Source organism: Zonotrichia leucophrys, unplaced genomic scaffold (genome assembly GCF_028769735.1).
Source record: "Zonotrichia leucophrys gambelii isolate GWCS_2022_RI unplaced genomic scaffold, RI_Zleu_2.0 Scaffold_117_141768, whole genome shotgun sequence".
Classification (NCBI taxonomy): domain Eukaryota; kingdom Metazoa; phylum Chordata; class Aves; order Passeriformes; family Passerellidae; genus Zonotrichia; species Zonotrichia leucophrys.
The window spans coordinates 5,353-75,970 of NW_026992322.1; the positions used below are offsets into that span (position 1 = coordinate 5,353).

General features: G+C 57.0%; 5 protein-coding genes across 5 annotated transcripts in view; 3 read left to right on the top strand and 2 right to left on the bottom strand.

The window, feature by feature from the left end:
- Positions 1-6,123: 6,123 nt before the first annotated feature.
- Positions 6,124-12,506, bottom strand: LOC135460884 (uncharacterized; the record flags this gene model as incomplete). The annotated part of the gene is made up of 4 exons (XM_064737850.1): positions 6,124-6,170; positions 7,190-7,262; positions 10,964-11,134; positions 12,453-12,506. Coding segments are annotated over 4 exons (345 nt in total), but the record flags the coding sequence as incomplete, so codon positions are not given.
- On the bottom strand, positions 10,643-33,864 carry LOC135460885 (antigen peptide transporter 2-like). The gene is made up of 12 exons (XM_064737851.1): positions 33,268-33,864; positions 31,358-31,466; positions 31,150-31,280; positions 29,046-29,251; positions 27,329-27,526; positions 24,115-24,243; positions 23,846-24,034; positions 20,225-20,398; positions 17,767-17,926; positions 15,221-15,348; positions 12,876-13,278; positions 10,643-10,982 (listed from the first exon to the last, which is right to left on the bottom strand). Exons 1-11 carry the CDS (start codon positions 33,809-33,811, stop codon positions 13,030-13,032), a joined length of 2,217 nt encoding a protein of 738 aa, XP_064593921.1. The 5' UTR covers positions 33,812-33,864; the 3' UTR covers positions 10,643-10,982; positions 12,876-13,029.
- A 2,339-nt stretch (positions 33,865-36,203) lies between these two features.
- On the top strand, positions 36,204-39,239 carry LOC135460886 (merozoite surface protein CMZ-8-like). The gene is given in 3 exon segments (XM_064737853.1): positions 36,204-36,299; positions 36,773-36,853; positions 39,084-39,239. Coding segments are annotated over 3 exon segments (333 nt in total).
- Positions 39,240-39,491: 252 nt separating this feature from the next.
- On the top strand, positions 39,492-65,761 carry LOC135460887 (antigen peptide transporter 1-like). Its single transcript, XM_064737854.1, has 12 exons — positions 39,492-39,836; positions 41,377-41,482; positions 45,887-46,226; positions 49,126-49,323; positions 50,941-51,344; positions 52,344-52,467; positions 53,493-53,666; positions 57,236-57,395; positions 60,576-60,641; positions 61,136-61,191; positions 63,993-64,094; positions 65,726-65,761. Exons 1-12 carry the CDS (start codon positions 39,797-39,799, stop codon positions 65,759-65,761), a joined length of 1,806 nt encoding a protein of 601 aa, XP_064593924.1. The 5' UTR covers positions 39,492-39,796.
- Positions 65,762-70,353: 4,592 nt separating this feature from the next.
- LOC135460888 (tenascin-X-like) overlaps positions 70,354-70,618 on the top strand; it is a gene marked incomplete at its 3' end in the record, with an annotated part of 65,255 nt that continues 64,990 nt past the window's right edge. Inside the window, exon 1 of the mRNA XM_064737855.1 lies at positions 70,354-70,603. Coding sequence (XP_064593925.1) covers positions 70,354-70,603 — 250 coding nt within the window. The remainder of the gene's footprint in view (positions 70,604-70,618) is intronic.

Here is a 70,618-nt window from a genome sequence, read left to right on the forward strand (position 1 = left end):
AAAAATCCCCAATTTTGACCCCCACACCCCCTCAGAGTGGGCGGGGCCTCGGCTGAGGGGGCGGGGCCGGCCAGGAGAGCCCTGTGATTGACAGGGATTGAGCCACGCCCCCAGAGCGCCCCAAAAATCCACTCAGGGACCCCGAAAGCCCCGCCCACCCCTTTGAGCCACGCCCACCCACTTAAGCCCCACCCACCCATTGAAGCCACACCCACCCCATTAAAACCCCACCCATCCCCTTTAAGCCCCACCCACTCCTTTAAGCCACACCCACCCCTTTAAGCCACACCCACTCTTTAAGTCCCACCTACCCCCTTAGGCCCCACCCACCCATTTAAGCCACACCCATAATTTAAGCTCCACCCACTCCTTTAAGCCCCATCCATCAATATAAGCCCCACCACACCAATTAGGCCACACCCACCCCCTTAAGCCACACCCACTCTTAAAGTCCCACCTATCCCTCTAAGCCCCACCCACCATTTAAGCCCCACCCATAATTTAAGCCCCACCCCGTTCTTTAAGCCCTGCCCATCCCTCTAAGCCCCACCCACTTCTTTAAGCCCCACCCATCATTATAAACCCCACCCATCCCCTTAAGCCCCACCCACCCCTTTAAGCCACACCCACCCCATCATTTAAGCCACACCCACTCTTTAAGTCCCACCTACCCCCTTTAGGCCCCGCCCACCCATTTAAGCCCCACCCATAATTTAAGCTCCACCCACACCTTTAAGCCCCACCCATCATTATAAGCCCCACCCACCCAATTAGGCCACACCCATCCCCTTAAGCCACACCCACCCCATCACTTAAGCCACACCCACTCTTTAAGTCCCACCTACCCCCTTTAGGCTCCACCCACCCATTTAAGCCCCACCCATCCTTTAAGCCCCGCCCACTCCTTTAAGCCCCACCCACCCAATTAGGCCACACCCACCCCCTTAAGCCCTGCCCACCCACCCCTTTAAGCCACACCCACTCTTTAAGTCCCACCTACCCCCTTTAGGCTCCACCCACCCATTTAAGCCCCGCCCATAATTTAAACCCCACCCACCCATTTAAGCCCTGCCCATAATTTAAGCCCCACCCAGTTCATTAAGCCCCGCCCATCCCTTTAAGCCCCACCCACCCACTTACACCACACCCACCCCCTTAAGCCCCACCCAGCCATTAAAGCTCCACCCACCTCTTGAAGCCACACCCACCCATTTAAGCTCCACCCACTCATTTTACTCATTTGGGCCCCACCCATCCCTTTAAGCCACACCCACCCCTTTAGGCTCCACCCATTCCATGACCTCCACCCACCTCTCTAAGCCCCACCCACCATTTAACCCCACCCAATCCCTTTAAGTCCCACCTGCCATTTTAAGCCCCACCTACTTCTCTAAGCCCCGCCCACACCTCTAAGTCCTCATTGGCCCTTTAAGCCCCACCCACCTGTAAAAGCCCCTCCCACCTCTCCTTAATCTCTGACCAAACCTTAAAGACCCACCTGCCCGCCAAGCCACGCCCACCTCACTAAGCCCCGCCCACCCCTTTAGGCCACACCCACCCCCTTAAGCTCTCCCTACCCTCTGAGCTCCACCCACTTCTAAGCCCTGCCCATCCCCTTAAGCTCCACCCACCCATTTAGGCCACACCCCCCTGTTGAAGCCCCACCCACTCCTTTAAGCCCCACCCATCCCTTAAGCCACTCCCATCCTTTAAAGCCACTCCCATCCTTTAGGCTCCACCCACTCCTGCAAGCCCCACCCACCCCTTTAGGCCACACCCATCTCTTTAAGCCCCCTGCATTTATGCCACACCCACCGCTGTAAGCCCCACCCACAGCCTTAAGCCCCACCCATTCCCTTAAGCCCCACCCACCCATTTTAGCCTCGCCCACTCCTTTAGGCCACACCCACCCCTTTAAGCCCCACCCACACCTTAAGCCCCACCCATCACTTAAGCCCCACCCACCCCCTTAACCCCAGCCCACCACCTTAAGCCCCACCCATTTCCTTAAGCCCCACCCACTTACTCATTTAGGCCACACCTCTCTGCTTAAGCCCCACCCCTTTACACCCCACCCACTCCTTTAAGCTCCACCCATCCCTTCAGGCCACACCCACCCAGTGCTCTGATTGGCCAGGACCTCCAGCGCCCACAGCTCCGCCCCCAGGCTGTGGCCAATCAGCGTCAAGGGAGGGGGCGTGGCCTGAATGGAGCCACGCCCCCTTCCCCACCAAGCCACGCCCACCTCAGCCTGTTCCAGCCAATCCGGAGCCTCCTGAGCCTTCCCGGGGTGATTGGCACCTCTGCAGTTCATTAATTAAGTGATTAATTAATTAATGAAAGGGTTAATTAGGGGTTAATAAGGAAGGGGTGTGGCTTACCTGTGTGGGCGTGGCCTCTGGAGCTCCGCCTCCCTGGATTTGATTGACAGCTGCGGAGGGGGAGGGGTTGGGGGAATTTGGGGATTTTTGGGGGGTCCCCAAGCCCCGCCCCCTGAGCCAGCCAGGCCCCGCCCACCGTGTCAGGCCCCGCCCACTCCCCAGCACTTCCGGCTCCGCCCCCGAAGCCAAAACTCCCCAAAATCTCCTCAAAATGCCCCAAAATCCCCAAAATTCCCTTAAAATGCCCCAAAATCCCCTCAGGGATCCCAGAATCTCCTCAAAATCCCCAAAATTCCCCCCCAAAAATCCACAAAATTTCCCAAAAAAAATCCCCGAAAAAATCCCAAAAAAATCCCCTAAAATTCCCCAAGATTCCCTGAAAAATCCCCAAATTTCCCCTAAAAAATCCCACAAAAAAACCCAAAATTCCACAAAAATGAGTTAAAATTCTCCCCCAAAAATTCCCTGAAAAAATCCCCAAAAATCCCAAAAAATTCCCTGAAAAATCCCCCAAAAATTCCCCCCCAAAAATTCCCCCAAATTACAAAAAAATGAGGGTCAAAATTGACCCCAAATCCTCCAAAAAATCCCCAAAATTCCCCCCCAAAAATCCACAAAATTCCTCTAAAAAATCCAAAATTCCCCCAACAAAAATCCCAAAACTTCCCCAAAAATGTCACCAAAAATCCCAAAAAAAAATCCCAAAAAATTCCCCCAAAAATCCACAAAATTCCTCTAAAAAAATAAAAAAAATCCCCCAAAAATATCCCCAAAAATTCCCCCCAATATTCCCCAAATTCCAAAAAAACGAGGCACAAAATGGACCCAATCCTAAAAAAAATCCCCAAAATTCCCCCCCAAAAATCCCCAAAATTTCCCCCAAAATTCCACCAAAAGTCCTCTAAAAATCAAAAAAAAAAAACCCAAAATTTTCCCTAAAAAACCCTAAAATTTCCCCCCCAAAATCCACAAAATTCCTCTAAAAAATCCCCAAAAAAACCCCAATATTTTCCCCAAAAAACCCCAAAATTTCCCCCTCAAAATCCACAAAATTCCTCTAAAACATTCAAAATTCCCCCAACAAAAATCCCAAAACTTCCCCAAGAATTTCACCAAAAATCCCCCAAAAAATCCCCATAAAATTCCCCAAAAAAATTCCCCCAAAATTTCCCCAAAAATTCCCCCCCAAAAAATTCCCCCCAATATTCCCCCAATTCCAAAAAAATGAGGCTCAAAATTGACCCCAAATCTTCAAAAAAATCCCCAAAATTCCCCCCAAAAATCCCCCAAATTTCCCCAAAAACTCCCCAAAATTCCTCTAAAAAATCCCCCCAAAAAAACCCCAAAATTTCCCCCAAAAATCCATAAAATTCCTCTAAAAAATCCCAAAAAACCCCTGAAATTTCCCCCCAAAAAAACCAAAATTTCCCCAAAAAAACCCCAAAATTCCCCCCCAAAAATCCACAAAATTCCTCTAAAAAATCCAAAATTCCCCCAACAAAAATCCCAAAACTTCCCCAAAAATGTCACCAAAAAAACCCCAAAATTGCCTCAAAATCCGCCAAAATCCCCTCAGGAACCCAAAATTCTTCAAAAATCCTCTCGTGGACCCCAAAATCTCCTCAAAATCCCTCAAAATTTTCTTAAAATCTCCCAAAATCTCAAGATTCTCACCGGGGACCCCAAAATTCCCTTAAAATCCCAAAAATTTCCTTAAAATCCCCCAAAATCCCCTCAAATTCCCAAAAAATCCCCTCAGGTACCAAAAATCTCCTGAAATTCCCCAAAAATCACCTCAAAATCCCCTCAGGGACCCCAAAATCTCCTCAAGATCTCAAAATTAACTCCAAATCCTTCAAAATCCTCCAAATTACTTCAAAACCCACCCAAAAATCTTCTCAAAATTTCATCAAAATCCCAAAAATCCCCTCAGAAATCCCCAAAATCCCCTGAAGGGCCCCAAAATTCAAACAGGGAGCAAAAAAAAAATCGAAAAATTCCCCCAAAATCTCCTTTTTGCCCATATAAGGAAATTCCCCCTTTGCCCATATAAGGAAAGGCTGCAAGGCCCCGCTGCTTTAGCCCCGCCCCCTTCAGGCCCCGCCCCTTTTGCCTTTTATGGGTTGCCCTCAGCGCCCCCTCGTGGTCGGGCCCGGCTCCGCCCCCAGCAGCCGAAGCTCCGCCCCTCACCGAAGCTCCGCCCCTCGCCGAAGCCCCGCCCACCGCCAGCTCTGAGGGAAGCCTCTGGGGGGAAAGTGGAGACCCCAAAATTTTGGGGTGAGAACCCCCAAATTTGGGGTTTGGCGGGTCTGGGACCCTGAAATTGAGGGAGAGGACCCCAAAATTGGGGTGAGGGTCCCCAAATTTGGGGTTTAGGGGGATCCTGGGACCCAAAAAATCGGGGAAGGGGACCCCAAAACTGGGGTTTGGGGGGGTGGCAGGGACCCCAGATTTCGGGGTCAGGGGTCCTGGGATCCAAAAATTCAGAGGGACCCCAAAATTTGGGGGTGGGGACCCCAAAACTGGGATGTGAGGAGGGTCAAGGACCCCAAATTTGGGGTGGGGACCCCAAAATGTGGAGTTTTGGGGGGTCGGGGATCCCAAAAATGGGGAAGGGGACCCCAAAATTCGGGATTTGGGGAGTCCTGGGACCCCAAAATTGGGTTGGGGACTCCAAATTTGGGGTTTAGGGAGGATCAGAACCCGTAAAAATGGGGAAGGGACCCCAAATATGGGGTTTGGGGGGAGTCAGGCACCCTAAAAATGAGGGAGGGTCCCGAAAATTTGGGGGTGGGGACCCCAAAACTGGCGTTCGGGGGAGGGGGGATCAGGGGATCCCAAATTTGGGGTTTGAGTGGGTCAGGAACCCCCAATTTGGGGTTTTGAGAGGGCCAAGGATCCCAAATTTGTGGTGAGAACCCCAAAACTGGGACTTAGGGGGGTCACGAGACCCCAAAAATGGCGCGGACCCCAAAATTTGGGGGTGGGGAGCCCCCGAAATGGAGGTTTTGGAGGGTAGGAACCTTTGTGCGGGGGCCGCGTTTCCGGCCGGACGCACCGTGCGCGGGGAATGATGGGAGCTGTAGGCTTGGCTATAATGGAACTCAATGGGGCGCCCGGCATGATGGGAGCTGTAGGCTTGGCTATAATGGCACTCAATGAGGCGCAGGGGATGATGGGCGCTGTAGGCTCGGCTATAATGATATTCAATGGGGCGCGGGGGATGATGGGAGCTGTAGGCTCGTTATAATAAAAGCCAATGGGGCGCAGGGGATCATGGGAGTTGTATGCGCGCATCCAATGGGTCCCAATGGGGCGCGGGGGATGATGGGAGCTGTAGGCTCGTTATAATAAAAGCCAATGGGGCGCAGGGGATCATGGGAGTTGTATGCGCGGATCCAATGGGGCCCAATGACACGCGGGGGATGATGGGAGCTGTAGGCTTGGCTATAACGGCACTCAATGGGGCGCAGGGGATCACGGGAGTTGTATGCGCACGTCCAATGGGTCCCAATGAGGCGCGGGGAATGATGGGAGCTGTAGGCTCGTTATAATGAAAGCCAATGGGGCGCAGGGGACCATGGGAGTTGTATGCGCGCATCCAATGGAGCCGAATGGGTGTCGCGGCACATGATGGGAGCTGTAGTCCCGGAAAGCATCTCCCGCTCTTCCCCCCTAAATTTTGGGGTCCCTTTTTGAATTTTTGGGGTTTTTTCACCCTCCCAAGTTCTGGGGTCCCCCCTCACCGCTGGTTCCGGACGTGGCGGGTGACGTAATCCCAAGTGGGGGCTGTGGGGCCGGAGCAGAGCCTGCAGGGGAGGGAATTGGGGCCCCCCAACATTTGGGGGTGACCATAAAATTCATTGGGGGAGCCCAAAATTCAGCCAGGAACCCCCAAATCCACTCAGGATGCCCTAAAAGGGACCCCAAAACCCCTTGAGGAGCCCTCAGTGGGACCCCAAAATCCCTTCAGGACCCCACAAAGGGACCCCAAAATCCCCCCAGGACCCTCCAAGGGGACCCCAAACCCTTCCAGGACCTTCTAAAGGAACCCCAAACCCCCTCAGGACTCTCCAAAGGGACCCCAAAATCCCCCCAGGACCCCCCAGATGTCCTCAGGACCCCCCAAAGGGACCCCAAAACACCCCAGGACCTTTCAAAGGGACCTCAAAATCCCCTCAGGACGCCCTAAAACCACCCCAGGACCCTAGGAGGAGACCCCAAATTCTCCAGGACGCCCCAAAACCTCTCAGGACCCTCCAAGGGGACCCCAAATTACCCAGAACCCTCCAAAGGACACCCAAAATCCCTCCAGGACATCCCAAATCTCCCCAGGACCCTACTAAGGGACCCCCAAATACCTCCAAGGGGACTCCAAAACCTCCCTAGGACTCTCCTAAAGGACCCCAAAAATCTCCCCAGGACTCTCCAAGGGGACCCCAAGTTATCCAGGACCCTCAAAGCAGGCCCAAAACCTCCCCAAGAGCCTCTAAAAGGACCCCAAAACTCTCTCAGGACCCCCCCAAAACCCCCCAGGACCTTCCAAAGGGACCCCAAACCGCCTCAGGACCCCACAAAGGGACCCCAAAACCGCCCCAAGACCTTTCAAAGGGACCCCAAAACCCCCCAGTAGCCCCCAAACCCACACAGAACCCTCCAAGGGGACCCCAAACCCCCTCAGCTCCCCCCCAGATTCCCGCTCTCCGCTCACGGAGCCCTCGGGGGGTTCCCACCCCCGGCTCCCCGACACCCCTCAGCCCCTCCCCGCCTCAGGGGGAGCCCCACGAGGGTCCCCGGGTGGTCCCGACCTGCGGAGGGCGGCAGCTCCATCTCCTCCCGGAGCCAGCGCTCCAGAGCCTCGGCCATCATGGCCGGGAGGCGCTGAGGGGAGCGAAAAAGCGCGGGAAAAGCGCCGCGGGGCAGCACGGGAGTTGTAGTGCGGGAGGGGCGGGGCCTGCAATGATGGGCTATGGGAGGCGCGGGGCATGATGGGAGTTGTAGGCGCGGCTGTAATGAGTCTCTATGGGGCGCGGGTGGTGATGGGAGTTGTATGCGCATTTGTAATGGTGCTCCATGGGTTATAATGCTTCTCTATGGGGCGCAGGGGCTGACGGGAGTTGTATGCGCGTTTGTAATGGGGTTCTATGGGTTATAATGATTCTCTATGGGGCGCGGGGAATGATGGGAGTTGTATGCGCGTTTGTAATGGGGCTCTATGGGTTATAATGATTCTCTATGGGGCGCGGGGGCTGATGGGAGTTGTATGCGCGTTTGTAATGGGGTTCTATGGGTTATAATGATTCTCTATGGGGCGCGGGGGCTGATGGGAGTTGTATGCGCGTTTGTAATGGGGCTCCATGGGTTATAATGATTCTCTATGGGGCGCGGGGGCTGATGGGAGTTGTATGCGCGTTTGTAATGGGGCTCTATGGGTTATAATGATTCTCTATGGGGCGCGGGGCTGACGGGAGTTGTATGCACGTTTGTAATGGGGCTCTCTGGGTTATCATGATTCTTTATGGGGCGCAGGGGCTGATGGGAGTTGTATGCGCGTTTGTAATGGGGCTCTATGGGTTATAATGATGCTCTATGGAACGCGGGGGCTGACGGGAGTTGTATGCGCGTTTGTAATGGGGCTCTATGGGTTATAATGATTCTCTATGGGGCGCGGGGGCTGATGGGAGTTGTATGCGCGTTTGTAATGGGGCTCTATGGGTTATAATGATGCTCTATGGGGCGCGGGGGCTGATGGGAGTTGTATGCGCGTTTCTAATGGGGCCAAAAATGGCCGCCACCATCTCCTTGACTACCAGGCCCTAATGGTCGCCATCATCTCCCCATGGCCACCACCAACCTCTTGACCACTTCCATGTCCCCATGGCCACCACCAGCCCAGCCCCACCTTGGTGGGCAGCAGGATGCACTCGCTGGGCCATCTGTGCCGGGGACAACGGGGGGACACTGTGGCCACCAGCGTGGATGATAGCAGGACCATTGGAGCCGCCATTTGTTTTTCAAATTGTAAAAGTTTAATAGTAATAAAACGGTTATAAAAACAGTAATATAATTAGAGTCATAAAAAAATTTGGGCAATTAGGATTTAGGACAATATAAGACAATAAAAACAAAGAGTTAGGGACGGTTTGGGTACCTTTTTCTGACGAAGTGAAGGGAGACGACCCATCTTAATTGATCAGCGTCGAACTCCGATTTATTGATTCAATCAGTCACCTTTTATAACAGTGTTAATTAAGCTCATACATATTGCAAAACCCGAGCTCATCGTAGGTCACAGATTTAAACATTAATCCCTCCTTTTGTTTTCAATACCTGTGGTTTGTTATTGAAACCAAGATTTGTGTTCTCACCCTGATATGAACAGTTCTCAAAACTTACTTTTACTTTCCCATACTTTATCCAAGGACAAGGTATTTACTTGTTATTGAAGACAGGCTTGAGAACTTCTGCTGTTTGCATAAACGTGCCTGAGAATCTTGTTGTTTACAGAAACAGGCTTTGAGAATTTGCTCCTCACGGCTGCCTTTTGCTTTTCCATCCGCTGTATATTTTCATGGCCTTTTTTCAATGCCCATTGGCACATTGGGTACCTGCCAGACACATACAGACTGTTTTATTTTCTTCAAGGCTTAAACAGTTTGTTGTTTTTACAAATAAGTTGCAATGTGTAACCTATAAACGTGTGGCATATTTACCTGAGCTCTCCCCTAGCAGTTCCTGGATATAAATGCTGCAGCTATAATGCAAATTAAAATTTATAGAAAAGAAAGGGTGAGATTGTTGGTGTCACCTTGCCAGCCCTGGGCTCAGTGACGAGGGCTTTGGCCAATTTGATCTCTCACAAGCCTGCAGGCATCTCAGCGGCCCAGGACCCAAAGGGGTGTGGAGTTCAAAGCAATGAGAGCATCCAGACCAGGCCTTTCAATTGCTCTGTGGAAAGGAGGGAGTGGAAAATAAATAATAAAAATAAAAATAAAATAATAAAAATAAAAATATAAAAATAAAAAATAAAAATAAAAATAAAAATAAATTAAAAATAAAAATAAAAATAAAAATAAAAATAAAAATAAAAAAATAAATTTAAAAATCTCTCTTCCCGCACGAACACCGGGGTGAGTGGTCTCCATCTCCTGTGCCCCTCACCCCCCACATGTGACCTAGCACAGAGGCAGATCCAGCTCTGGATCTCCTCCATGCCGGTGAATCCTGGTGTGCGATCCACGCTGGAATCTCACGGATCCTCTCATTCTGCAGAAACAGGCGGAGAAACCAAATTGCTTGAGCACAGGTACAGAGGGGAATCCGTGCGGGATTCCAGAAGGGATCCAGGGCAGGATTCCAGAGCAGGGCATGATTCCAGATCAGGATCAGGTAGAATTCCAAAGTGTATCTGGGCTGGACTCCAGAGCAGGATCAGCTGGGATGGATGGATGGATGATGGATGGATGGATGGATGGATGATGGATGGATGGATGGATGGATGGATGGATGGATGATGGATGGATGGATGGATGGATGGATGATGGATGATGGATGGATGGATGGATGGATGGATGGATGGATGGGGCAGCACTGGAGTGGGATTCCAGAACAGGATTGAGGGGATTCCAGAGCAGGATCAGGTGGGATGGATGGATGGATGGATGATGGATGGATGGATGATGGATGGATGGATGGATGGATGGATGGATGGATGGATGGGTGGATGGATGGATGGATGGATGGATGGATGGATGATGGATGGATGGATGGATGGATGGATGATGGATGGATGGATGGATGGATGGATGGATGGATGGATGGATGGATGATGGATGATGGATGGATGGATGGATGATGGATGGATGGATGGATGGATGATGGATGGATGGATGGATGGGGCAGCATTGGAGTGGGATTCCAGAACAGGACTGAGGGGATTCCAAAACAGATCAGGTGGTGTTGGTGGAGCAGGATTGGGGTACAAGGGATGCAGTAGGATCTGGTGGGATCCTTGCTCTCTGTGGGCTCTTCAGCCAGATCCAACCCATGGGATGGGGACAGAGACAGGGTGACACCAACTCTTACTCTCATCACCAGCTGAATGATCCATGGTGCAGGTCCAACCCCTTCCCTCTCCCTGCAGAACGCCACAAATTGCTGGCAGAGCTCATCCTGCCGCTCCCACTCATCACACAGCAGCCCTTCCCAACAGACTGACTTCCTGTTTTCCCATGTTTTAAACACAAGAATTACAGTTGCTCAAAATGTTTTATTTCTCATGTAAAAATACCCTGGTTTGGGTGATAAATCCCAGTTCCCTCCTCCAGTGCCCAGCACTTCCTCTCAGGGAATGAGGAATAGAAAAGGGGACATCGGGAACTGGGATGAAGACATGGGGGACGGGGACACTGGGAAAGGACTGGGGACACCAGGAGCTGGGAGTGGGCACAGCAGGAGTGAGATGAGGACGTGACCCCCATGCCCAGATCCATTCCTTGGGACTGATTTCCCACCCTGTGCCCCATGTCCAGGAGCAGACACGGGGACCAGGGATCATGGATGGATACAGGGGATACACACACATCCAGGGAATGGGCGGGCCTGGGGGACACAGTGGGGAGGACATGGGGGACACGGTGGGGACATGGGGGACACAGCGGGGACATGGGGGACACGGTGGGGACATGGGGGACACAGTGGGGAGGACATGGGGGACACAGCGGGGACATGGGGGACACAGTGGGGACATGGGGGACACAGTGGGGAGGACATGGGGGACACAGGGGGGGCATGGGGGACACGGTGGGGGCATGGGGGACACGGTGGGGACATGGGGGACACAGTGGGGACATGGGGGACACGGTGGGGGCATGGGGGACACAGTGGGGACATGGGGGACACAGTGGGGACATGGGGGGACACAGTGGGGACATGGGGGACACAGTGGGGACATGGGGGACACGGTGGGGACATGGGGGACACAGTGGGGAGGACATGGGGGACACGGTGGGGACATGGGGGACACAGTGGGGACATGGGGGACACGGTGGGGACATGGGGGACACAGGGAGTTGGGATCCTGAGGATGTGGGGATGAGGGATTCACAGGACACAGACACAGCCAGGGAATGGGCGGGCCTGGGGGACACAGTGGGGGCCTGGGGGACACGGTGGGGGCCTGGGGGACACAGTGGGGGCCTGGGGACACAGTGGGGACATGGGGGACACGGTGGGGGCCTGGGGGACACGGTGGGGGCCTGGGGGACACAGTGGGGACATGGGGGACACAGTGGGGACATGGGGGACACGGTGGGGACATGGGGGACACGGTGGGGACATGGGGGACACAGCGGGGACATGGGGGACACGGTGGGGGCATGGGGGACACGGTGGGGACATGGGGGACACGGTGGGGGCATGGGGGACACAGTGGGGAGGACATGGGGGACACGGGGAGTTGGGATCCTAAGGATGCGGGGATGAGGGATTCACAGGACACAGACACAGCCAGGGAATGGGCGGGCCTGGGGGACACGGTGGGGACATGGGGGACACAGTGGGGACATGGGGGACACAGGGGGGACATGGGGGACACGGTGGGGACATGGGGGACACGGTGGGGACATGGGGGACACGGTGGGGACATGGGGGACACGGTGGGGACATGGGGGACACGGGGAGTTGGGATCCTGAGGATGTGGGGATGAGGGATTCACAGGACACCGTGACTGGGGACACCGGGAGCTGGGAGTGGGCACAGCGGGAGTGAGATGAGGACGTGACCCCCATGCCCAGATCCATTCCTGGGGATTGATTTCCCACCCTGTGTCCCACGTCCAGGAGAAGACACGGGGACCAGGGATCATGGATGGATACAGGGGACACAGACACAGCCAGGGAATGGGCGGGCCTGGGGGACACAGTGGGGACATGGGGGACACGGTGGGGACATGGGGGACACGGTGGGGACATGGGGGACACAGTGGGGACATGGGGGACACAGGGGGGACATGGGGGACACGGTGGGGACATGGGGGACACGGTGGGGACATGGGGGACACAGTGGGGGCATGGGGGACACGGGGGGGACATGGGGGACACAGGGGGGACATGGGGGACACAGCGGGGACATGGGGGACACGGTGGGGGCATGGGGGACACAGTGGGGACATGGGGGACACAGTGGGGGCCTGGGGGACACAGTGGGGGCATGGGGGACACGGTGGGGACATGGGGGACACGGTGGGGACATGGGGGACACAGTGGGGACATGGGGGACACGGTGGGGACATGGGGGACACGGTGGGGAGGGACATGGGGGACACAGTGGGGGCCTGGGGGACACAGTGGGGGCATGGGGGACACAGTGGGGACATGGGGGACACGGTGGGGACATGGGGGACACAGTGGGGACATGGGGGACACGGTGGGGGTCTCGGGGACACAGCGGGGACATGGGGGACACGGTGGGGACATGGGGGACACAGTGGGGACATGGGGGACACAGTGGGGAGGACATGGGGGACACAGGGAGTTGGGATCCTGAGGATGTGGGGAGAAGGGATTCACAGGACACTGTGACTGGGGACACCGGGAGCTGGCTGGGGACACAAACACCGGGAATGGGGACAGTGGGGCTGATTCCCCTTCATTCCCTGCCAGATGCAGCCCCCTGCTCGCTGCCCGTCCCGGGGCCCTCGGGCTGCCCGGTGCTGCCTCCTCCAAGGAGCAGGCGGCTGTAGGCGCCGCCGCGTTCCCGCAGCTCTGCTGGTGTTCCCGTCTCCATCACAGCCCCGCGCTCCAGCAGCACCACGCGATCGGCCCCGTCCAGCACCCGCGGCCGGTGGGACACGACCAGCACGGTCTGGGCCAGCCCAGTGCGCACCCAGCGCTGTGCCTGCGGCCAGAGAACGCTCATCCCAACCCATCCAGCTCAGAGAACGCTCATCCCAACCCATCCAGCTCAGAGAACGCTCATCCCAAACCATCCAGCTCAGAGAACGCTCATCCCAACCCATCCAGCTCAGAGAACTCTCATCCCAACCCATCCAGCTCAGAGAACGCTCATCCCAACCCATCCAGCTCAGAGAACGCTCATCCCAACCCATCCAGCTCATCCCAACCCATCCAGCTCAGAGAACGCTCATCCCAACCCATCCAGCTCAGAGAACGCTCATCCCAAACCATCCAGCTCATCCCAACCCATCCAGCTCAGAGAACTCTCATCCCAACCCATCCACCATCCCATCCATCCCATCCCATCCCATCCCATCCCATCCCATCCCATCCCATCCATCCAAATCATCCAGCTCAGAGAACGCTCATCCCAACCCATCCAGCTCATCCAACTCAGAGAACGCTCATCCCAACCCATCCAGCTCATCCCAACCCATCCAGCTCATCCCAACCCATCCAGCTCAGAGAACGCTCATCCCAACCCATCCAGCTCATCCCATCCCATCCAGCTCAGAGAACTCCCATCCCATCCCATCCCATCCCATCCCATCCCATCCCATCCCATCCCATCCCATCCCATCCCATCCAGCTCAGAGAACGCTCATCCCAACCCATCCAGCTCATCCCAACCCATCCAGCTCATCCCAACCCATCCAGCTCAGTCCTACCCTGTCCCACCTGATCCCACCCAGTCCCGACCAACCAACCCCACCCCACTCTCAGTCCCACCCTAACCCCATCATCCTGTTCTCACCATGCCACCTCCCCGTTCTCCACCCCATCCCCTCGCCCACTCTGCCATCCTGCCCACACCATCCCCATGCCCTCTGTCCCATCCCATCCTCCTCCCACCACCCCAACCCTTCCCATTGCATTCCATCCCTCTGTGCTCATCCCAGCATTCCCATCCCCTCCATTCCCATCCCACCCTATCCCATCTCCTTGTCTCCATCCTTTCATTCCACTTTCCTGCCATCCTACACCCCTGGTCTTCACCATTCCCACCCTACTATCCTGTCCTATTTCTCCAACCCTTACCCACACCACCCCATCCAATCCCTGTCATCATCACATCATTCCCACTCCATGCCAATCATTATCCCTTATTCCCACCACCCCATCTCTCCATCCCATCCCAGCCATCCCATCACACCCCATTTTCACCAGCTGCACCCCTACCCAGACCAACCCCATTGCATTCCATCCCTCTGTGCTCATCCCAGCATTCCCATCCCCTCCATTCCCATCCCATCCCACCCTATCCCATCTCCTTGTCTCCATCCTTTCATTCCACTTTCCTGCCATCCTACACCCCTGGTCTCTATCCCACCCTACTATCCTGTCCTATTTCTCCAACCCCTTACCCACACCACCCCATCCAATCCCTGTCATCATCACATCATTCCCACTCCATGCCAATCATTATCCCTTATTCCCACCACCCCATCCCATTCCAGCCATCCCAGCCGTCCCATCGCACCCCATTTTCACCAACTGCACCCCTACCCAGACCAACCCCATTGCATTCCATCCCTCTGTGCTCATCCCAGCATTCCCATCCCCTCCATTCCCACCCCATCCCACCCTATCCCATCTCCTTGTCTCCATCCTTTCATTCCACTTTCCTGCCATCCTACACCCCTGCTGTCCATCCCATCCTCACCATTCCCACCCTACTATCCTGTCCTATTTCTCCACCTCGTTGACCCACACCACCCCATCCAATCCCGGTCTTCCATCACATCATTCCCACTCCATGCCAATCATTATCCCTTATTCCCACCACCCCATCCCATTCCAGCCATCCCAGCCATCCCATCACACCCCATTTTCACCAACTGCACCCCTACCCAGACCAACCCCCTCCACCCCACCCCACTCACCGCTCCATCATCTCCATCATCCAGCGCCTCGTCCAGGATGAGCACGGCCGGACGCCGGAGCAGAGCCCGGGCCAGGGCCACGCGGCGCCGCTCCCCGGCCGCCAGCCGCCCGCCGCGCTCCCCCACCTCTGCGGGAGCGACCACGGGGGATCAGTGGGGTGCAGCCCTGCAGTGCTCCCCTCTTCTCCCACTCCCCGGGCAACCCCAACCCTGTGTGAGCAATCCCATGGGATCAGTGGGGCGCAGCCCTGCAGTGCTCCCCTCTGCTCCCACCCCCCGGGCAACCCCATTTCTAGGGGGAGAAACCCCATGGGATCAGTGGGGCCTGACCTGGGTGAGCAATCCCATGGGATCAGTGGGGTCTGACCCGGGTGAGCAATCCCATGGGATCAGTGGGGTCTGACCTGTGTGAGCAATCCCATGGGATCAGTGGGGTCTGACCTGTGTGAGCAATCCCATGGGATCAGTGGGGTCTGACCTGTGTGAGCAATCCCATGGGATCAGTGGGGTCTGAGCAATCCCATGGGATCAGTGGGATCTGACCTGTGTGAGCAATCCCATGGGATCAGTGGGGTCTGACCTGTGTGAGCAATCCCATGGGATCAGTGGGGTCTGAGCAATCCCATGGGATCAGTGGGGTCTGACCCAGGTGAGCAATCCCATGGGATCAGTGGGATCTGAGCAATCCCATGGGATCAGTGGGGTCTGAGCTGTGTGAGCAATCCCATGGGATCAGTGGGGTCTGAGCAATCCCATGGGATCAGTGGGGTCTGACCCAGGTGAGCAATCCCATGGGATCAGTGGGATCTGAGCAATCCCATGGGATCAGTGGGGTCTGACCCAGGTGAGCAATCCCATGGGATCAGTGGGGTCTGAGCAATCCCATGGGATCAGTGGGATCTGACCTGTGTGAGCAATCCCATGGGATCAGTGGGATCTGACCCAGGTGAGCAATCCCATGGGATCAGTGGGGTCTGAGCAATCCCATGGGATCAGTGGGATCTGAGCAATCCCATGGGATCAGTGGGATGTGAACAGCATGGTGAGCAATCCCATGGGATCAGTGGGATCTGAGCAATCCCATGGGATCATGGGATCAGACCCAGGTGAGCAATCCCATGGGATCAGTGGGATCTGAGCAATCCCATGGGATCAGTGGGATCTGAGCAATCCCATGGGATCAGTGGGATCTGACCCAGGTGAGCAATCCCATGGGATCAGTGGGATCTGAGCAATCCCATGGGATCAGTGGGATGTGAACAGCATGGTGAGCAATCCCATGGGATCAGTGGGATCTGAGCAATCCCATGGGATCAGTGGGGTCTGACCCAGGTGAGCAATCCCATGGGATCAGTGGGGTCTGACCCAGGTGAGCAATCCCATGGGATCAGACCCAGGTGAGCAATCCCATGGGATCAGTGGGATCTGAGCTGTGTGAGCAATCCCATGGGATCAGTGGGGTCTGACCCAGGTGAGCAATCCCATGGGATCAGTGGGGTCTGAGCAATCCCATGGGATCAGTGGGGTCTGACCTGTGTGAGCAATCCCATGGGATCAGTGGGGTCTGACCTGTGTGAGCAATCCCATGGGATCAGTGGGATCTGACCTGCATGGTGAGCAATCCCATGGGATCAGTGGGATGTTACCTGTGTGAGCAATCCCATGGGATCAGTGGGATCTGACCTGTGTGAGCAATCCCATGGGATCAGTGGGGTCTGAGCAATCCCATGGGATCAGTGGGATGTTACCTGTGTGAGCAATCCCATGGGATCAGTGGGATCTGACCTGTGTGGTGAGCAATCCCATGGGATCAGTGGGATCTGAGCATGGTGAGCAATCCCATGGGATCAGTGGGGTCTGAGCAATCCCATGGGATCAGTGGGATCAGACCTGTGTGAGCAATCCCATGGGATCAGTGGGATCTGAGCCGGGTGAGCAATCCCATGGGATCAGTGGGATCTGAGCTGTGTGAGCAATCCCATGGGATCAGTGGGATCTGAGCAATCCCATGGGATCAGTGGGATCTGAGCAATCCCATGGGATCAGTGGGATCTGAGCAATCCCATGGGATCAGTGGGGTCTGACCTGCATGGTGAGCAATCCCATGGGATCAGTGGGGTCTGACCCAGGTGAGCAATCCCATGGGATCAGTGGGATCTGAGCTGTGTGAGCAATCCCATGGGATCAGTGGGATCAGAACCAAGTGAGCAATCCCATGGGATCAGTGGGATCTGAGCAATCCCATGGGATCAGTGGGGTCTGACCTGCATGGTGAGCAATCCCATGGGATCAGTGGGGTCTGAGCAATCCCATGGGATCAGTGGGGTCTGAGCAATCCCATGGGATCAGTGGGATCAGAGCTGTCTGAGCAATCCCATGGGATCAGTGGGGTCTGAGCAATCCCATGGGATCAGTGGGATGTGACCTCAGGGATCCCCCCACACCCCACCATGTGCCACCCACCCCGCTCTCCCATGGCTGCCCGAGGATCCTGGGATCAGGGGGATGTTCCCCAGGGGTGCCCCATCCATCCCCCTGGCTCTCACCCGTGTCCCAGCCCTGCTCCAGCCCCTGGATGAGCTCCATGGCTCCAGCAGCAGTGGCGGCCTCCCGCAGCTCCGACTCTCCGCAGTGCTCCAGCCCCAGCAGGACGTTCTCACGGATCGTTCCAGAAAACAGGACGGGATCCTGCTCCACCAGCACCACCTGCCCCAGCACCAAGCCCTGTGATGCTCTCTTGGCTCCTGGTGTCCCCACCCCTGTTCCATGACCCCATCCCACCTTGGTGTCCCCATAGTGTCCATCCCTGATCCCATTCTCCCCATCTGTGTCCCCAGTGTCCCCATCCCTGACTTCCCACTTTTCCCATCCCCATTCCTGTCATCCCCATCCCATTTCCCAATGTTCCTATCCCATTTCTTGTTGTCCCCATCCTATTCCTGATGTCCCCATCCTCTTCCCAGTATCCCCATTTCTGCTCCCATGCTCCTGTGGTCCCAGTTCCATTTCATTGTTTGTTGCAGACATCTTTTATGGAAAATCCTTTCCTTAGGATTTTTCCTCCTGAGAAGCTGAGAGGCCTCAGGAACAAAATGTAAACATTGATTATCTGCTGCTGTGGAATGCAACAGGGGCATCTGTGATTGGCCCGTGTTGGTTGTTTGTAATTAATGGCCAATCACAGCCCAGCTGGCTCAGACAGAGAACCCCGAGCCACAAATCTTTGTTATCATTCTTTCCCATTCTACTCTTAGCCAGCCTTCGGATGAAATCCCTTCTTCTATTCTTTTAGTATTGTTTTAATATAACATATATCATATATATAATTTATTATTTTATGATATTATTTATATCATAAAATAATAAATCAAGCCTTCTGAAGCATGGAGTCAAATCCTTGTCTCTTCCCTCATCCAAAAACCCCTGTGAACACCATCACAATTGTCCCCAGACCCCTGTCCCCATTTTCCCCATTCCATGCCCAGCGTTCCCAGTGTCCCAGTTCCATTTCAGTGTCCCCAGACCCCTGTCCCCATTTTCCCCATTCCACGCCCAGCGTTCCCAGTGTCTCTGCTGTCCCATGGTCCCAGTTCCATTTCAGTGTCCCCATTTTCCCCATTCCACGCCCAGCGTTCCCAGTGTCCCAGTTCCATTTCAGTGTCCCCATCCCTGTCCCCATTTTCCCCATTCCACGCCCAGCGTTCCCAGTGCTGTCCCACGGTCCCAGTTCCATTTCAGTGTCCCCATTTTCCCCATTCCTGCCCAGCATTCCCAGTGTCCCAGTTCCATTTCAGTGTCCCCATTTTCCCCATTCCACACCCAGTGTTCCCAGTGCTGTCCCACGGTCCCAGTTCCATTTCAGTGTCCCCATCCCTGTCCCCATTTTCCCCATTCCTGCCCAGCATTCCCAGTGTCCCAGTTCCATTTCAGTGTCCCCATTTTCCCCATTCCACGCCCAGCATTCCCAGTGCTGTCCCATGGTCCCAGTTCCATTTCAGTGTCCCCATTTTCCCCATTCCATGCCCAGTGTTCCCAGTGCTATCCCAGTGTCCCAGTTCCATTTCAGTGTCCCCATTTTCCCCATTCCACGCCCAGCATTCCCAGTGTCCCAGTTCCATTTCAGTGTCCCCATTTTCCCCATTCCACGCCCAGCATTCCCAGTGTCCCAGTTCCATTTCAGTGTCCCCATTTTCCCCATTGCATCCCAGCATTCCCAGCATTCCCAGTGCTGTCCCACGGTCCCAGTTCCATTTCAGTGTCCCCATTTTCCCCATTCCATGCCCAGCATTCCCAGTGCTGTCCCACGGTCCCAGTTCCATTTCAGTGTCCCCATTTTCCCCATTCCACGCCCAGCATTCCCAGTGTCCCAGTTCCATTTCAGTGTCCCCATTTTCCCCATTCCATGCCCAGCGTTCCCAGTGTTCCCAGTGCTGTCCCACGGTCCCAGTTCCATTTCAGTGTCCCCATTTTCCCCATTCTGCTCAGCGTTCCCGGTGTTCCCAGTGCTGTCCCACGGTCCCAGTTCCATTTCAGTGTCCCCATTTTCCCCATTCCATGCCCAGCGTTCCCAGTGTCCCAGTTCCATTTCAGTGTCCCCATCACTGTCCCCATTTTCCCCATTCCATGCCCAGCGTTCCCAGTGTTCCCAGTGCTGTCCCACAGTCCCAGTTCCATTTCAGTGTCCCCATTTTCCCCATTCCATTCCCAGCGTTCCCAGTGCTGTCCCACGGTCCCAGTTCCATTTCAGTGTCCCCATTTTCCCCATTCCATGCCCAGCGTTCCCAGTGTCTCTGCTGTCCCATGGTCCCAGTTCCATTTCAGTGTCCCCAGGCCCCTGTCCCCATTTTCCCCATTCCATGCCCAGCATTCCCAGTGTCCCAGTTCCATTTCAGTGTCCCCATTTTCCCCATTCCACACCCAGCATTCCCAGTGTCCCAGTTCCATTTCAGTGTCCCCATTTTCCCCATTCCACGCCCAGCGTTCCCAGTGTCTCTGCTGTCCCACCTTGCGGTGCAGGTACTGGTGTTCATACTCTGGCAGCGGGATCCCGTCCAGCAGCACCGTCCCGCTGCCCGGATCCCGCAGCCGCTCCAGCAGCGCCACGGCCGTGCTCTTCCCGCTGCCATTGGGCCCCGCCAGCGCCGTCACCTCCCCGGAGCGCACCTCGAAGCTCACGTCCTGTGGGATGGGGACAGGTGTGAGAGTCTGTCTGAAATATTCCTCATCTGCCTCACCATCGTCATTGGGGGACCACTGAAGAACAGAGCCCACTTGGTAGTGGAGCCCTGGGAAATGTTAAAGACGGTCTTTGGAAATGTCAGGCTTTGTGTTCTCTGCGTAAGCAGTATGATAAAAGGTGTACTTGTTAGATGTGATGATTGTTTGGTAATTAAATATAATAATATTTACATTTATAATAATATATTTATAATAATATAAATATTTATAATATAAATATTCATAATATAAATATTTATAATATAAATATTTATAATATAAATATTTATAATAATATTTATAATAATATAAAAATAATATAATTATTACATAATCATAAGAAGAATAATGAGAAACTATGTTGGAAATTTATTTGGTAATTAAATATAATTATTGCATAGTCATAAGAAGAATCATGAGAAACTATGTTGGAAATTTATTTGGTAATTAAATATAATTATTGCATAATCATAAGAAGAATCATGAGAAACTATGTTGGAAATTTATTTGGTAATTAAATATAATTATTGCATAATCATAAGAAGAATCATGCGAAACTATGTTGGAAATTTATTTGGTAATTAAATATAATTATTGCATAATCATAAGAAGAATCATGAGAAACTATGTTGGAAATTTATTTGGTAATATAACTATTACATAATCATAAGAAGAATAATGAGAAACTATGTTGGAAATTTATTTGGTAATTAAATATAATTATTGCATAGTCATAAGAAGAATCATGAGAAACTATGCTGGAAATTTATTTGGTAATTAAATATAATTATTACATTATGTTGGAAATTTATTTGGTAATTAAATATAATTATTACATAGTCATAAAAAGAATAATGAGAAACTATGTTGGAAATTTATTTGGTAATTAAATATAATTATTGCATAATCATAAGAAGAATCATGAGAAACTATGTTGGAAATTCATTTGGTAATTAAATATAATTATTGCATAGTCATAAGAAGAATCATGAGAAACTATGCGGAAATTTATTTGGTAACTAAATATAATTATTACATAGTCATAAGAAGAATCATGAGAAACTATGTCGGAAATTTATTTGGTAATTAAATATAATTATTGCATAGTCATAAGAAGAATCATGAGAAACTATGTTGGAAATTTATTTGGTAATTAAATATAATTATTGCATAGTCATAAGAAGAATCATGAGAAACTATGTTGGAAATTTATTTGGTAATTAAATATAATTATTACACAGTCATAAAAAGAATCATGAGAAACTCTGTTGGAAATTTATTTGGTAATTAAATATAACTATTGCATAGTCATAAGAAAAATAATGAGAAACTATGTTGGAAATTTATTTGGTAATTAAATATAATTATTGCATAGTCATAAGAAGAATCATGAGAAACGATGTTGGAAATTTATTTGGTAATTAAATATAACTATTGCATAGTCATAAGAAGAATCATGAGAAACTATGTCGGAAATTTAAGGGGGCTATATTTTGCTGAAATCTGTGCACGCAATAGAACAATATAAGTTTAATAATTAACATGGAAGTTATATAACGACAGGGCAAAAAACACGTTCATCTCAAATGCGTGGCCGGAATCAGATTTGGGAAAGTGCAAATGGCAGGACCCCTTTGAGGGGCTTTGGGATCTGATTTGAAGGATTTGGACATAACAGGACCCCTTTGAGGGGCTTTGGGATCTGATTTGGAGGCTTTTTGGACATAACAGGACCCCTTTGAGGGGCTTTGGGATCCGATTTGTGGGTTTGGACCCCTTTGAGGGGCTTTGGGATCTGATTTGTGGGGTTTGGACATAACAGGACCCCTTTGAGGGGCTTTGGGATCCGATTTGTGGGTTTGGACCCCTTTGAGGGGCTTTGGGATCTGATTTGGAGGGTTTGGATATAACAGGACCCCTTTGAGGGGATTTGGGATCCAATGTGGAGGGTTTGGATATAACAGGACCCCTTTGAGGGGATTTGGGATCCGATTTGTGGGTTTGGACCCCTTTGAGGGGCTTTGGGATCCGATTTGTGGGTTTGGACATAACAGGACCCCTTTGAGGGGCTTTGGGATCCGATTTGTGGGTTTGGACATGGCAGGACCCCTTTGAGGGGCTTTGGGATCCGATTTGTGGGTTTGGACCCCTTTGAGGGGCTTTGGGATCTGATTTGGAGGGTTTGGACATAACAGGACCCCCTCGTGGGGCTTTGGGATCTGATTTGGAGGGTTTGGACATGGCAGGACCCCCTTGTGGGGCTTTGGGATCCAATTTGTGGGTTTGGACATGGCAGGACCCCTTTGAGGGGCTTTGGGATCTGATTTGTGGGTTTGGACCCCTTTGAGGGGCTTTGGGATCTGATTTGGGGGGTTTGGACATGGCAGGACCCCTTTGAGGGGCTTTGGGATCTGATTTGGAGGGTTTGGACATAACAGGACCCCTTTGAGGGGCTTTGGGATCCGATTTGGGGGGTTTGGACATGGCAGGACCCCCTTGAGGGGCTTTGGGATCCAATTTTGGGCTCAATCCACAATTTTGAGAATGGCCAGGATCCGATTTGAGGGGCTTTGGGATCCTTTGGACATAACAGGACCCCTTTGAGGGGCTTTGGGATCTGATTTGTGGGTTTGGACATAACAGGACCCCTTTGAGGGGCTTTGGGATCTGATTTGGAGGGTTTGGACATGGCAGGACCCCTTTGAGGAGCTTTGGGTGGTGGTGCCCTGCAGAAAACTCCTCTCACCCATTTGCAACCGCCGTGCCAGACGGACTGAGAGGCGAGAAGCCTCTCCATCAAAGACCGAGACCTGAAACCCCTCTGTGAAAAGGCCCCCAAGGACTGGGACTGAGACCCCCAATCCGGGGTAGGCAAGCTGACCACAGCGAGATGGACGTTGCAGGTGCGAGCAGTGGAAGGAGAAGACAATGGCTCCCGCCCACTGCTGAGAACGTGGACTGTGCGTGTCCTTCTCTAAATACCATTTTTTCCCCCCAAAATTACAACAGACTGCCTTGGATTCGGTTTCAAGCTTTACCCATTCCCCCATCATAAAAAAGAGTGTAAGAGTTTGGATGAACTGCGACCCTGAGATCTCCCTGGATGTGACCTGGTGAACTCCATTGGGTGGACATTGAAGGACTTTGTCGTTTCTACGTTTGGTAGCTCTGTACCTTCCTTTCTCTTCCTCCCCCGTTTTCCCTTTTCCCCAATTCCTCTCTAAGGCATTTTGTTGTGGTTATTCAATAAAGGTACATTTATTCTGATTATCACTGCAACCCCCCTGTGCCGTGTTGGTGTTTTTTGCACCCTGAGATCAACCCATGAACCACCACGAAACCCGACTGTGACAGCGGGTGATGCCAAAATTCCCACCCCTGGGAAACCCCACCTGCCCCCAGACCCACCTTCAGCACAGGGCGCTCTGGATTCCCGGGATATGCGAAGGAGACCTTCTGAAAAGTGACGTGGCCCTGAAGCCCGGGGGGCGCCCGCGTCCCCCCGACATTCCCTGCGGGTTTCCGATCCAGGTATTCCCAGATCCTCTGTCCAGCAGCTGCGTTGGTCAGGAGCTCGTTGAAGCCGTAGAGCAGCACCTGGGGAGAAGGGAGGGGGTGGCACCGGGATGGACAGAAGCACGGTCGGATGGACAAACACGTGCATTCCATGGGATCACCTGGATATGGCTGCCAACTCTGTCCTGGTACAGCAGGAAGGTGACGAGGACCCCAGGAGTGATGGATCCGTCACGGAGCTGCTGGTGGCTCCTGAAGAGCACCATGACCCGGATGGCCAGTTTGATCACCTGTAGGTGGGACAGGGACGCTGCTGCCCCCAACCCACTCCTGGTGCCCCCAACCCACTCCTGGTGCCCCCAGCCCATTCCTGGTGTCCCCATTCCATCTGGCCCCAATCCACTCCTGGTGTCCCCAATCCATCTGTCCCCATCCCACTCCTGGTGTTCCCAGCCCATTCCTGATGTCCCCAGTCCATCTACCCCCATTCCAGCCCACTCCTGGTGTCCCCATTCCATCTGTCCCCAACCCACTCCTGCTGCCCCCAGCCCACTCCTGGTGGCCCCATTCCATCTGCCCCCATTCCTACTCACTCCTGGTGGCCCCAGCCCACTCTTGGTGTCCCCATTCCATCTGCTCCCATTCCAACCCACGTCTGGTGTCCCCAATCCATCTGTCCCCATCCCACTCCTGCTGCCCCCAGCCCACTCCTGGTGGCCCCATTCCATCTGACCCCATTCCAACCCATTTCTGGTACCCTCATTCCATCTGCTCCCATTCCAACCAATTCCTGGTGTCCCCATTCCATCTGTCCCCAACCCACTCCTGATGTCCCCATCCCACTCCTGGTGGCCCCATTCCATCTGTCCCCATTCCAACCCATTTCTGGTGTCCCTATTCCATCTGTCTCCAACCCTCTCCTGATGTCCCCAACCCTCTCCTGGTGTCCCCAACCCACTCCTGGTGTCCCCATTCCATCTGCCCCCAATCCAACCCACTCCTGGTGTCCCCATTCCATCTGCCCCCAACCCACTCCTGGTGTCCCCATTCCATCTGCCCCCATTCCAACCCACTCCTGGTGTCCCCATTCCATCTGTCCCCAACCCTCTCCTGATGTCCCCAACCCACTCCTGGTGGCCCCATTCCATCTGACCCCATTCCAACCCATTTCTGGTGACCCCATTCCATCTGTCCCCAACCCTCTCCTGGTGTCCCCAACCCACTCCTGGTGGCCCCATTCCATCTGTCCCCATTCCAACCCATTTCTGGTGTCCCCATTCCATCTGCCCCCATTCCAATCCATTCCTGGTGTCCCCATTCCATCTGTCCCCAGCCCACTCCTGGTGTCCCCATTCCATCTGTCCCCAGCCCTTTCCTGGTGGCCCCATTCCATCTGTCCCCATTCCAACCCATTTCTGGTGTCCCCATACCATCTGTCCCCAACCCTCTCCTGATGTCCCCAACCCACTCCTGGTGGCCCCATTCCATCTGACCCCAGCCCACTCCTGATGTCCCCAGTCCATCTGTCCTCATCCCACTCCTGATGTCCCCAACCCACTCCTGGTGTCCCCATTCTGCCTGTCCCCAATCCAACCCACTCCTGGTGTCCCCAATCCACTCCTGGTGTCCCCATTCCATCTGCTCCCATTCCAACCCACTCCTGGTGTCCCCATTCCATCTGTCCCCAACCCTCTCCTGATGTCCCCATCCCACTCCTGGTGTCCCCAATCCATCTGACCCCATTCCTACTCACTCCTGATGTCCCCAACCCATTTCTGGTGCCCCCATTCCATCTGCTCCCATTCCAACCCATTTCTGGTGTCCCCATTCCATCTGTCCCCAACCCTCTCCTGATGTCCCCAGCCCACTCCTGGTGTCCCCATTCCATCTGTCCCCATTCCAACCCATTTCTGGTGCCCCCATTCCATCTGTCCCCAACCCTCTCCTGATGTCCCCAACCCACTCCTGGTGGCCCCATTCCATCTGACCCCAACCCTCTCCTCAGGCCCCCATTCCACCTGCCCCCAACCCACTCCTTTATCTCTGTGTCTTTATCTCTGTGTCTTTATCTCTGTGTCTTTATCTCCGTTCCTGCTGTCCTCATTCCAGTTCTGGTGTCCCCCTCTCACTCCTGATGTCCCTATTCCCGATCCTGATGTGTCACAGACATATTTTCTGAAAGATCTTTTCACCAGGATTTTTCTCCTGAGAAGCTGAGAGGCCTCAGAAATGAAATGTAAACAATAATGATCTGCTTGCTGTGGAATGAAGCAGCTGCATCTTTGATTGGTCTCGTGTGGTTGTTTTTAATTGAAGACCAATCACAGCCCAGCTGTGTCGGACTCTCTGGTCAGTCACAAGATTTTATTATTCAGTCCTTTCTAGCTTTCTAATGTCTCTTTTTCTTTAGTACGGCTTTAGTATATAATTTTCTTTTAATAGAATATATATCACAAAATAATAAATCAGCCTTTCATTCCTTTCTAGCTTTCTAATGTCTCCTTTCTCTTTCTTTAGTATAGTTTATCATTTTCTTTTAATATAATATATATAATAAAATAATAAATCAGCCTTCTGAAACATGGAGTCAAGATTTTCGTCTCTTCCCTCATCCTGGGGACCCGCAAACACCACAACACCGATGTTCCCAACCTTCATCCCAGCGTCCCCATCCTGTTTCCAATGTCACCATTCCCATTCCTGCCGTGCCTGTTCCTGACCCCAGTGTCCCTGTTCTGTTGTCCCCATTCCTGGTGTCCCCATTCCCAGTGTCCCTGTTCTGTTGTCCCCATTCCTGGTGTCCCCATGCTGCTCTGAGTGTCCCCATCTCAGCCGGTTTCCCATTCCTGGTCCCAGTGTCCCCATTCCCAGTGTCCCCATTCCCAGTGTCCCCATTCCCAGTGTCCCCATTCCCAGTGTCCCCATTCCCAGTGTCCCCATTCCTGGTGTCCCCATCCCTGATCCTGGCATCCCCATTCCCAGTGTCCCCATTCCCAGTACCCCCATTCCCAGTACCCCCATTCCCAGTGTCCCCATTCCCAGTGTCCCCATTCCCAGTACCCCCATTCCCAGTGTCCCCATTCCCAGTGTCCCCATTCCCAGTGTCCCTGTTCTGATGTCCCCATTCCTGGTGTCCCCATGCTGCTCTGAGTGTCCCCATCTCAGCCGCTGGTTTCCCATTCCTGGTCCCAGTGTCCTCATTCCCAGTGTCCCCATTCCCAGTGTCCCCATTCCCAGTGTCCCCATTCCCAGTGTCCTCATTCCCAGTACCCCCATTCCCAGTGTCCCCATTCCCAGTGTCCCCATTCCCAGCATCCCCATCCCTGATCCCGGCATCCCCATTCCCTGCTGTTCCCATTCCCAGTCCCCCCTGACCCTGTAGACGAGGACGAAGATTGCCAGCTCCAGCTCTATCTGCTCCTTCAGCCTCAGCTCCTTGGCCAGGTTACATCTGTGCTGCTCCTCCTCCTCCTCCTCTGCCGAAAAGGTTCGGATGGTCTCGATGGCGGCAACAGATTCCTGCACCCCGGCGGCCGTGCGGGCGGATGCTTCCAGCATGGATCGCTGAAGGGCCTGTGGCAGCAACGGGAATCTCCAGCTTTCCCAGGTCACCTTCCTGGCCCACCATCCACATCCCATCCCACCACACCCACTGCGTCCCCACTCTTGCATTCCCGCCATCCCACGCCCTTCTCTCTCACCCTCGCCATTCCCATCCATTCTCCCAGTCCTAATCCCACCATCCCCATCCCCACGGTCTCATCCCATCCCCACCATCCCACCTTATCTCGTCCTTCTCTTCTCATCCACACCATTCCCATCTCGACCATTTTGTTCTATCCTCATGTCAGCACTCCCACCATCCCACTCCCCTGGTCTTTATCCCCTTTCATCCCACCATTTATCATCCTCCTTTCCATTCTCCATCCCATCCCCATCATCCCATTCCCCTCGTCTTCATCCCCTTTCATCCCACCATTTCCACCTCCATCATCCTCCTTTCCATTCTCTATCCCATCCCATGCCATCCCATGCCATCCCATTGATCCCATCCCATTGATCCCATCCCATTGATCCCATCCCATCCCATTGATCCCAGTGATCCCATCCCATTGATCCCATCGATTCCATCCCATCCCATTGATCCCATTGATCCCATTGATCCCATCAATTCCATCCCATCCCACTGATCCCATTGATCCCATCGATCCCAGTGATCCCATCCCATTGATCCCATCGATTCCCTCCCATCGATTCCATCCCATCCCATCCCACCCCATCCCATCCCACGGATCCCAGTGATCCCATCCCATTGATCCCATCGATTCCATCCCATCCCATTGATCCCATTGATCCCACTGATCCCATTGATTCCATCCCATCCCATTAATCCCATTGATCCCATTGATCCCATTGATCCCATCCCATCCCATTGATCCCATTGATCCCATTGATCCCATTGATCCCATCCCATCCCATTGATCCCATTGATCCCATCGATCCCAGTGATCCCATCAATTCCATCCTATCCCATTAATCCCATTGATCCCATTGACCCCCATTGATCCCATTGATCCCATCCCATCCCATCCCATCCCTCTAGCCCCCATCCCATCCCATTGATCCCATAGATCCCACTGATCCCATCCCATTGATCCCATCGATCCCAGTGATCCCATCCCATTGATCCCATCAATTCCATCCTATCCCATTGATCCCATTGATCCCACTGATCCCATCAATTCCATCCTATCCCATTAATCCCATTGATCCCATCGATCCCATTCCATCCCATCCCATCCCATCCCCTCCCATCACATCCCATCCCATCCCATTGATCCCACTGATCCCATCCCATCCCATCCCATTGATCCCATCCCATCCCATGCCATCCCATCGATCCCATGCCATTGATCCCATCGATCCCATCCCATCCCATCCCCACCATCCCATCCCCCCAGCCCCCATCCCATGCCATTGATCCCATTGATCCCATCCCATCCCATCCCCACCATCCCATCCCCCCAGCCCCCATCCCAGCTCCACCATTCCCACCCCCTTTTCCCACCTCTGTCCCCGTCCCACTCCTGACCTGTTTGCGGGTGCTCTGGATGCGGCGCGTGGCGATGCCGAGGGGCACCTCCAGCAGTGCCAGCAGTGCCAGCCCCGGCGCCAGCCCCACCATGAACGCCCCCACCACCAGGGCCATCACCAGGCTCCGCAGCAGCTGGTTGGCTCCAGCCGGCACCGCCCTGCACACCCGCGGCACCTCCACGGAAAACTGAGCCAGGAGCTCCGCTGCAGGGTGGGAGAAGAGGTTTGGGATCGTGGTGGGTGAGACCATGATCCCATCCCGGATGATCCCATTCGGGATGGGAATGATGGGATGGGGAGCAGCGGGATGGGGTGATGGGAATGGGTGTGGAGATGGTCAGGGTGGAATGGGGTGGGACAGGGGAGATGGGATGGTGGGATGGGGTGATGGGAATGGGTGTGGAGATGGTCAGGGTGGAATGGGATGGGACAGGGAGATGGGATGGTGGGAATGGAGATGGTGGGATGGGATGGTGGGAATGGGTGTGGAGATGGTCAGGGTGGAATGGGATGGGACAGGGAGATGGGATGGTGGGAATGGGTATGGAGATGGTCAGGGTGGAATGGAATGGGACAGGGAGATGGGATGGTGGGAATGGAGATGGTGGGATGGGGTGATGGGAATGGGTATGGAGATGGTCAAGGTGGAATGGGATGGGACAGGGGAGATGGGGTGATGGGAATGGAGATGGTGGGATGGGATGGTGGGAATGAATATGGAGATGGTCAAGGTGGAATGGGACAGGGGAGATGAGATGATGGCAATGGCTGTGGAGACGGTCAGGGTGGAATGGGGTGGGACAGGGGAGATGGGATGGTGGGAATGGAGATGGTGGGAATGGGTGTGGAGATGGTCCAGGTGGAATGGGATGGGACAGGGAGATGGGATGGTGGGAATGGAGATGGTGGGATGGGGTGATGGGAATGGGTGTGGAGATGGTCCAGGTGGAATGGGGTGGGACAGGGAGATGGGATGGTGGGAATGGAGATGGTGGGATGGGATGGTGGGAATGAGTATGGAGATGGTCAGGGTGGAATAGGGTGGGACAGGGAGATGGGATGGTGGGAATGAGTATGGTCAGGGTGGAATGGGATGGGACAGGGAGATGGGATGGTGGGAATGGAGATGGTGGGATGGGATGGTGGGAATGAGTATGGAGATGGTCAGGGTGGAATGGAATGGGACAGGGGAGATGGGGTGATGGGAATGGAGATGGTGGGATGGGATGGTGGGAATGGGTGTGGAGATGGTCATGGTGGAATGGGGTGGGACAGGGGAGATGGGATGGTGGGAATGGAGATGGTGGGATGGGATGGTGGGAATGAGTATGGAGATGGTCAGGGTGGAATGGGGTGGGACAGGGAGATGGGATGGTGGGAATGGAGATGGTGGGAATGGGTGTGGAGATGGTCATGGTGGAATGGGGTGGGACAGGGGAGATGAGATGATGGCAATGGCTGTGGAGATGGTCAGGGTGGAATGGGATGGGACAGGGAGATGGGATGGTGGGAATGGGTGTGGAGATGGTCAGGGTGGAATGGGGTGGGACAGGGAGATGAGATGGGATGGTGGGAATGGGTGTGGAGATGGTCAGGGTGGAATGGGATGGGAGAGGGAGATGGATGGTGGGAATGGAGATGGTGGGATGGGATGGTGGGAACGGATATGGAGACGGTCAGGGTGGAATGGGGTGGGACAGGGAGATGGGATGGTGGGAATGGAGATGGTGGGAATGGGATCAATAGGATATGATCAGTGGGATGGGATGGGATGGGATGGGATGGGATGGGATGGGATCAATGGGATGGGATGGGATGGGATGGGATGGGATGGGATGGGATGGGATGGGATGGGATGGGATGGGATGGGATGGGATGGGATGGGATGGGGGGAATGGGATGGGATGGGATGGGATGGGATGGGATCAATGGGATGGGATGAATGGGATGGGATGGGATGGGATGGGATGGGATGGGATGGGATGGGATGGGATGGGATGGGATGGGATGGTGGGGATGGGACTGGGGTGACAGACTAGCTGGGATGGGATGGAACAGGTGGGATGGGTCGGGTGGGATGGGGCTGGGCCGTGCCCCGTTACCTGCTGGTGTTCCCTGGAAGAAGTCCAGGTCTTGGTGCACCAGGTGGGAAAAGAGCCGCAGGCTCAGGCTCTGACGGAGACGCGCCATCAACAGCATGAAGAGAGACCCCCGGCAGCCAGAAAACAGCACACTGTGGGGACACAGGGACACGGTGACATCGGGGACGGTGGGGACACGGGGCCAGGCCCGGGGAACGCTGCCACCCACCTTGTGGCTCCAGCAGCCGCCACCATCCCGACAGCTCCAGCGGTGACTCCGTCCCCGCTCCCGATGGCATCCAGCACCTTCCCGGTGGCGTAGGGCCCCGCCATCTCCCCTGGGTGTCACCGAGGCTGCGTCACCACGGGTGTGACCACTGACACAGGGGGACCCTGATTTGTGGGGGGCAGGATCCGGTCTGGGGAGCGGGGATCTAATTTTGGAAAGGCGGGACACGATTTGGGCAGGAGACAATTTAGAGAGGTCAGGACCCAATTTTGGGGTTTAGCGACAAATTTAGGGGTTTTACACCCAATTTAGGGTGTCAGTACCAATTTTGGGGGGGTTCAGCACACAATTTTATGGGTCAGAACCTAAACACAGAAGATCAGGACCTTAAGATCCCAGGTCTTAGAGGTCAACATCCATTTTTGGGCATCAGAGCCTAAGTTTGAGGATCAGCACCCAATTTTGGGGGTCCAACAGTCAAGTTTGCAGGGTCAGAACCCAATTTGGAAAGTCAGCACCTCATTTTGGCAGGGTCAGCACCCAACGGAAGGGGTCAACTCGCAATTCAGGACGGTCACCACTCAATTTTAGGGTGGTCGTAGCCTATTTAGGGGCTCAGCACTTCATTTTTAGGCACCAGCACCCAATTTTGGGGAGGTGTCCCAAGTTGGGGGGGGTTCCCAATTTGGGGCTGCAGAGCCCAAATTTGGGGTGCCAGCGCCTGTCACCACATGTCAACGTCCCAGGGTGATGCTAGGATGCTTGTATCCCCATTTATCTCTTCTGTTTATGCTGGATATTATGTTATAGTATGGATATTATCAATATTGGCTCTGAAAAGCAAAGTTTTGTTTTGGTTTTGTTATCAGCCTGGCAGGACACAGAGACGGGGCAGTCCATGGTGCTGCTTCTGCTTTTTGCTTTGCTCCTGTTTCTGCTTTTTGCTTCTGCTCATTAGTTAGTTTAGCCAAGCATTTTGTGTGCTGGGGGGTGCTGTGCCTGTTCAATAAACAGGTTCTTTCCACTTCTCTCCAAGGAATCCTTCCCGAACTGGTTTGGGGAGAGACCATGTGGGTTTGCTTTCTGGAGGGGCCCCCTTTGGAGGTTTTCTCCCAAATTTGCCCAAAACCAGGACAAATTTTGGTGCTCAACGTGGGGCTTGAACCCCTGACCCTGAGATTAGGCTCTCACGCTCTACTGACTGAGCAGCCATTTGTGGTGAGGGGCCGTGTGGGTTTGCTTTGCCCCCTTTGGAGATTTTCTCCCAAATTTGCCCAAAAAGAGGACAAATTTTGGCGCCCAACGTGGGGCTTGAACCCCTGACCCTGATGTGTCACGCCCTACTGACTGAGCAGCCATTTGTGGGGAGGGGCCGTGTGGGTTTGCTTTGCCCCCTTTGGAGGTTTTCTCCCAAATTTGCCCAAAACCAGGACAAATTTTGGTGCTCAACATGGGGCTTGAACCCCTGACCCTGAGATTGAGCGTCTCACGCTCTACTGACTGAGCAGCCATTTGTGGGGAGGGACCATGTGGGTTTGCTTTGCCCCCTTTGGAGGTTTTCTCCCAAATTTGCCCAAAACCAGGACAAATTTTGGCGCCCAACGTGGGGCTTGAACCCCTGACCCTGAGATTGAGCGTCTCACGCTCTACTGACTGAGCAGCCATTTGTGGCGATGGACCATCTGGGTTTTCTTTCTGGAGGGGCCCCCTTTGGAGATTTTCTCCCAAATTTGCCCAAAAAGAGGACAAATTTTGGCGCCCAACGTGGGGCTTGAACCCCTGACCCTGAGATTGAGCGTCTCATGCTCTACTGACTGAGCAGCCATTTGTGGGGAGGGGCCGTGTGGGTTTGCTTTGCCCCTTTTGGAGGTTTTCTCCCAAATTTGCCCTAAACCAAGACAGTCACCCACCAACGACGGCCAGCACGAGGCAGAGGACAGCAGCTCCAAGGACGTTCCTCTGCTCCCAGGTCAGTGCCAGAGCGCGCCGGACGCTGCCGGGAGCCTTGGGGACGCCTCCGGGGGTCTCGGGGACGCTGCCGGGAGCCTTGGGGACACCTCCGGGGGTCTCGGCGACGCTGCCGGGGGCCGGGGGCGCGGCCCAGGCCAGCACGGCCAGGGCGGCAGCGGCGTGGGTGACCCCGAGCCAGGCGGGCGCCGCGGCCGCCAACAGCCCCGGGCCGGCGCCGGGCGGCCCCAGGAGGCTCCGGAAGGTTCCGAACACCGCGGGGGTGGCGGCGGCCGTGACGGCGGCCGCGGTGGCTCCGGAGGGACGGCGAGGGAACGGCAGCCGGGTGGCCGCGGCCAGGACGGGCAAGCGCAGGGCGGCCTCGAGCCACACGCCCAGCGCGCCCAGCGGCGCCAGCAGCGGCACCAGCGGCACCAGTAACACCAGTGCCAGGGCGTCGGCCACCAGCAGCACACCGGGCAGGAGAGCGGCGGGCGGCAGCGCCATGGCGGGACCGGTACGGACAGTGCTCCTGTGGGGCTCCTGGGGAATGAGCAACAGCCTGTGGAGACACCAGTTAAAACCAGTTAGGACTGGGGCGCTGCCCTGTGCACACCAGTGCTCCCAGTTCAGCCTGGGGTGCTCACCAGTCCACACCAGTGCTCCCAGTTCAGCCTGGGGTGCTCACCAGTCCACACCAGTGCTCCCAGTTCAATCCCCTGAGCTCACCAGTTCACACCAGTGCTCCCAGTTCAGCCCCCTGAGCTCACCAGTCCACACCAGTGATCCCCAGTCCATATCAATGTTTCCAGTCCAGCCTGGGGCACTCCCCAGTCCACACCAGTGCTCCCAGTCTAGACCATGGTGCTCCCAGTCCAGACTGTGGTGCTCCCAGTTCAACCCCCTGGGCCCACCAGTTCACACCAGTGCTCCCAGTTCAGTCCCCATGAGCTCACCAGTTCACACCAGTGCTCCCAATTCAGCCTGGGATGCTCCCCAGTTCACACCAGTGCTCCCAGTCTATACTGTGGTGCTCCCAGTTCAGCTCCCTGAGCTCCCCAGTCCAGCCTGGGGCACTCACCAATCCGCACCAGTGCTCCCAGTTCAGCCTGGGGTGCTCACCAGTCCACACCAGTGCTCCCAGTTCAGCCCCCTGAGTTCCCAGTCCTGTCCAGAGCTCCCAGTCCATCCCCCTGAGTTCACCAGTGCACACCAGTGCTCCCAGTTCAGCCTGAGGTGCTCCCCAGTCCACACAAGGCGCTCCCCTGTACACACCAGTGCTCCCAGTCCATTCCCATGAGCTCCCCAGTCCACACCAGTGCTCCCAGTCCATCCACCATGAGCACCCCAGTCCACACCAGTGCTCCCAGTTCAGCCCCCTGAGCTCACCAGTCCACACCAGCGATCCCCAGTCCATATCAATGTTTCCAGTCCAGCTTGGGGCACTCACCAGTCCCCAGCAGTGCTCCCAGTCTAGACCATGGTGCTCCCAGTTCAGCCCCCTGAGCTCACCAGTCCAGCCTGGGGCACTCACCAATCCATCCCAGTGCTCCCAGTCCAGCCTGGGGCACTCACCAATCCACACCAGTGCTCCCAGTTCAGCCTGGGATGCTCACCAGTCCACACCAGTGCTCCCAGTTCAATCCCCTGAGCTCACCAGTACACACCAGTGCTCCCAGTTCAGTTTGAGATGCTCCCCAATCCACACCAGTGCTCCCAGTCTAGACTACAGTGCTCCCAGTCCAGCCCCCTGAGCTCACCAGTCCACACCAGTGCTCCCAGTCTAGACTGTGGTGCTCCCAGTTCAGCTCCCTGAGCTCCCCAGTCCAGCTTGGGGCACTCTCCAGTCCACACCAGTGCTCCCAGTTCAGCCCTCTCAGCTCACCAGTCCACACCAGTGCTCCCAGTCCAGCCTGGGGCACTCCCCAGTCCAGACAAGGCACTCTCCAGTCCACACCAGTGCTCCCAGTTCAGCCCCCTGAGCTCACCAGTCCATACCAGTGATCCCCAGTCCACATCAATGTCTCCAGTCCAGCTTGGGGCGCTCACCAGTTCACACCAGTGCTCCCAGTCTAGACAATAGTGCTCCCAGTCCAGACTGTGGTGCTCCCAGTTCAACCCCCTGGGCTCACCAGTTCACACCAGTGCTCCCAGTTCAGTCCCCATGGGCTCACCAGTTCACACCAGTGCTCCCAATTCAGCCTGGGATGCTCCCCAATCCACACCAGTGCTCCCAGCCTAGAGTACGGTGCTACCAGTCTGGCCCCCTGAGCTCCCCAGTCCACACCAGTGCTCCCAGTCTAGACCATGGTGCTCCCAGTTCAGCTCCCTGAGCTCCCCAGTCCAGCTTGGGGCACTCACCAGTCCATGCCAGTGCTCCCAGTCCAGCCTGGGATGCTCCCCAGTCCACACCAGTGCTCCCAGTCCATCCCCCATGAGCTCACCAGTCCACACCAGTGCTCCCAGTTCAGCCTGGGGCACTTCCCAATCCAGCTTGGGGCACTCTCCAGTCCACACCAGTGCTCCCAGTCCAGCCCCATGAGCTCACACCAGTGCTCCCAGTCACACCAGTGCTCCCTGTCTAGACAATAGTGCTCCCAGTCCAGACTGTGGTGCTCCCAGTTCAACCCCCTGAGCTCACCAGTTCACACCAGTGCTCCCAGTTCAGCTCCCTGAGCTCACCAGGCCACACCAGTGCTCCCAATTCAGCCTCGGGCACTCTCCAGTCCACACCAGTGGTCCCAGTCTAGACTACAGTGCTCCCAGTCTGGCCCCCTGAGCTCACCAGTCCACACCAGTGCTCCCAGTCCAGCCTGGGGCACTCGCCAGTCCACACCAGTGCTCCCAGTTCAGCCTGGGGAGCTCACCAGTCCACACCAGTGCTCCCAGTCCATCCGCCATGAGCTCACCAGTCCACACCAGTGCTCCCAGTTCAGCCCCCTGAGCTCACCAGGCCACACCAGTGCTCCCAGTCCATATCAATGTTTCCAGTCCAGTCTGGGGCGCTCCCCAGTCCACACCAGTGATCCCAGTTCAGCCTGGGGTGCTCCCAGTTCAGTCCCCTGAGCTCACCAGTGCACACCAGTGCTCCCAGTTCAATCCCCTGAGCTCACCAGTCCCCAGCAGTGCTCCCAGTCGAGCCTGCGGCTCTCCACAGTCCAGACAAGGCACTCCCCAGTCCACACCAGTGCTCCCAGTCTAGACTACGGTGCTCCCAGTTCAGCCTGTGGTGCTCCCAGTTCAACCCCCTGAGCTCCCCAGTCCACACCAGTGCTCCCAGTCCATCCCCCATGAGCTCACCAGTTCACACCAGTGCTCCCAATTCAGCCTGGGATGCTCCCCAATCCACACCAGTGCTCCCAGTCTAGAGTATGGTGCTCCCAGTTCAGCCCCCTGAGCTCCCCAGTCCACACCAGTGCTCCCAGTCTAGACTATGGTGCTCCCAGTTCAGCTCCCTGAGCTCACCAGTCCAGCCTGGGGCACTCTCCAGTCCACACCAGTGCTCCCAGTTCAGCCTGGGGCACTCACCAGTCCACACCAGTGCTCCCAGTTTAGCCCCCTGAGCTCACCAGTTCACACCAGTGCTCCCAGTTCAGCCTGGGGTGCTCACCAGTCCACACCAGTGCTCCCAGTTTAGCCCCCTGAGCTCACCAGTCCACACCAGTGCTCCCAGTTCAGTCCCCTGAGCTCACCAGTCCACACCAGTGAACCCCAGTCCATATCAATGTTTCCAGTCCAGCCTGGGATGCTCCCCAGTCCACACCAGTGCTCCCAGTCTAGACTACGGTGCTCCCAGTTCAGCCCTCTCAGCTCCCCAGTCCACATCAATGTCTCCAGTCCAGCTTGGGGCACTCACCAGTTCACACCAGTGCTCCCAGTCCAGCCTGGGGCACTCCCCAGTCCACACCAGTGCTCCCAGTTCAGTTTGAGATGCTCCCCAGTCCACACCAGTGCTCCCAGTCTAGACTACGGTGCTCCCAGTTCAGCCCCCTGAGCTCACCAGTCCAGCTTGGGGCACTCTCCAGTCCACACCAGTGCTCCCAGTTCAGCCCTCTCAGCTCCCCAGTCCACACCAGTGCTCCCAGTCCAGCCTGGGGCACTTCCCATTTCAGACAGGGCACTCACCAGTCCACACCAGTGCTCCCAGTCTAGACTACGGTGCTCCCAGTTCAGCTCCCTGAGCTCACCAGTCCACACCAGTGCTCCCAGTCCAGCTTGGGGCACTCCCCAGTCCACACCAGTGCTCCCAGTTCAGTGCCCTGAGCTCACCAGTCCATACCAGTGATCCCCAGTCCATATCAATGTTTCCAGTCCAGTCTGGGGCGCTCCCCAGTCCACACCAGTGCTCCCAGTCTAGACAATAGTGCTCCCAGTCCAGACTATGGTGCTACCAGTCTGGCCCCCTGAGCTCAGCAGTCCACACCAGTGCTCCTAGTTCATACCCCTGAGCTCTCCAGTCCACACCAGTGCTCCAAATTCAGCCTGGGGCACTCTCCAGTCCACACCAGTGGTCCCAGTTCAGCTCAGCAGTCCACACCAGTGCTCCCAGTTCAGCCTGGGGCACTCACCAGTCCACACCAGTGCTCCCAGTCCAGCCCTCTGAGCTCACCAGTCCACACCAGTGCTCCCAGTCCAGCCCCATGAGCTCACCAGTGCACACCAGTGCTCCCAGTTCAGCTTGGGGCACTCCCCAGTCCAGACAAGGCACTCCCCAATTCACACCAGTGCTCCCAGTCTATACTGTGGTGCTCCCAGTTCAGCTCCCTGAGCTCCCCAGTCCAGCCTGGGGCACTCACCAATCCGCACCAGTGCTCCCAGTTCAGCCTGGGATGCTCACCAGTCCACACCAGTGCTCCCAGTCTAGACTACAGTGCTCCCAGTCTGGCCCCCTGAGCTCACCAGTCCACACCAGTGCTCCCAGTTCAGCCTGGCGCACTCTCCAGTCCAGACAAGGCACTCACCAGTCCACACCAGTGCTCCCAGTTCAATCCCCTGAGCTCACCAGTCCACACCAGTGCTCCCCAGTCCCTATCAATGTTTCCAGTCCGGTCTGGGGCGCTCCCCAGTCCACACCAGTGCTCCCAGTCTAGACAATAGTGCTCCCAGTCCAGACTGTGGTGCTCCCAGTTCAGCCCCCTGAGCTCCCAGTCCAGCCTGGGGCACTCACCAATTTGCACCAGTGCTCCCAGTCCAGCCTGGGGCACTCACCAGTCCACACCAGTGCTCCCAGTCCAGCCTGGGGTGCTCACCACTTGACTCCAGAGCTCCCAGTCCATCGCCCATGAGCTCACCAGTCCACACCAGTGCTCCCAGTCTAGAGTACGGTGCTCCCAGTTCAGTCCCCTGAGCTCACCAGTCCACACCAGTGCTCCCAGTTCAGCCCCCTGAGCTCACCAGTGCACACCAGTGCTCCCAGTTCAGCCTGAGGTGCTCCCCAGACCACACAAGGCGCTCCCCTGTACACACCAGTGCTCCCAGTTCAGCCCTCTCGGCTCCCCAGTCCACACCAGTGCTCCCAGTCCATCCGCCATGAGCTCCCCAGTCCACACCAGTGCTCCCAGTTCAGCCCCCTGAGCTCACCAGCCCACACCAGTGATCCCCAGTCCCTATCAATGTTTCCAGTCCAGTCTGGGGCGCTCCCCAGTCCACACCAGTGCTCCCAGTTCAGCTTGGGGCGCTCCCCAGTCCAGCTTGAGGCACTCACCAGTCCACACCAGTGCTCCCAGTCTAGACTATGGTGCTCCCAGTTCAGCTCCCTGAGCTCCCCAGTCCACTCCAGAGCTCCCAGTCCATCCCCCTGAGCTCACCAGTCCACACCAGTGCTCCCAGTTCAGCCCTCTCGGCTCCCCAGTCCACACCAGTGCTCCCAGTCCATCCCCATGAGCTCACCAGTCCACACCAGTGCTCCCAGTTCAGCTCCCAAAAGCTCCGTTAAGGTTTCGCTTTCGAGCCCCCGCCTCCTCCTGCCCAGACCCCGCCTCCTCCCGCCCAGACCCCGCCTCCTCCCGCCCAGACCCCGCCCCCTCCCGCCCAGACCCCGCCCAGACCCCGCCCAGACCCCGCCCTCTTTTGGAATCGCCTCTTTCTCCTCTCAACCCGCTCCAGCCCCCTCTGCCTGGCAACCGATGATGTCACCTCCGCTTTGACCAATCACAGACGTTATTTCAGGCGTGGGCGTGCCGGGATTCCCGCGCGCGCGTTCCGGGAAACGGCGGCGGCTGCCGGGAAGGGACCGGGGCGGCATCGGGACCACACCGGGACCGTCCGAGGGCGACACGGTCCGGACCGGGACACGCTGCGAGCAGCACCGGGGCCCGCACGGGCCCCCGGGACTGCCCGGAACCACCGGCGGGAAGAACCGGGAGCAGGAGCGGGAGCCAGCAGGACAGACCGAGACCCACCGGACACAGCAGAACCCACCGGTCCCCGTGTCCCCGATGCTGTCTCCCCCATTCGCCGGCTCCTGGCCCTGCTGGGCCCCGAGCGCGGGCGATGGACGCTGGTGGGGAGCTGATGTCGGCTTCGGCTCTCGGTACGGGGGGACCCCGACCGGGGGGGCAGGAGCCCTTTGAGGGGCTTTGGGATCCCCTTTGGGGGGTTTGGATCCCTTTGAGGGGCTTTGGGATCAAATTTGGGGGGTTTGGATCCCTTTGAGGGGCTTTGGGATCCGATTTGGGGGGTTTGGATCCCTTTGAGGGGCTTTGGGATCAAATTTGGGGGGTTTGGATCCCTTTGAGGGGCTTTGGGATCCCCTTTGGGGGGTTTGGATCCCTATGAGGGGCTTTGGGATCAAATTTGGGGGTTTTGGACCCCTTTGAGGGGCTTTGGGATCCCCTTTGGGGGTTTGGATCCCTTTGAGGGGCTTTGGGAACCGATTTGGGGGGTTTGGATCCCTTTGAGGGGCTTTGGGATCAAATTTGGGGGTTTGGATCCCTTTGAGGGGCTTTGGGATCCGATTTGGGGGGTTTGGATCCCTTTGAGGGGCTTTGGGATCAAATTTGGGGGGTTTGGATCCCTATGAGGGGCTTTGGGATCAAATTTGGGGGGTTTGGATCCCTTTGAGGGGCTTTGGGATCCCCTTTGGGGGGTTTGGATCCCTTTGAGGGGCTTTGGGGTCCGATTTGGGGGGTTTGGATCCCTTTGAGGGGCTTTGGGATCAAATTTGGGGGGTTTGGATCCCTTTGAGGGGCTTTGGGATCCGATTTGGGGGGTTTGGATCCCTATGAGGGGCTTTGGGATCCGATTTGGGGGGTTTGGATCCCTTTGAGGGGCTTTGGGATCAAATTTGGGGGGTTTGGATCCCTTTGAGGGGCTTTGGGATCTGATTTGGGGGGTTTGGACATGGCAGGACCCCCTTGTGGGGCTTTGGGATCCAATTTTGGGGGTTTGGACATAACTGGGAGGGCCAGGACCCAATTTGGGGGGTTCCAAGGCCAATTTGAGGGGTCAGGACCCAATTTGGGGGAGGCAGAATCTGATTTGAGCGAGGTCAGAAACCAATTTGAGGGGTCAGGACCCAATTTAGAAGTTTTGAGCACCCGGTTTGGGGAATCAGGATCCAGTTTTGGGGCTCGACACACAATTTTGGGAATGGTCAGGATCGATTTGAGGGGTCCCTCAAACCCTCCTGACCCGTTCATGGGTCAGGACCCAATTTAGAGGTTCTGAGCCCCCAATTTGGGGAATCAGGATCTGATTTTGGGGCCAATCACACAATTTTGGGATTGGTCAGGATCCGATTTGAGGGGATTTGGGATCCTTTGGATATAACAGGACCCAATTTAGAGGTTCTGAGCCCCCAATTTGGGGAATCAGGATCCGATTTTGGGGCCGATCACACAATTTGGGATTGATCAGGACCCAATTTAGAGGTTCTGAGCCCCCGGTTTGTGGATTTAAGATCCGATTTTGGGGCCGATCACACAATTTTGGGATTGCTCAGGACCCAATTTAGAGGTTCTGAGCCCCAATTTGGGGAATCAGGACCCGATTTTGGGGCCGATCACACAATTTTGGGGTTGCTCCCCGCCCCCGGTCCAGCCGTGGGGTGACCCCGGGCCGTGTCCCCGCAGGTGAGGTGGCCGCCCCCTATTTCACCGGCCGGGTCACCGACAGGGTGGCACAGGACGAGGAGCCCGCGGGCGCCGTGGGGCCCCTGCTGCTGGTGGGGCTCGCCAGGTGGGTGACACCGACGGGCAGGGGGTTTATCTGGCTTTAATGAATTTATTAAAAGTGATCAGTGAAATAAACGGGGCAGGGGATTTATCTGGTTTTAATGATTTTATTAAATGAGATCAGTGAAATAAACAGGGCAGGGGATTTTTCTCATGTTAATGCCTTTATTAAACATGATCAGTGAAATAAACAGAGTAGGAGGATTTTTCTCATTTTAATGCCTTTATTAAAAGTGATCACTGAAATAGGGCAGGAGATTTTTCTCCTCCTAATGTTTATTAAAAAGTTAATTATTTAATAATTATTAATTTTTACTAATTAACTATTATAATAGTTAATTGTTTATTAATTAATTACTTATTAAAAGTGATCAGTGAAATAAACAGGGCATTAGATTTTTCTCATGTTAATGCCTTTATTAAAAATGATCAGTGCAATAAACAGAGTAGGAGGTTTTATCTCCTTTTAATGCCTTTATTGAAAGTGATCACTGAAAATAAACAGGAAATTAGATTTTTCTCATGTTAATGCCTTTATTAAAAATGATCAGTGCAATAAACGGAGTAGGAGGTTTTATCTCCTTTTGATGCCTTTATTAAAAGTGATCAATGAAATAAACAGGAAATTAGATTTTTCTCATGTTAATGCCTTTATTAAATGTGATCACTGAAATAAACAGGAAAAGAGACTTTTCTCCTTTTAATGCCTTTATTAAAAGTGATCACTGAAATAGGGCAGGAGATTTTTCTCCTCTTAATGTTTATTAACATTAACACACTTTATTAAAGGTGATCAGTGAAATAAACAGGACATTAGTTTTTTTTTCCTTTTGATGCCTTTATTAAAAGTGATCAATGAAATAAACAGGAGAAGAGACTTTTTCTCCTTTTGATGCCTTTATTAAATGAGATCAGTGAAATAAACGGGGCAGGGGATTTATCTCCTTTTAATGCCTTTATTAAATGAGATCAGTGAAATAAACGGGGCAGGAGATTTATCAGGTTTTAGTGCCTTTATTAAATGTGATCAGTGAAATAAACGGGGCAGGGGATTTATCTGGTTTTAATGATTTTATTAAATGAGATCAGTGAAATAAACAGGGCATTAGATTTTTCTCATGTTAATGCCTTTATTAAAAGTGATCAGTGCAATAAACAGAGTAGGAGGTTTTATCTCCTTTTGATGTCTTTATTAAATGAGATCAATAAAATAAACAGGAAATTAGATTTTTCTCCTTTAAATGCCTTTATTAAAAATGGTCTGTGAAATAAACGGGGCAGGGGATTTATCTCCTTTTAATGCCTTTATTAAAAGTGATCACTGAAATAGGGCAGGAGATTTTTCTCCTCTTAATGTTTATTAACATTAACACACTTTATTAAAGGTGATCACTGAAATAGGGCAGGGACTTTTTCTCCTTTTGATGCCTTTATTAAAAGTGATCACTGAAATAAACAGGGCAGGGGATTTTTCTCCTTTTAATGCCTTTATTAAAAGTGATCACTGAAATAAACAGGACATTAGATTTTTTCTCCTTTTGGTGTGTTTATTAAATGAGATCACTGAAATAAACGGGGCAGGGGATTTATCTCCTTTTAATGCCTTTATTGAAAGTGATCACTGAAAATAAACAGGAAATTAGATTTTTCTCATGTTAATGCCTTTATTGAACATGATCACTGAAATAAACAGGGCATTAGATTTTTTCTCCTTTAAATGTCTTTATTAAAAGTGATCACTGAAATAGGGCAGGAGATTTTTCCCCTCTTAATGTTTATTAAAAAGTTAATTGTTTATTAATTATTAGTTTTTATTAACTAACTATTATAATAATTAATTGTTTATTAATTAATTACTTATTAAAAGTCTTTATTAAAAGTGATCACTGAAATAAACAGGGCATTAGATTTTTCTCATGTTAATGCCTTTATTAAACATGATCAGTGCAATAAACAGGGCAGGGGATTTATCTCCTTTTAATGCCTTTATTGAAAGTGATTATTAATTAATTATATTAAGTAATTATATTAAGTAATAATTACATTAATTAAAAATTATATTAAGTAAATAATAATTATATTAAGTAAAAATTATATTAAGTAATTAAGTAATTATATTAAGTAATTATTAAAGGCAGTGATCACTGAAATAAACAGGGCAGGAGGCTTTATCTCCTTTTAATGCCTTTATTGAAAGTGATTATTAATTAATTGCATTAAGTAATTATTAAGTAATTATATTAAGTAATAATTATATTAATTAAAAATTATATTAATTAAAAATTATATTAATTAAAAATGATATTAAGTAAATAATAATTATATTAAGTAAAAATTATATTAAGTAACTAAGTAATTATATTAAGTAATTATTAAAGGCAGTGATCACTGAAATACACAGGGAAAGAGACTTTTCTCCTTTAAATGCCTTTAATTAAAACTGTACTGAAATCCTAAGAAAGGATTTCATCAGTACTTCTTTCCGTACAGTTTTAATGTGATATATATCATAAAATAACAAATCAAGAATTCAGAATTACGGCGTCAAATTCTCCTCCTCCAACACGAGACCCCTGTGAGCACCCTCACGGTTCTGAAACCCTTTTTTTTTCCCCAAAATAATTGTCAGATTTTTGATGCTGCCAGATAAACGTTCTGCAGCTCAGAGAGCTGCTCAGACAAGCGTTAATACACAGGCCGTTGTTGTTAATTTTTTATTTTATATTTGTCGTTACTTTCCTATTTTTTACATCATTTTTCTGCTGACTTAACCCGTGGCTGCTGCTTTAGCTCTGCTCTCTGGGGCCTGCCTTTCGCTCCCAAAACCCTCCGATTTTGTGGATTCCCCCTTTTTTTTCCCCCCAAAAAAAGAAAATTTGGCAGATTTTTTTTTGTTTATAGCAAGAGCGGCGCGTTTGCACCCCGCGTTCCAACTTCTGGGTTGTAGCGGATGGGTTGAATTCTTGCTTCCCCCCCAGAAATAACCATCATATTTTTCATTTCTCTGTCCGTCTGTCCGTCCGTCTGTCTGTCCGTCCATCTGTCCGTCTGTCTGTCCGTCCCCACAGCGCGCTGTCGGAGCTCGGCTGTGATTTGGCGCTGTCGCGGGTGCGGGCGCGGTGGCCGCCCCCACAATTCTGAAACCCTTTTTTATTCCCCCAAAATAACCACCATATTTTTCATTTCTCTGTCCGTCTGTCTGTCTGTCCATCTGTCCGTCTGTCTGTCCCCGCAGCGCGATTCGGTGGCGGCGCTGTGACCACCGCCGCGATTCTGAAACCCTTGTTTTTTCCCCCCAAAATAACCGTCATATTTTTCATGTCTCTCCCCTCTCCCTCTGTCCGTCTGTCTGTCCGTGTGTCCGTCCGTCTGTCCGTCCCCGGCAGCGCGCTGTCGGAGCTCGGCTGTGATTCGGCGCTGTCGCGGGCGCGGTGGCCGCGGTGGCCGCGGTGCTCGACCCCCGTGACCGCTCCCACAATTCGGAAACCCTTTTTTTTCCCCCTAAAATAACCGTCATATTTTTCATCTCTCCCCCTCTCTCTCTGTCCCTCTGTCCGTCTGTCCGTCTGTCCGTCTGTCTGTCCGTCCCCACAGCGCGCTGTCGGAGCTCGGCTGCGACTCGGCGGCGGCGCTGGCGCTGTCGCGGGTGCTCGACCCCTGTGACCGCCGCCACTATTTTTTTTTTTTTCCCCCAAAGTAACCATAGTATTTTTCATTTCTCTTCTGTCTGTCTGTCCGTCTGTCCGTGTGTCCGTCCGTCTGTCCGTCCCCGCAGCGCGCTGTCGGAGCTCGGCTGCGATTCGGTGGCGGCGCTGTGACCACCGCCGCAATTCTGAAACCCTTTTTTATTCCCCCCGAAAATAACCGTCATATTTTTCATCTCTCCCCCTCTCTCTCTGTCCGTCTGTCCGTCTGTCTGTCCATCCGTCTGTCCCCGCAGCGCGCTGTCGGAGCTCGCCTGCGACTCGGCGGCGGCGCTGTGACCACCGCCGCGATTCTGAAACCCTTTTTTTTCCCCTAAAAATAACCATAATATTTTTCATTTCTCTGTCCGTCCGTCCGTCTGTCCGTCCCCGCAGCGCGCTGTCGGAGCTCGGCAGCGGCGCTGTGACCACCGCTGCGATTCTGAAACCCTTGTTTTTTCCCCTAAAATAACCATCATATTTTTCATTTCTCCCCCCTCCCTCTGTCTGTCCGTCCGTCTGTCTGTCCATCCGTCTGTCCCCGCAGCGCGCTGTCGGAGCTCAGCTGCGATTCGGTGCTGTCGCGGGCGCGGTGGCCGCGGTGCTCGACCCCTGTGACCTCCCCCACGATTCTGAAACCCTTGTTTTTCCCCTAAAATAACCACCGTATTTTTCATTTCTCTGTCCGTCTGTCCGTGTGTCCGTCCATCTGTCCGTCCCCGCAGCGCGCTGTCGGAGCTCGCCTGCGACTCGGCGGCGGCGCTGGCGCTGTCGCGGGCGCGGGCGCGGCTGCAGCGCGGCGCGGTGGCCGCGGTGCTGCGCGGGGACGTGCCCGGCGTTGGCCTGGGGGACACGGCGGGCGCGGTGGCGGCGCGGGTGACCGGGGACGCGGAGGCGGCGCACGCGGCGCTGGCGGACGCGCTGGTGCCGGCGCTGTGGGCGCTGGCGCGGGCGCTGGCGCTGCTGGCGGCCGTGGCCTGGCTGTCGCCGGCGCTGGGGCTGCTGACGGCGCTGGCGCTGCCGCTGCTGCTGCTGCTGCCGCGCGCCGTGGCCCGGGTGCAGCAGGTACGGCCGTGTCACCTCCGTGTCACCTCTGTGTGCCCTTTGTCACCTCTGTGTACCCTCTGTCACCTCTGTGTGCTCAGTGTCACCTCTGTGTGCCCTTTGTCACCTCCGTGTCACCTCTGTGTGCCCTTTGTCACCTCTGTGTGCCCTGTGTCACCTCCGTGTCACCGGGGTCACCTCTGTGTGCTCAGTGTCATCTCTGTGTCACCGGGGTCATCTCTGTGTCACCGGTGTCACCAGTGTCACCTCTGTGTGCCCTTTGTCCCCTCTGTGTACCCTCTGTCACCTCTGTGTCACCGGGGTCACCTCTGTGTGCTCAGTGTCACCTCTGTGTGCCCTTTGTCACCTCCGTGTCACCGGGGTCACCAGGGTCACCTCCGTGTCACCTCTGTGGGCTCAGTGTCACCAGGGTCACCAGGGTCACCTCCATGTCACCTCTGTGGGCTCAGTGTCACCGGGGTCACCAGTGTCATCTCTGTGTGCCCTCTGTCACCTCCGTGTGCTCAGTGTCACCTCCGTGTCACCGGTGTCACCGGTGTCACCTCTGTGTGCCCTTTGTCACCTCCGTGTCACCGGGGTCACCTCTGTGTGCTCAGTGTCACCTCCGTGTCACCGGGGTCACCTCCGTGTCACCTCTGTGTGCCCTTTGTCCCCTCTGTGTACCCTCTGTCACCTCCATGTCACCAGTGTCACCTCTGTGTGCTCAGTGTCACCTCTGTGTCACCGGCGTCACCAGTGTCACCTCTGTGTGCCCTTTGTCACCTCCGTGTCACCGGGGTCACCTCTGTGTCACCGGGGTCACCAGTGTCACCTCTGTGTGCCCTTTGTCACCTCCGTGTCACCGGGGTCACCAGGGTCACTTCCGTGTCACCTCTGTGGGCTCAGTGTCACCGGGGTCACCGGTGTAATCTCTGTGTGCCCTTTGTCACCTCTGTGTCACCGGAGTCACCTCCGTGTCACTGGGGTCACTGGGGTCACCTCTGTGTGCCCTTTGTCACCTCCGTGTCACCGGGGTCACCAGTGTCACCTCTGTGTCACCTGTGTCACCAGTGTCACCTCTGTGTGCTCAGTGTCACCTCTGTGTCACCAGTGTCACCTCCGTGTCACCAGTGTCACCTCTGTGTGCCCTTTGTCACCTCCGTGTCACCGGGGTCACTGGGGTCACCTCTGTGTGCTCAGTGTCACCTCCGTGTCACCGGGGTCACCTCTGTGTGTTCAGTGTCACCTCCGTGTCACCAGTGTCACCTCTGTGTGCCCTTTGTCACCTCTGTGTCACCGCGGTCACCTCTGTGTCACCAGTGTCACCTCTGTGTGCCCTTTGTCACCTCTGTGTGCCCAGTGTCACCTCTGTGTGCTCATTGTCACCTCTGTGTCACCAGTGTCACCTCTGTGTCCCCATTGTCATCTCTGTGTGCCCTTTGTCACCTCTGTGTCACCGGTGTTGCCTCCCTGTCCCCATGGTGACCCTGAGGTGGCTTCCCTGTCCCCTCATGACCCCCTGGTGACCCTGTGGTCATCCCCTGTCCCACCCACCCTGTGTCCCCAAATCCTTGTGGCGGCCCCACAGTGACCCCATTGTCCCCTGTGTGTCCCCAGTGTCACCCAGTGTCACACAGTGTCCCCCTTGTCCCCAGTGCGACTCCCTGTCTCCCTTGTCCCCATTGTCCCCCATGTCCCCATTGTCCCCCATTGTCCCCGTGTCCCCAGGAGCTGGCGCGGCAGGTGCCAGTGTCCCCCATGTCCCCCATGTCCCCCGTGTCCCCATTGTCCCCATTGTCCCCCATTGTCCCCCATTGTCCCCCGTGTCCCCCTTGTCCCCAGTGTCCCCATTGTCCCCCATTGTCCCCGTGTCCCCAGGAGCTGGCCTGGCAGGTGCCAGTGTCACCCAGGGTATCCCCATGGTGACCCCCATGTCCCCCTTGTCCCCAGTGTGACCTCCTGTCCCCCTTGTCCCCATTGTCCCCATTGTCCCCCATTGTCCCCCTTGCCCCCCGTGTCCCCAGTGTGTCACCCATTGTCCCCGTGTCCCCAGGAGCTGGCGCAGCAGGTGCCAGTGTCCCCATTGTCCCATTGCCCCCATTGTCCCCCTTGTCCCCATTGTCCCCCATGTCCCCTGTCCCCATTGTCCCCCTTGCCCCCTGTGTCCCCTGTGTCCCCATTGTCCCCATTGTCCCCCACTGTCCCCTGTCCCCAGGGCTGGCGCGGCAGGTGCCAGTGTCCCCAGTGTCCCCTTGTCCCATTGTCCCCGTGTCCCCATTGTCCCCAGTGTCCCCGTGTCCCCATGTCCCCCTTGCCCCCAGTGTCCCCCATTGTCCCCAGTGTGCCCCCTGTCCCCCTGTACCCATTGTCCCCATTGCCCCCTTGCCCCCGTGTCCCCTTGCCCCCATTGTCCCCGTGTCCCCTGTGTCCCATTGTCCCCGGGTACCATTGTCCCCATGTCCCGTGTCCCCAGGAGCTGCGCGGCAGTGCCGTGTCCCATTGTCCCCCTTGCCCCCGTGTCCCCATTGTCCCCATTGTCCCCGTGTCCCCAGTGTTCCTATTGTCACCTGTTGTCACCCATTGTCACCCATTGTCTCCATTGTCCCCCGTGTCCCCCATTGTCCCCATTGTCCCCGTGTCCCCAGGAGCTGGCGCGGCAGGTGCCAGTGTCCCCATTGTCCCCCTGTCCCCCTTGTCCCCATTGTGACCCCTGTCCCCCCCCTTTTCCCCAGTGAACCCATTGTCCCCCATTGTCCCAGTGACCCCAGTGTGTCACCCAGTGTCCCCAGTGTCCCCATTGCCCCCGTAGTGTACCCTGTGTCCACCGTGTCCCCATTGTCCCCCATTGTCCCCGTGTCCCCATTGTCCCCCATGTCCCCATTGTGTCACCCATTGTCCCCATTGTCCCCAATGTCCCCAGGAGCTGGCCCGGCAGGTGCGCGCGGCCCAGGCCGGCACCACGGCGGTGGCCCTGGAGGCGCTGGGGGCCATGGGGACAGTTCGGGCCTTCGGCCACGAGGGCGGCGCCACCGAGCGCGTCCGGCGCCACCTGGCACAGGGACACCGGCTGGAGCAGCGCGAGGCGCTGGCCTACGCGGCCGGGCTGTGGGCCAGCGGGGTACGGGGACATGGGGACACTGGGGACATTGGGGATATTGGGGACAATGGGGACAATGGGGGCATTGGAGACATGGGGGACACTGGGGACACTGGGGACATGGGGACACTGGGGACAATGGGACACTGGGAGCATTGGAGACATTGGGGACAATGGGGACAATGGGACACTGGGCATTAGGACAATGGGGGCATTGGGACATGGGGATACGGGGACATGGGGACACTGGGGACATTGGGGACATTGGGGACACGGGGGACATGGAGACATTGGGGACACTGGGGACAAAGGGATGGGGCAGGGGACACCGGGCTGGAGCACGCGAGGGCATGGCCTACGCGTGCCGGGCTGTGGGCCAGCGGGGTACGGGGACATGGGGACACTGGGGACATTGGGGAATTGGGGACGTTGGGGACATTGGGGACACTGGGAGCATTAGGGACAATGGGGGCATTGGGGACATGGGGACATGGGGATACTGAGGGCATTGGGGACACTGGGGACACGGGGACACTGGGGACAATGGGGACATTGGGGACATGGGACATGGGGGACATGGGGACATTGGGGACATGGGGCATGGACATGGGGACATTGGGGACACTGGGGGCATGGGACATGGGGGACCCCTGGCTGGGGCATTGGGACGGACATTGGGGACACTGGGGACATTGGGGACATTGGGGACAATGGGGACAATGGGACACTGGGAGCATTAGGGACAATGGGGACATTGGGGACATGGGGATACTGGGGACACTGGGACATGGGACAAATTGGGGACATGGGGACATGGGCATTGGGGACAACTGGGGGCATTGGGGACATGCAATGGGGCATGGGGACCATGGGGACACTGGGGACGGGATGGTGGGACGGGACAATGGGCGGGACAATGGGGACATGGGGACAATGGGCGGGCATGGGACACTGGGACAGGCTTGGGACATGGGGACATTGGGGACACGGGGATGGTGGCACGGGGACATGGGGACACTGGGGACATTGGGGATGGTGGCACGACTGGGGACACGGGGATCTGCATGGGGACATGGAATGGGGACACGGGATGGTGGCACGGGGACAATGGGGACACTGGGGACATGGGGACATACGGGGACACTGAGGACATGGTGGCACGGGGGCATGGGGACAATGGGGATGGACATGGGGACATTGGGAACATGGGGACATGGATTGGGGCACGGGATGGTGGCAGGACAGTGGGACAGGTGTGACGGACACAGTGGACAGGGACATGGGGACACAGGAATGGTGGCATGGGGTGGGACGGCAGCATGTGTGACAGGGGACACAGTGACAAGGGGGACATGGGGACACAGGGACATGGTGGCATGGGGGGTGGCAGCACACGGGCAGCAGTGTGTGACCAGGGGACACAGTGACAAGGGGACATGGGGACACAGGGACATGGTGGCATGGGGGGGGGGCAGCAGTGTGTGACCAGGGGACATGGCCAAACGTGGTGGCCTTGTCTCGAGGAGCACGGCCATGGGTGTCCTGGGGAAGGGGACGCGGTGGCACGGGGCTGGGGACACGCGGTGACAGGACGCTGGGGTGACACCCTGTGCGTGTCCCCGTGTCCCTTGTCCCCAGTTCCCTGCCCTGGCCCTGAAGCTGGCGCTGCTCTTCCTGGGGGGACGCTTGGTGGCCGCGGGCAGTGTCACCCGCGGCGAGCTTGTCACCGTCCTCATGTGCCAGCTGAGCTTCACCCGCGCCATGGAGGTGACAAACGTGGCCTGGGCGTGTCCCCGGCGTGTCCTGTCTCGTCCCCACTCTGTCCCCAACCCCGCTCCCTGTGTCACCTCACCATGTCCCCACGTGCTCACGGTGATGTCCCCATGTTCTCCTGCCTGTGTCCCTGTCTCCTGTGTCCCCAATGTCCCTTGTGTCCCCCAGGCCATGCCATCACTCCCCCACGTCCCCATGTCCCCAATGTCCCTTGTGTCCCCAGGCCATGCCATAGCTCCCCCGTGTCCCACTGTCTCCTGTGTCCCAATGTCACCTGTGTCCCCAGGCCATGCATCACCCCATGTCCCCATGTCCCTTGTGTCCCCAGGCCATGCCATCGCTCCCCCATGTCACCTCATGTCACCTGTCGCCTCAGCCCATGTCCCTGTCCCCATATCCCAATGTCCCTTGTGATCCCAGGCCATGCCATAGCTCCCCATGTCCCACTGTCCCCATGTCCCCATGTCCCCACTGTCCCATGTCCCCATGTCCCCAATGTCCCTTGTGTCCCCCAAGTCCTCCCATGTCCCCCGGCCATGCCATCGCTCCCCCATGTCCCCATGTCCCACTGTCTCCTGTGTCCCCATGTCCCTTGTGTCCCCCAGGCCATGCCATCACTCCCCATGTCCCACTGTCCCCATGTCCCCAATGTCCCTTGTGTCCCCCTGGCCATGCCATCGCTCCCCCATGTCACCTCATGTCCCCATGTCCCCATCAGCGCCCATGTCCCACTGTCCCCATGTCCCCATGTCCCTTGTGTCCCCTGGCCATGCCATAGCTCCCCCGTGTCCCACTGTCCCCATGTCCCCATGTCCCCATGTCCCTTGTGTCCCCCAAGTCCTCCCATGTCCCCCGGCCATGCCATTGCTCCCCCATGTCCCCATGTCACCCCATGTCCCCATGTCCCCAATGTCCCTTGTCACCCCCATGTCCCCATGTCCCCAATGTCCCTTGTCACCCCATGTCACCCCATGTCACCCCATGTCCCCAATGTCCCTTGTCACCCCATGTCCCCAATGTCCCTTGTCACCCCATGTCACCCCATGTCACCCCATGTCCCCATGTCCCCATGTCCCCAATGTCCCTTGTCACCCCATGTCACCCCATGTCCCCAATGTCCCTTGTCACCCCATGTCACCCCATGTCCCCATGTCAGTCACCTATGTCACCCCGTGTCCCCCATGTCCCCATGTCCCGTGTCCCAGCCACCTGCTGTACCCCCATCCTGGCCAAGGCCGTTGCTCCTCTGACCCTGCTGCTGCTGGCAGCCAGTGGCACCCCAGGCCACCGTCACCTGTGCCACCCCGGGGCTGTGACACCGCGGGCACGCCGGGGCTGTGCCTCAAGGACGTCTGGATGTCCTACCCGGGGCGCTCCGAGCCCGTCCTCAAGGTGCGGGGACACGGGGACATGGGGGGACATGTGGGGACAAGGTGACATTGGGGACATGAGGAGGACATGGGGAAACATGGGGCTTGGGGGAACAAGGGGACATTGGGGACATGGGGGGACTTGGGACGTGGGGGGACAAGGGGACATTGGGGACATGGGAAGGACATGGGGGACAAGGGACATGGGGGGACATGGGGGGATATGGGGGGACAAGGGGGGACATGGGTACAGGGGCAAGGGGGGACATGGGGTACATGGGGACATTGGGGCCATGGGGGGGACAAGGGGACATTAGGGACAAGGGACATGGGGGGACATGGGGGGACATAGGACATGGGGGAAAAGGGAACACTGGGGACATGGGGGACATGGGGGGAAACATTGGGGACATGGGGAGGACATGGGGAAACATGGAACTTGGGGGATATGGGATAGGGGCACAAGGGGATATTGGGGACATGGTGACACATGGGACATGGGGGGACAGGGGGACATTGGGGACATGGGGAGGACATTGGGACACATGGGACATGGGGGACAGGGGGACATTGGGGACATAGGGAGGACATTGGGACACATGGGACATGGGGGACGGGGACATTGGGGACATGGGGGGACATGGACAATGGGACATGGGGACACATGGGACATGGGGGGACAGGGGGACATTGGGGACATGGGGAGGACATTGGGACACATGGGGACATGGGGACATGGGAGGGGCACAAGGGGATATGTGTCATGGGACCATGGGAATTGGGGACATGGGACACTGGGGACATTGGGGAACATGGGAGTGGGGGACAAGGGGGCATTGGGGACGTGGGGACACACGGGACATGGGGGGACAAGGGGATACTGGGGCCACGGGGGGATAAGGGGACACTGGGGACATTGGGACACATGGGACATGGGGGGACAGGGGGACATTGGGGACATGGGGGTACATGGGACATGGGGGGACAAGGGGGGGGACACGCGGCACACGTGGCGGTGCCGGGTGCGATCCCCGTTGCCGCCACCAGGGGGTGTCGCTGTCGCTGCGCCCCGGCGAGACCCTGGCCGTGCTGGCGCCCCCTGGCGGCGGGAAGAGCTCCCTGGCGGCGGCGGCGCTGGGGCTGCGCCCCCTGGCGGCCGGGACGGTGCTGCTCAACGGGACCCCCCTGAACCCGCGCTCGGAGCCCGCGCTGCGCGAGAAGGTGACACCCACGGGACACCCCCGGGTCACCATGGCCACCCCTGGGTCACCATCTGTCCCCTGGTGCACTCCCTGTGTCACCAAACCCCTGCATTGTAACAGGTGGCACCCACGGGACAGCCCCGGGTCACCATGGCCACCCCTGGGTCACCATCCATCCCCTGGTGCATCTCCCGTGTCACCAAACCACCCTCTGATGATATCCCTGTGTCACCAAACCATCCCCTGGTGCTGTCCCCCTGTCACCAAACCCCTGCATTGTAACAGGTGACAATCACGGGACACCATGGCCACCCCTGGGTCACCATCCGTCCCCTGGTGCTGTCCCCCTGTCACCAAACCCCTGCATTGTAACAGGTGACACTGACGGGACAGCCCCGGGTCACCATGTCCACCCCCTGGGTCACCATCCGTCCCCTGGTGCTGTCCCCGTGTCACCAAACCCCTGCATTGTAACAGGTGACACCCACGGGTCACCATGGCCACCCCTGGGTCACCATGGCCACCCCTGGTGCACTCCCCGTGTCACCAAACCCCTGCATTGTAACAGGTGACACTCACGGGACACCCCTGGGTCACCATCCGTCCCCTGGTGCTGTCCCCGTGTCACCAAACCCCTGCATTGTAACAGGTGACACCCACGGGTCACCATGGCCACCCCTGGGTCACCATCCGTCCCCTGGTGCTGTCCCCCTGTCACCAAACCCCTGCATTGTAACAGGTGACACTGACGGGACAGCCCCGGGTCACCATGGCCACCCCTGGGTCACCATCCGTCCCCTGGTGCACTCCCCATGTCACCAAACCACCCTCTGATGATATCCCTGTGTCACCAAACCATCCCCTGGTGCTGTCCCCGTGTCACCAAACCACCCTGCATTGTAACAGGTGACACCCACGGGACACCATGGCCACCCCCCGGTCACCATCCGTCCCCTGGTGCTGTCCCCGTGTCACCAAACCCCTGCATTGTAACAGGTGACACTGATGGACACCCCGGGTCACCATGGCCACCCCTGGGTCACCATCCGTCCCCTGGTGCACTCCCCGTGTCACCAAACCACCCTCTGATGATATCCCTGTGTCACCAAACCATCCCCTGGTGCTGTCCCCCTGTCACCAAACCCCTGCATTGTAACAGGTGACACTCACGGGACAGCCCCGGGTCACCGTGGCCACCCCTGGGTCACCATCCGTCCCCTGGTGCTGTCCCCGTGTCACCAAACCACCCTGTATTGTAACAGGTGACACCCACGGGTCACCATGGCCACCCTGGTGCACTCCCCATGTCACCAAACCACCCTGCATTGTAACAGGTGACACCCACGGGACACCATGGCCACCCCCTGGTCACCATCCATCCATTTCCTGGTGCTGTCCCCGTGTCACCAAACCACCCTGCATTGTAACAGGTGACAGCCCCAGGTCACCATGGCCACCCCTGGTGCTGTCCCCCTGTCACCAAACCCCTGCATTGTAACAGGTGACACTCACGGGACACCATGGCCACCCCCTGGTCACCATCCGTCCCCTGGTGCTGTCCCCGTGTCACCAAACCTCTCCATTGTGTCCCCATGTCACTCCTCTGTCCCCAACAGGTCCCCACTGCCACCCTCAGGTCACTCCTTTGTCCCAAATGGGTCTCTACTGCCACCCCTGTGTCACCAATGGGTGCCTCAGTGCCACCCCCCGTGTCCCGATTTCCACCCCTGTGTCACCAGTGGGTCACCATGGCTACCCCAGGTCACCCATTGTCCCCACAGCCAGGGCCACCGTGTCACCCAGTGTCCCCAACACGTCCCCATTGCCATCCTGTGTCCCCAACAGCCCTTCACAGCCACCCCAGTGTCACCAGTGGGTCACCATGGCTGCCCCATTGTCCCCACAGCCATGGCCACCGTGTCACCCTGTGTCCCCAACACGTCCCCATTGCCATCCTGTGTCCCCAACAGGTCCCCAGTGCCACCCCAGTGTCACCAGTGGGTCACTGTGGCTACCCCATTGTCCCCACAGCCATGGCCACCGTGTCACCCATTGTCCCCAACACGTCCCCATTGCCATCCTGTGTCCCCAACACGTCCCCATTGCCATCCTGTGTCCCCAACAGGTCCCCATTGCCATCCCGTGTCCCCAACAGGTCCCCAGTGCTATCCCAGTGTCACCAGTGGGTCACCATGGCTGCCCCATTGTCCCCACATCCATGGCCACCGTGTCACCCAGTGTCCCCAACACATCCCCATTGCCACCCCCAGGTCACTCCTGTGTCCCCAACAGGTCCCCAGTGCCATCCTGTGTCCCCAACAGGTCCCCAGTGCTATCCCAGTGTCACCAGTGGGTCACCATGGCTGCCCCATTGTCCCACACCAGCCCAATGCACCGTGTCAACCCCATTGTTCCCCAACACATCCCCATTGCCATCCCGTGTCCCCAACACATCCCCATTGCCATCCTGTGTCCCCAACAGGTCCCCAGTGCCACCCCAGTGTCACCAGTGGGTCACCATGGCTGCCCCATTGTCCCCACAGCCATGGCCACCGTGTCACTGTTTTCCCCAACACATCCCCATGTGCCATCCCAGTCTCCTGTGTCCCCAACAGGTCCCCATTGCCATCCCGTGTCCCCAACCATCCCCAATGCCATCTTGTGTCCCCCACCACAGGCCCCATTGTCATCCCGTGTCCCAACAGGTCCCCCATTGCCCATCCGTGTCCCCACGCCTCCCCATTCCCATCTGTGTCCCCACGGTCCATTGCCATCCGTGTCCCCCAGCCTGTCACTGCCACCCCTGAGCACCAGCCAGCCCACCAGCGTGCCACCGCCCCGTGTGTCCCTGCGTGTCCCCTCCGTGTCCCTGCCCCTACCTGTCCCTGTCCCCTGCGTGGACGTGTCCGCATGTCCCTTGCCGGCCTCCTGACGCTGTCCTGCCAGTGTCCTCTCCCTCCTGTCCCTGCCCCTCCTGACGCTGTCCCCATGTCCCCCAGGTGGCCGGTGTCCCCTCGTGTCCCCTCCTGTCCCTGCCCCTCCTGATGCTGTCCCCATGTCCCGCAGGTGGCCGGTGTCCTGCAGTGTCCCTCCCTGTGTCCCTGCCCCTCCTGATGCTGTCCCCGTGTCCCGCAGGTGGCCGGTGTCCTGCAGTGTCCCCTCCTTGTCCCTGCCCCCCCTGACGCTGTCCCCATGTCCCCGCAGGTGGCCGGTGTCCTGCAGTGTCCCCTCCGTGTCCCTGCCCCTCCTGACGCTGTCCCCATGTCCCCGCAGGTGGCCGGTGTCCTGCAGTGTCCCCTCCTGTCCCTGACCCCCTGACGCTGTCCCCATGTCCCCGCAGGTGGCCGGTGTCCTGCAGTGTCCCTCTTCCCTCTGTCCTGCCTCCGACGCTCCCATGTCCCCGCAGGTGGCCGGTTCCTGCAGTGTCCCCTCCGTGTCCCTGCCCCCCTGACGCTGTCCCCATGTCCCCGCAGGTGGCCGGTGTCCTGCAGTGTCCCCTCCTGACGCTGTCCCCAGCCCCGAGGTGCCCGTGTCCTCGCGGTGCCCCTCGTGTCCGCCCCTCCTGACGCTGTCCCCATGTCCCCGCAGGTGGCCGGTGTCCTGCAGAGCCCGTCGCTGCTGTCCCGGACCCTCAGTGCCAACATCCGCCTGGGTTGGGGACACAGGGAGGGGACAGCGGTGGTGGCGGCGGCGCGGCGCGCGGGGGTGCACGACTGGGCGCAGCACCTGCCGCAGGGCTACGACACAGGTACGGCACGTGTCCCCAATGTGTCCCCAATGTGTCCCCAAGGTGTCCCCAATTGTCCCCAATATGTCCCCAATGTGTCCCCGGTTGTCCCCGGTGTCCCCATTGTTGTCCCCATGTGTCCCCATAAGTGCCCAGTTGTATCCCCAAGTGTTCCCATTGTGTCCCCATGTACCCCATATAGTGTCCCCACGGTGTCACCCATGGTGTCCCCAAGTGTCCCCATCGATGTCCTCATTGTGTCCCCATTGTGTCCCCATTATGTCCCCATGTAGTGTCCCCATGGTGTCCTATTGTGTCCCCATTGTGTCCCCATTTGTCCCCATAGTTCCCCGTGCTGTCCCCATGGTGTCCTCAATATGTCCCCATGGTGTCCCCATTATGTCCCCATATGTCCCCATGGTGTCCCCTAGTGTCCCCATGTCCTCATGTGTCCCTATGTGTCCCCATTGTGTCCCCATGGTGTCCCCATTGTGTCCCATTAAGTGTCCCGTTGTATCCCCAAGGTGTTCCCATGTGTCCCATAGTATCCCTGCAGTTGTCCCATGGTGTCCCCAATGCTGTCCCCATGGTGTCCTCAATGGTGTCCCCATTATGTCCTCATTGTGTCCCCATTATGTCCCATGTTCCCCAAGGTTCCCCTTGTTCCCATTGTGTCCCCATGGTGTCCCCAAGGTGTCCCATGGTGTCCCCACTGTGTCCCCATTGTGTCCCCATTGTGTCCCCATTGTGTCCCCATAGTGACTACCAGTGTGTCCACTTAGTGTCCCCATTGTGTCCCCATGGTGTCCCCACGGTGTCCCCACGGTGTCCCCATGGTGTCCCCAAACTGTCCCTATGGTGTCCCCGTTGTGTCCCCATAGTATCCCCATGCTGTCCCCATTGTGTCCCCATGGTGTCCCCATTGTGTCCCCATTATGTCCCCATTGTTTCCCTATAGTGTCCCCATAGTGTCCCCGTGCTGTCCCCGTGGTGTCTCAATGGTGTCCCCATTGTGTCCCATGGTGTCCCCAAGGTGTCCCCATTATGTCCCCATACTGTCCCCACACTGTCCCCATGGTGTCCCCAAGGTGTCCCCATTATGTCCCCATACTGTCCCCATACTGTCCCCAAGGTGTCCCCAAGGTGTCACCATGGTGTCCCCACGGTGTCCCCATTGTGTCCCCATTGTGTCCCCATTGTGTCCCCATAGTGACTACCAGTGTGTCCACTTAGTGTCCCCATTGTGTCCACATGGTGTCCCCTGCAGTGTCCCACAGTGTCGCTGTTGTGTCCCCAAGGTGTCCCCATTGTGTTCCCATTGTGTTCCCAGTGTGTCCCCATGGTGTCCCTACGATGTCCCCATACGTCCCCATGGTGTCCCCAGGTGTCCCTAGTGGTGTCCCAAGGTGTCCCAATGTGTCCCCAAGGTGTCCCCATTATGTCCCCATTATGTCCACTTAGTGTCCCCATAGTGACCCCAGTGTGTCCCCATGGTGTCCCCACGGTGTCCCCTGCTGTTCCTATGACACAGGTACAGCAGGTGTCCCCCTGCAGAGAAAATTGTGTCCCCAATGTGTCCCCATTGTGTCCCCAGGTGTCCCCATTGTGTCCAAGGTGTCCCCATTGTGTCCCCATGTGTCCCCATCATGTCCTCATTGTGTCCCCATAGTATCCCTATAGTGTCCCCACGGTGTCCCACGTGTCCCCATGGTGTCCCCATACATCCCCATGGTGTCCCCATTGTGTCACCATTGTGTCCCCATAGTGTCCCCAAGGTGTCCCCACGGTGTCCCCATGGTGTCCCTATTGTGTCCCCATTATGTCCCCAATATGTCCCCATTATGTCCCCATTGTTTCCCTATAGTGTCCCCAAGGTGTCCCCATGCTGTCCCCATGGTGTCTCAATGGTGTCCCCATTATGTCCTCATTGTGTCCCCATTGTGTCCCCATTATGTCCCCATTGTGTCCCCATGGTGTCCCACGTGTCCCCACAGTGTCCCCACGGGTCCCCCACGGTGTCCCCAATGTGTCCCATGTGTCCCCACAGTGTCCCCATGGTGTCCCCATGGTGTCCCCATAGTGTCCCCACGGTGTCCCCAAGGTGTCCCCAAGGTGTCCCCAAGGTGTCCCCACGGTGTCCCCATTGTGTCCCCATTGTGTCCCCCTAGTGAACCAGTGTGTCCCTTAGTGTCCCCATTGTGTCCACATGGGTCCCCCACGGTGTCCCACGGTGTCCCCATGGTGTCCCCAACTGTCACTATGGTGTCCCCGTTGTGTCCCCATGTATCCCCGTGCTGTCCCCATTGTGTCCCCATGGTGTCCCCATTATGTCCCTTGTTTCCCTATGTGTCCCATAGTGTCCCCGTGCTGTCCCCGTGGTGTCCCATGTGTCCCATTGTGTCCCATGGTGTCCCCAATGTGTCCCCATTATGTCCCCTGATGTCCCAGGTGTCCCCAAGGTGTCCCCATGGTGTCCCTATTGTGTCCCCATTGTGTCCCCATAGTGTCCCCATTGTGTTCCATTATGTCCCCTGGTGTCCCCATTATGTCCTCCAAGGTGTCCCCATTATGTCTCCAGGTGTCCCCATTTGTCCCCATTATGTCCACTAGTGTCCCTAGTGATCCCCATGTGTCCCCGTGTCCCATGTGTCCCCTGTGTTCCATGACACAGGTACAGCAGGGTGTACCCCTGGCAGATGAAAATTGTGTCCCCAATGTGTCCCCATTATGTCCCCTAGTGTCCCTGGTGTCCCAAGGGTCATTTGTTCCCATTGTGTTCCCACGGTGTCCCACATGTCCCAATATTCCCCATGTGTCCCCAAGGTGTCCCACGTGTCCCCATGGTGTCCCCAAGGTGTCCCCATGTGTCCCATGGTGTCCCCATGTGTCCCAGTGTGCCCAAGTGTCCCAAGTGTCCCAAGGTGTCCTACGTGTCCCCATTACGCCCATGGTGTCCCATTGTTCCCCATTGTGTCCCCATAGTGTCCCGTGCTGTCCCCATTGTGTCCCCATGGTGTCCCCTGGTCTCCCATGTGTCCCATTGTGTTCCCATTATGTCCCCAGCTGTCCCATACTGTCCCACACTGTCCCACACTGTCCCCTGGTGTCCCCAGCCCTGGTCCCGCGGGCTGCAGCTCTCGGGGGGACAGGCGCAGGGGGTGGCACTGTCCCTGTGTCCCCACACTGTCCCTGTGTCCCCAGGCGTGGGTCCCCGCGGGCTGCAGCTCTCGGGGGGACAGGCGCAGGGGGTGGCACTGTCCCCACACTGTCCCTGTGTCCCCACACTGTCCCTGTGTCCCCAGGCTGGTCCCCGCGGCTGCAGCCTCGGGGGACAGGCGCAGGGGTGCACTGGTCCCCATGGTGGCACTGTCCCCACACTGTCCCTGTGTCCCCACACTGTCCCTGTGTCCCCATGGTGTCCCCAGGCGTGGGTCCCCGCGGGCCTGCAGCCTCGGGGGGCAGGCCAGGGGTGGCACAGCCCCTGGTGTCCCTGTGTCCCCAGCGGGTGTCCCCCGCGGGCTGCACTCTCCGGGGGGACAGGCGCAGGGGTGGCCGTGTCCCCACACGCCCTGTGTCCCAACTGTCCCATGTGTCCCCCAGGGTGGGTCCCCCGTGGGCCTGCAGCTCCGTGGGACAGCGCAGGGGTGGCACTGTGCCCACACTGTCCCTGTGTCCCCAGCCGTGGTCCCGCGGTGCAAGCCCGGGGACAGGCGCAGAGGGTGGCACTGTCCCCACTGTCCCACACGTCCCTGTGTCCCCAGGCGTGGTCCCGCGGCTGCAGCTCTCGGGGGCAGGCCAGTGGGTGCACTGTCCCATGGTGCGCACTGTCCCTGGTGCACTGTCCCAGGTGGCACTGTCCCTGTGTCCCACACTGTCCCTGTGTCCCCGTGCGGGTGTCCCCCGGCTGCAGCTCTCGGGGGTACAGCGCAGGGGTGCGCTGCCGCGTGCTCAGGAACCCAGGGGCTGGTGTGCCTGAGCCACACCCCGGCCCTGGTCCCCCGATGCGGTGCCAGAGGTGACAGCGCTGTCCCCGCTCCCAGGGTGTCCCTGTGTCCCCATGGTGTCCCTGTGTCACACAGCCCTGTCCCTGTGTCCCTGTTCACAGCCTGTCCCGTGTCCTGTGTCCCACGGGATGTCCCTGTGTCCCCATGGTGTCCCTGTGTCACACAGCCTGTCCCGTGTCCCTGTGTCCCACGGGATGTCCCTGTGTCACACGCCCGTCCTGTGCCACAGCCCTGTCCCCGCGTCACACGGGGTGTCCCTGTGTCCCCATGGTGTCCCTGTGTCACACAGCCCTGTCCCAGTCCCCTTGTCACACGGGATGTCCCGTTCCCCATGGTGTCCCCTGTGTCCCACACAGCCCTGTCCTTGTGTCACACGGGTGTCCCTGTGTCCTCCCTGGTCACACCCATGTTCCTGTGTCCCTGTGCACACGAATGTCCCTGTCCCCCATGTGTCCCTGTGCACACCCCTGTCCCGTGTCCGTCACACGGGGGTGTCCCTGTCCCTGTGTCCCTGTGTCACACAGCCCTGTCCCTGTGTCCCTGTGTCACACAGGGGTGTCCCTGTGTCCCCATGGTGTCCCTGTGTCACACAGCCCTGTCCCTGTGTCCCTGTGTCCCTGTGTCACACAGCCCTGTTCCTGTGTCCCTGTGTCCACACAGGATGTCCCCTGTCCCCTGTGTCACACAGCCCTGTCCCTGTGTCCCTGTGTCACACGGGGGTGTCCCTGTCCCCATGGGCCCCTTGTCACACAGCCTGTCCCTGTCCACACGGGATGTCCCGTGTCACACAGCCCTGTCCCTGTGTCCCTGTGTCACACGGGGATGTCCCTGTGTCCCTGTGTCACACAGCCCTGTCCCAGTGTCCCTGTGTCACACGGGAATGTCCCTGTGTCACACAGCCCTGTCCCAGTGTCCCTGTGTCACACGGGGATGTCACTGTGTCCCCTGTGTCACACAGCCTGTCCCATGTCCCTTTCACACGGATGTCCCTGTGTCCCCACTCCCCCTGTCCCCTGTGTCCCCACTCCCCGTGTCCCCTGTGTCCCCTCTGTTCCCATCCCTGTGTCCCCTGGGGTCCCCTGTGCCACCAAATCCCCGGTGTCCCCTTGGTGCCAATGTCCCCTGGGTCCCACATCCTCATGTCACCTTGTCCCACATGGCCCCAGCCCCGATGTCCCCTTGGTGCCAATGTCCCCTTGGTCCCCGTGTCCCTGCTCTGCACCCGTGTCCCCCATCCCCACCATGTCCCCCAATGTCCCCACCATGTCCCCATGTCCCTTCCCAGCCCATGTCCCCCATGTCCCCCATGTCCCACCATGTCACCAATGTCCCCCATCCCCACCGTGTCCCCCAGTGTCCCCACCATGTCCCCATGTCCCCATGTCCCTGCCCCCATGTCCCCCTGCCCCCATGTCCCCATGTCCCTCAATGTCCCCATGTCCCCACCATGTCCCCATGTCCCCAATGTCCCCCATCCCCACCATGTCCCCATGTCCCCACCATGTCCCCATGTCCCCACCATGTCCATGTCCCACCTGTCCCCTGTCCCCAATGTCCCCACCCCATGTCCTGTCCCCCCATGTCCCCAATGTCCCCATGTCCCCCATGTCCCCACCCACATGTCCCCATGTCCCCAATGTCCCCCATGTCCCCATGTCCCAGTCCCACCATGTCCCATGTCCCCCAATGTCCCAATGTCCCCATGTCCCCAATGTCCCCCATCCCCACCATGTCCCCCATGTCCCCCATGTCCCCATGTCCCCATGTCCCCAATGTCCCCATGTCCCCCAATGTCCCCAATGTCCCCATGTCCCCACCATGTCCCCATGTCCCCCATGTCCCCCCATGTCCCCATGTCCCCCATGTCCCCATGTCCCCACCATGTCCCCAATGTCCCCATGTCCCCCATGTCCCCATGTCCCCAATGTCCCCATCCCACCATGTCTCCATCTCCCCACCATGTCCCACCCCAATGTCCCCATGTCCCCATGTCCCCCATGTCCCAATGTCCCCCATGTCCCCATTCCCCATGTCTCCATGTCCCCACCATGTCACCATGTCCCCATGTCCCCAATGTCCCCCATGTCCCCAATGTCCCCCATCCCACCCATGTCCCATCCCCACCATGACCCCATGTCCCCCATGTCCCCATGTCCCCCATGTCCCCCATGTCCCCCATGTCCCCAATGTCCCCATGTCCCCCATGTCCCCATGTCCCCAATGTCCCCATGTCCCCAATGTCCCACATGTCCCCATGTCCCCATGTCCCCATGTCCCCATGTCCCCATGTCCCCCATCCCCCATTCCCCATGTCCCCAATGTCCCCATGTCCCCCATGTCCCCATGCCCATGTCCCCATGCCCATGTCCCCATGCCCCACCATGTCCCCCATCCCCACCATGTCCCCAATGTCCCCTGTTCCCCATGTCCCCCATGTCCCCATCCACCATGTCCCCATGTCCCCATGTCCCCATCCCCCTGTCCCCCCCATGTCCCCCATGTCCCCATCCCATGTCCCCATGTCCCCCATGTCCCCATGTCCCCATGTCCCCCCATGTCCCCATGTCCCCATGTCCCCAGTCCCAGTGAGCAACTGCTGTGCCCCTGGCCCCAGGTCCCCTGGCCCGGTCTGTTGGTGACAGCGAGGGTGGCCCTGGCACGGCTGGCACCGAGGGTGGCACTGCTGGAGGGGGGGCGGCTGCGGGGCTGGCAGGGGGCGAGGGGCACTGGGAGGGGGGCGCGGGGAGTGGGCAGCGGCGGAAGGGGCATGGGGACAATTGGGGACAACGGGGACAGTGGGGACAGGGGACGCGGAAATGGGGACATGGCAATGGGGACAGTCGGGGACAATGGGGACAGGGACGTGGGGACAGTGGGGACAGTGGGGACAATGGGGACAGTGGGGACAGTGGGGACAGTGGGGACAATGGGGACAATGGGGACACAGGCTGTGACAGCCGGGCACACTGAGGAGCTGGGGAGCGTCCCCTGGGGGACACCGGGGGACAGTGGGACATGGGGACACAGGCGTGACACGGGCCACTGAGAGTGGGGAGCGTCCCCTGGGGGACACCGGGGGACAATGGGGACAGCGGGGACAGCGGACAATGGGGACAGTGGGGACAGCGGGGACAGTGGGGACAATGGGGACAGTGGGGACAATGGGGACAGCGGGGACACTGAGGAGCTGGAGAGCGTCCCCTGGGGGACAGCGGGGGACAATGGGGACAGTGGGGACAATGGGGACAATGGGGACACAGGCTGTGACAGCAGGGCACACTGAGGATGGGGACAGCCGGGACAATGGGGACAATGGGGACAGAGGGGACAATGGGGACAGTGGGGACACTGAGGATGGGCACAGTGGGGACAGAGAGGGTGGGGACACTGGGGACAGACACTGTGATAGCGGGGGACACTGAGGATGGGGACACGAGGGACACAGGGGACATGGGGACAGCGGGGACATGGGGTGGGGACAGGCTGGGGACAGTGGGGACACTGGGGACACATGGGGACACAGGATGGGGACAGCAGGGGACACAGTGGGACAATGGGGCACAGACAGTGCTGGAGGGGACACTGAGGTTGACTGGGGACACGGGGACACAGACAGTGACACAGGGACGGGGACACTGAGGTTGGGACATTGGGGACACGGGGACACAGACAGTGACACAGGGACACCGCGGGGACAGGGTGACCTCGGGACCGGGGGCTGTGACAGCGACCGAGTGCGAGAGCCATGGATGAACGCCCAAAATAATAAAATAAAATGTCAATAAATCCAACGATAAAATAAATCAAACAGTAAAATCAGTCGAGCAATAAAATCAATCGAAATAAATAAACCAAGCAATGAAATCAACCGATAAAATAAATCGAACAATAAAATAAATCAATTGATAAATTAAATAAATCAAAATTAAATAAATCAATAAATTAAATCGAGCAATAAAATCAATCAATCAATAAAGCCAACCAATCAATAATCAATCAATCAAACCAACGGGACAATTCGGGGCCGGACCCCCCCCGGCGGGGCCCCTCCGCCCCTCCCCCCCCCCTCCATGATCTCATCGCTGTTGATGGAGAAAATTCCAAAATTCCCAAACTCCCAAAATTCCTCGGCGGGGGCCGGGACACGCAATGGGCGGGGGGGGGGCACGGAGGGGACAAACGGGGGAGGGGCGGGGGGGACATTGGGGACAATGGGGGACATTGGGGACAGGGACAGGGGCCGGACACGGGACAGGGACAAGGGGGGGGACACGGGGGTCCCTCCCCGCCCCCCCCCAGCCCTTTGGACCCCCCCAGTCCCTCCCAGTCCCTCCCAGTTCCCCCCAGTTCCCCCCGCTGTTGTTGTGGCTGCCGGCGCTGTGAGTCACGGGCACGCCCGCACTGGGAGCGCCGGGAGGGGCTGGGATGGGTTACTGGGAGCACTGGGATGGGTTACTGGGAGCACTGGGATGGGTTACTGGGAGCACTGGGATGGGTTACTGGTGTCACTGGGATGTGTCACTGGTGTCACTGGGATGTGTTACTGGTGTTACTGGGAGCACTGGGATGGGTTACTGGTGTCACTGGGATGTGTCACTGGTGTCACTGGGATGGGTTACTGGGAGCACTGGGATGGGTTACTGGTGTTACTGGGATGGGTTACTGGTGTCACTGGGATGTGTTACTGGGATGGGTTACTGGGAGCACTGGGATGGGTTACTGGGAGCACTGGGATGTGTTACTGGTGTCACTGGGATGGGTTACTGGTGTTACTGGGATGTGTTACTGGTGATACTGGGATGGGTTACTGGTGTTACTGGGATGTGTTACTGGTGTCACTGGGATGTGTTACTGGTGTCACTGGGATGGGTTACTGGGAGCACTGGGATGTGTCACTGGTGTCACTGGGATGGGTTACTGGTGTTACTGGGAGCACTGGGATGGGTTACTGGTGTTACTGGGAGCACTGGGATGTGTCACTGGTGTTACTGGGATGGGTTACTGGTGTCACTGGGATGGGTCACTGGTGTTACTGGGATGGGTTACTGGGAGCACTGGGATGGGTTACTGGTGTCACTGGGATGGGTTACTGGTGTCACTGGTGTTACTGGGATGGGTTACTGGTGTTACTGGGAGCACTGGGATGTGTTACTGGTGTCACTGGGATGTGTTACTGGTGTCACTGGTGTCACTGGGATGTGTTACTGGTGATACTGGGATGTGTTACTGGTGTCACTGGGATGGGTTACTGGTGTCACTGGGATGGGTTACTGGGAGCACTGGGATGGGTTACTGGTGTCACTGGGATGTGTTACTGGTGTTACTGGGATGTGTTACTGGGAGCACTGGGATGTGTTACTGGTGTCACTGGGAGCACTGGGATGTGTTACTGGTGTTACTGGTGTCACTGGCATGTGTTACTGGTGTTACTGGGATGGGTTACTGGTGTCACTGGGAGCACTGGGATGTGTTACTGGGAGCACTGGGATGGGGTACGGGGCACTGGGGATGGGATGTGTTACTGGGATGGGGTTACTGGGATGCTGTGACTGGTGTTACTGGTGTTACTGGGAGCACTGCTGGTTACTGGTGTTACTGGATGGTTACTGGATGTCACTGGGATGTGTTACTGGGTCACTGGATGTGTTACTGGTTACTGGGTCACTGGGATGGTTACTGGTTGTCACTGGATGGTTACTGGGTACTGGTATGGGTTTACTGGGTTACTGGGTTGGTTACTGGTTCACTGGATGGTTACTGAGGTTACACTGGTTGTGTTACTGGTGTCACTGGGATGGTTTACTGGTGTTCACTGGGATGTGTTACTGGGTCACTGGGATGGTACGGTCACTGGTGTTACTGGGATGTTACTGGTGTCACTGGTACTGGGATGCTGGCTGGTGTTACTGGTGTTACTGACACTGGGAGTGTTACTGGTGTCACTGGGTCCTGCATGGTACTGGTGTCTACTGGTGTTACTGGTTCACTGGGCACTGGTTTACTGGTTTCCTACTGGGCCACTGGTTCACTGGACACTGGTTTCTTTACTGGGGTACTGAGCTGGCGTTTACTGGTCCTGGGCACTGGACGTTTACTGGTGTCACTGGGTTCACGTCACTGGTTTCTCTCACTGGTGTTACTGGTCTCACTGGTTTCCCTTACTGGTCTCACTGGTTTCCCTCACTGGTTTCCCTTACTGGTGTCACTGGTTTCCCTCACTGGTCTCACTGGTTTCCCTTACTGGTTCTGGTTTTGTCGTTCCTACTGGTCTCACTGGTTTCCCTATGGTTCACTGGTTCCTCACTCCCTGGTTCCTCTCCTCACTGGTCTCACTGGTTTCCCTCACTGGTTTCCTCATGGTCTCATGTTCTCGGTTTCCCCAGTCCTGGTTTCCTCCGTTCCTACTGGATGTTTCTCACTGGTTTCCCTTACTGGTCTCACTGGTTTCCCTCACTGGTCTCACTGGTTTCCCTTACTGGTCTCACTGGTTTCCCTTACTGGTCTCACTGGTTTCTCTCCCCGCTCTCCCTGGAGCCGCTCCCGCTCCGCTGTTTGGTTTCCATGGCAACGCCCCAAACACGGGCGGGGGCGGCTCCCCTGGGGAGGGGGCGGGCTGGGTGTGGCCCAGGCCCCGCCCCTGGCCCCGCCTCCGGCCCCGCCCCCCTCGGGCCACCCCGCCCGGGACAGAGCGAGAGCGGAGCGGGAGCGGCCGGAGGTGCTGGGGGATACTGGGGGGAACTGGGGGGAACTGGGGGGGACTGGGGGGAACTGGGGGGGCACTGGGATGGACTGGGGGGACCGGGATGGACTGGGATGGACTGGGAGGCACTGGGGGACTGGGATGGAACTGGGGGGACTGGGGGACTGGGGGAACTGGGGGAACTGGGGGACTAGGGACTGGGGGAACTGGGGGAACTGGGGGGACTGGGATGGACTGGGAGGGAACTGGGGGATGGGGGAACTGGGGGAACTGGGGGACTGGGGGGACTGGAGGGACTGGGGGAACTGGATGGACTGGGGGGAACTGGGGGAACTGGGGGAACTGGGGGATACTGGGGGAACTGGGGGGAACTGGGGGGACTGGGGGGAACTGGGGGAACTGGGGGGACTGGGGGGACTGGGGGGAACTGGGGGGAACTGGGGGACTGGGGGATACTGGGGGGAACTGGGGGAACTGGGGGACTGGGGGGAACTGGGGGGAACTGGGGGAACTGGGGGGACTGGGGGAACTGGGGGGAACTGGGGGAACTGGGGGAACTGGGGGGACTGGGGAACTGGGATGGACTGGGGGGACGGGATGGACTGGGAGGACTGGGGATGGGGAACTGGGATGGACTGGGGGATACTGGGAGGACGGGGGAACTGGGGGGACTGGGGGAACTGGGGGGAGCTGGGTGGAACTGGGGGGACTGGGACTGGGAACTGGGGAACTGGGGGGAACTGGGGATGGGACTGGGCGGGGACTGGGGGAACTGGGGAGGGGGGAACTGGGGAACTGGGGGAACTGGGGGAAACTGGGGGAACTGGGGGAGAGGGGGGGCTGGGGGGAACTGGGGGACTGGGGGAACTGGGGAAGGGGGGGAACTGGGGGGAACTGGGGGGACTGGGGAAGGAGAACTGGGGGGAACTGGGGGGACTGGGGGGATTGGGGGAATGGGGAACTGGGGGGGACTGGGGGAACTGGGGAACTGGTTGGACTGGGGGAACTGGGGGGATACTGGGAGGGACTGGGAGAAAGGGGCAGGACTGGGGGCACTGAGAGATCTGGGGGAAACTGGGGGGAATTGGGGGTACTGGGGGAACTGGGAGCACTGGGATGGACTGGGAGGGAACTGGGCGGAACTGGGGGAGGTGGGGGGGGGAACTGGGGAGCACTGGGATGGACTGGGGGGGAACTGGGATGGACTGGGGGGGAACTGGGGGAACTGGGGGAACTGGGGGAAGTGGGAGGGGGAACTGGGGAGCACTGGGAGGGAACTGGGGAGCACTGGGGCGGACTGGGGGAACTGGGATGGACTGGGGGGACTGGATGGACTGGGGGGCACTGGGGGAACTGGGAACACTGGGATGGACTGGAAGGGAACTGGGGGGAACTGGAGGGAACTGGGGAACACTGGGATGGACTGGGGGGGACTGGGATGGACTGGGGGGGTGCTGGGTCTGAGGTGTCTGTGTGTCCCCAGGGGTGTCCCCATGGATGTCCCTGTGTCCTTTCTGGTTGTTCCCCAGTGTCCCACTCTGGGATGGCACCTGGCCTGCTCGCTGTCCCTGTCCCTGGTCCCCATGCTGTCCCCCAGTGTCCTGTTGTCCCCCAGTGTCCCCAGCCATCCCTGTCGATGTCCCCATGTCCCGTGTCCCCACCGGTGTCCCCATGTCCCCATGTCCCTGTGTCCCTGTGCCCCCTCGCAGCGTCCCCACGATGTCCCCATGTCCCCACGTCCCCATCCATGCCCCCACGATGTCCCCATGTCCCCACATCCCCATCCATGTCCCCATGTCCCCATCCATGTCCCCATGTCCCCATCCATGTCCCCATCCAAGTCCCCATGTCCCCACCCCATCAGTCCCCTGTCCCCACGATGCCCCCATGTCCCCGTGTCCCCACATCCCCATCCATGTCCCCATGTCCCCACGATGTGCCCATGTCCCTGTGTCCCCTTGCAGTGTCCCCACGATGTCCCCATGTCCCCATCCATGTCCCCATGTCCCCACATCCCCATCCATGTCCCCGTGTCCCCACGATGTCCCCATGTCCCCATCATGTCCCCATGTCCCCATGTCCCCACATCCCCATCCATGTCCCCACATCCCCATCCATGTCCCCATGTCCCCACAATGTCCCCGTGTCCCCACATCCCCATCCATGTCCCCACATCCCCATCCATGTCCCCGTGTCCCCACGATGTCCCCATGTCCCCACATCCCCATCCATGTCCCCGTGTCCCCACAATGTCCCCCCGCTGTCCCGCAGGACCATGCCGGTGTCCCTGGAGCTGCGGCTGCTGCTGCTGGCGCTGGCGCTGCGGGGGGAGGCGGTGCCACCCCCGGTGCCACCCCCGGTGTCCCCCCCGGTGTCCCCATCGGTGTCCCCGTCGGTGTCCCCTGTCCCCGGGCCGTGCGGGGCCGCGCTGGCCGATGTGCTGCGGCGGCTGCGGGAGCTCGAGGGACACGTGCAGGCGCTGAGGGGACACTGCGGGGACACGGCGGGACCGCAGGCCGGGACAGGTGACAGGGGACAGG

Excerpts from the sequence above, each read along its gene's own strand:
- LOC135460885 (XM_064737851.1), bottom strand. The coding sequence starts at position 33,811 with ATGGCGCTGCCGCCCGCCGCTCTCCTGCCCGGTGTGCTGCTGGTGGCC. Across the intron at positions 17,927-20,224 it reads ACCAGTACCTGCACCGCAAG|GTGGTGCTGGTGGAGCAGGA; the intron begins GTGGGACAGCAG and ends GTGCTGGGGCAG. Across the intron at positions 15,349-17,766 it reads GGAGCAGGGCTGGGACACGG|AGGTGGGGGAGCGCGGCGGG; the intron begins GTGAGAGCCAGG and ends TCGCTCCCGCAG.
- LOC135460887 (XM_064737854.1), top strand. The coding sequence starts at position 39,797 with ATGGACGCTGGTGGGGAGCTGATGTCGGCTTCGGCTCTCG. Across the intron at positions 39,837-41,376 it reads GATGTCGGCTTCGGCTCTCG|GTGAGGTGGCCGCCCCCTAT; the intron begins GTACGGGGGGAC and ends GTGTCCCCGCAG. Across the intron at positions 41,483-45,886 it reads CTGCTGGTGGGGCTCGCCAG|CGCGCTGTCGGAGCTCGCCT; the intron begins GTGGGTGACACC and ends CCGTCCCCGCAG.